This window comes from Vanessa cardui, chromosome 6 (genome assembly GCF_905220365.1).
Source record: "Vanessa cardui chromosome 6, ilVanCard2.1, whole genome shotgun sequence".
Taxonomy (NCBI): Eukaryota; Metazoa; Arthropoda; class Insecta; order Lepidoptera; family Nymphalidae; genus Vanessa; species Vanessa cardui.
The window spans coordinates 12,615,301-12,687,389 of NC_061128.1; the positions used below are offsets into that span (position 1 = coordinate 12,615,301).

At 31.8% G+C, this 72,089-nt stretch overlaps 1 protein-coding gene across 1 annotated transcript; it reads right to left on the reverse strand.

The window, feature by feature from the left end:
* Window positions 1-6,921: 6,921 nt before the first annotated feature.
* LOC124530501 (cardioacceleratory peptide receptor-like) lies at window positions 6,922-51,311 on the reverse strand. Its single transcript, XM_047104686.1, has 10 exons — window positions 51,204-51,311; window positions 44,615-44,750; window positions 37,416-37,519; window positions 36,530-36,623; window positions 36,039-36,134; window positions 34,142-34,324; window positions 30,801-30,896; window positions 15,767-15,947; window positions 10,718-10,850; window positions 6,922-8,254 (listed from the first exon to the last, which is right to left on the reverse strand). Exons 1-10 carry the CDS (start codon window positions 51,309-51,311, stop codon window positions 8,099-8,101), a joined length of 1,287 nt encoding a protein of 428 aa, XP_046960642.1. The 3' UTR covers window positions 6,922-8,098.
* Window positions 51,312-72,089: the final 20,778 nt, after the last annotated feature.

Genomic DNA, 72,089 nt, shown 5'->3' on the forward strand with positions numbered 1-72,089 from the left:
ATTAGTCCAGCTAGAATTTTACTACTGAAATTAGTCATTATTTTAGTCAGATTTTAACGTGAATTTTGTAACTATAAGAAGTTAACGTAAGTGTATATAATTTAACAATGTATAAACCTTTGTGATTTAAAACTTTGCTTAAAACTAATTTTAATGTAAAAGACTAAGTATTAACTATCCCAAGTTTAGATAAAGTTCTTTTAACTAATAAGTAAGTCTTTTAGATTACAAAATTTTCGAAACTGTGACTTAAGAATTGTTGAAGTTCTTCCTCTTTGACGAGGACTTCAGAAGTTTCAAGTCAAGCGGCTAAGTCAGCTTTAGTCAAGCTGCAATTTTATAAGATAACAAAATAGAATAGAAGTTAGCGCGTACCGTCTTCACGCGTAAAATGTTTTCAGCTTTCTAACTTTAAAGATTGAAATAAAAGAATAGCTGTGCCCGACTTCGTGTGGGTTAAATTTAACAAATAAATATTGTGGTGTACTTATCAATTCTATACTACCTTTTGTGTGACAGGACGAGTCGAGATGGTTAGAATGCGTGCATCTTAACCGATGTTTGCGGGTTCAAATCCAGGCAAGCACCGCTTATTCATGTGCTTAATTTGTCTTTATAATTCATCTCGTGCTCAACGGTGAAGGAAAACATCGTGAGGAAACCTGCATGTGACAAATTTCATAGAAATTCTGCCACATGTGTATTCCACCAGCCCGCATTGGAACAGCGTGGTGAAATAATTTTCCAAACCTTCTCCTCAAAGGGAGCGGAGGCCTTCAGCAGTGGGAATATACAGGCTGTTGTTGTTGTTGTTTTTGTTTGACGGACGTGTGTTTGACGTGACGGTGGAGTGGTGGCATGCGCGTGGACTGCGGTCGTTACTGGATAGCATTAGAAAAGTATACCGTGACTTTTTATCATTTTGCAAATAATCCTAAAATAAAAGCTACCTTATAAAAATTGGTGATTATATTGTTGTTGTTTTTTTTTTTTTAATTTTTGACACTACATTTAAATTGTGTCGAATTATAATTGTAATTGCAGTTTTAGCGCTCTCTAAAAATAAAATAAATAAACACTGAGCTAATTTCTTTCTTCAGCGACTACACGACGTAGGTCTCATTCGATAATTTAGTTTCTCCTCAAATCACCTTGTTCCAATCTAAAACCCAATCGTACCAGAGTCGTCACATCAAGGGTAACTGTTCTGGGCGGCATTCAATCGCGTTCCCGTTAAATGGTCCGATACATCGGTCAGTTCTTCACGAAAACGAACGATAAGCGATTGAACGGATCCGCTCATTGATCTTGTTTCATTCGATTAGCTTTCCTTTTTCGAAACAATGGTTTAATTTGAAAAATGTTACAAGTGCCTACATCAACGCATAATTCGTTTGTGCCCTCAATCCATTTTACAACCGTGTATTATTCAATATTGGAGGTTTTTAGTAATTTATAACATGCCCTTTTCTTTGGTTACGGCACAAAATCTGAAAACTTGTAAAATCAACGAATCAATACAGATTACAATAATACTTCACGTTAAGCCCAAATAATTGGTAAATTCTTATCAAAATACGAGAAAATCTCGTATTTACTGTAATTTAAAAGAAAATTCATATAAAATAATTGTTGACAAAAAATAATGACGAATTAACTCCATATCTAAATTTTACACAAGATATTAATATTAAAACACACTATACTATATTTTAGTTCAATACAAAAGTATCGTCCTAAGTCTTACCATTAAGAATGAATGAATTTTCAAAACAACTTAAGCGTCCGAATTATACAAATCCGATTTTAACATTTATTAGAATAGAAAGAAGGATATTCGATGTAAACATTCATTTCCCATTTAGACATAGAAGATGGTTTCTTTCTTAGAGATCACTAAAAGTCTATAAAGAATTCCTGTGTAAAATTTCATCTCGTTAAGAACCATCGGTATAGGCTGTGTGATGTATACAACATACAATATACATACATACAACATACAATAGCCTGTTTCTCACAGCTCGGCTAAGATCTCCTCTCTATTTGAGGAGAAGGTAAGAACTAAGAAGTGTATTCCACTAGGCTGTTCCAGTGCGGGTTGGTGGATGTGCGATATACATATATTAGTTACTTATTTAAAAACTATATTAATAATATTGCTAAATAATTTATTCCCAAACACAGTTCTCGGCTTAACTTTTATTTCAAAAAGTTGGTCTTAATTATTAAAGATTATCCTTACAGAACCAGTCCTTCAAATTGCAATTGACGAAGGCTATACACCTTAGGCTTATAGCCTTCTTAATAACCGAACTATCATATCCAAAGCGATTATTCAAATCAGATAAACGGCTATTTAACTCATAGATAGACACTCACCAGATTAATAAATAAAAATAATAACTAACACAAATTCTCTCACTAAAAGTTCGTCAGCGATCGCTTCTAGCAATAATAGTCTTTAAACACCATTGGTCTATTTCAATGGCAAGAACAGTAAAGATAATTAACAAGCTTTGACCTTGAATTGTCATTATGTATTTATTTTCATATAAATATTTATTTTATATATATATATTTACACTGATATAAAATAATTAAGAATTGCCTGTAGAAATTTATATATCACAGTGCTTAGGAAGTCGAATGTATATTTTAGTATTAGGTTTATTAATGTCTTCTACTTCTGCCATTGCATACAATTGAATATGATGTTTTGATGATAAAAAAGCTTGGAAGCCTGGAAATCAATAGGTATAAAACCTGTTGACTCATATAATATGACTGTATTTTTTAAATGTTGAAAAAGAGTAACTACTGAGTTTCTTGCTGGTTCTTCTCGGTAGAAAATACTTTCCGAACCTGTGGTAGCTTCTCTTAATTGTTAAATGACGATTCAAAAGTGCTTGTAAAAACCTACTTGAATGAAGTTTATTTTGATTTTGATTCTTGTATGTACTTCTGCCATTGAATAGGCTGTACAAATTTTATTATGTTTTGATGTCTTATTTTTTTAACATAAAATACTAAGAATCATCTAAATAATTTTAATTTAGACTTCGTCCATGAATATTACTCCAAATTATTATTCACATTTGTGATAGCGAGACATACGTACGCAACCTGGCTAAACTTTTTAGTGAAAGCAAATAGAGATTATATATAATTAATAATGCATAGATTAACCCACTGTGCTTGCTAAAGCAGACACACATACATACAAAAAAAAATGGTTAATTATCTATTACAAAAATTTTTTTTTGTATATTTTGTGCTCATCCAAGATTGAAAATTATTAAGGAACTTTTACATCTCGATTCATCGAAAGTTAATTTTCATACGTTAATAATCTTTGGTAGTTTATTAGTTAATGAAATTGCGTTCAATTCACTCCAATGCAGTTCAGCTTGAAGCTAATACGATTAGTGTAGTTAATCGATTTGAGGTTATACAGTTGATTAGGAGTTACGCCTAAATATTAACTTGCTATAAGCTTGTATTTAGATACAGAGGTAGAGATTATGATATTGTACCGATACTTCGTAGTTCTGTTCTTGATTTAGAAAAAAAAACCTGCGTGTATCGAGGACATTTGTATTATGAATATGAACAACTCTAAATTTGTACAAAGTAGTAAGAAATAGAAGAATCTAAATAGAAATTAATAATTAGCTAAAAAAAGAAAAAAAAAATTGAAAAGATTCCTACTGGTCTATTTTATAATCTAATTTATATTGTTTAAGAAATGTAGCTGTTTTTTTTTTTTGAAGATGACTTAATATACTTTTTCCAATTTTTCATCGTATAACTGCTGGTGGTAATTATGGAACATTTGCAATATTTGTCCAACCAGGGCGTTGCATTAAGGACCTTATACGTTACCAGCGACAAGCCCCGGCTTTGCACGGGTGCAATGCTGATACTAAATATACTACAGAATTTGTTTATTTGCGACATCACATTAGAAACTTCTAAAATTAGCAGTGTTTTACTTTATTGTCCACGTATTATAATAGGTTGGGGAAAAAGTTTCTTCGTATTTTATATGAAAATTCAAAAAGTTTTTTTTATAGTTTATTTACATTTGACTAAAGTATGTAGGTGCCATTTTGTTCCATAACTTTTTGCCATCTTGTTGGTAGTGACATGATACCATTGCTGTAAAAATTTTGGGGCTTCTGATCGAAAAACTGCGACAAGTGGTTTTGGCAGTCCTCTCGTGATGTTAACCTGACACTGCCTAAGGAATTCTGCAGAGACCGAAACAGATGAAAATCTGAAGGTGCACGGTCAGGATTATACGGCGGATGCATTAATACCTCCCAGCCAAACTCTTGTAATTTTTGTTGAGTGGCTAAAGATGTGTGAGGTCTAGCGTTGCCATGGTGAAAAACCACACCCCTTCTGTTGATCAATTCTGGCCGCTTTCTCTCAATTTCTTGCTTCAATCTCATCAATTGTTCGCAATACAGTTCTGAATCGATGGTCCTGCCGGGCGGTAACAGCTCATAATGAATGATGCCCTTCCAATCCCACCATACACACAGCATTACCTTGTTGCGAGTTAATCCGGGTTTTGCCACAGTCTGTGAAGCTTGACCGGCCTTTGACCACGATCTTTTTCGCACGTTCTTGTCGTATGTGATCCACTTTTCATCACCAGTTATCAGCTTCTTCAAAAATGGTTCGGTTTCATTACATCGTAATAAAGAATCACAAATGAGTACACGGTTCATTAGGTTTCTTTCAGTGAGTTCATGAGGCACCCATATATCGAGCTTTTTTGTGTACCCAGCTTTATTCAAATGAGTCAAAACCGTTTTGTGGTCAATTGCCAGTTCTTCAGCTACATCGTAACTACTAATATGCCGATCTTGCTCCACTTTTTCAAAAATGGCATCAATTTTGTCCGTAACAGGGCGACCAGAGCGAGATGCATCTTTGATATCAAAATTTCTGGCTTGAAAACGCTTAAACCAAACTTGCGCTACTCTCACAGATACTGCCTTAGGTCCATAAACATCACAAATTTATTTCGCGGCTTGAGTTGCATTTTTACCTTTTTTATAGTAAAATTTTAAAATGTATCGAATTTCTTCTTTAGATTCACTCATTTTAACAACAACAAAAACAAATGAAAATCACATAAATTCCTAATTTGAATTTGGAAGTGCCTTCTTTAAAATTAAAACTTTTTAATGATACCAAAACCAGCCAGATACAAAGGGTATAGCCAAAGAGATTTTATTACAAGTTCATACATACTATATGCGAAAAGACTTTTTCCCTAACCTAATATAAAAAACCTTCCTCTTGAATCACTCTATCTATTAAAGAAAACCGCATCAAAGTCCGTTGCGTAATTTTAAAAATCTAAGCATACATAGAGTTGACTTTAGTTTTATACTATATAATGATAATGATGATGATGATTCATTAATTTGGCATACGTTTCAAATATGTAAATTTAAATAGCGTGTTACAGTTTGTTTTTTAGTTGCCAGTCTGATCATGAGAGGGTTTTGCCCAGCAGTGGGACGCGTTACATATAACTTCTATATTCATCTTGTGAAATAAAACACCACACGTAATTGTATACATTTATTTACTTATGTATTAATAGTATAAAATAAACTTGCCACTACAAACGAAGGTACTTAATAAATTCAACATTCACGACATAATTTTTATATTTAACAAGACAGACATACAGGTAGGAATTATAGTAGTAGTAATTGGCATGCCAGTATAGTACGACACAACTTAGATGTAGCATCAGAAAATTCAATAAAATCAACCAATAGAAATAGCTCCCTATCACGCCATTCAACGCTATTCGTCGCTATAGATTCTCACGTCAGTTCAACTCAAGAAAGCAAGTGCATGTAAATCGACCTGTCAAATTGAAGAATGTTTTAGGTCAAATGATATTACAAGTTATTACGCTTGTGTAATGATCATATTCACATAAGAAATAAATATTAATAATTTGGGATAGCGTACTTGATTCGGATGTGATCGGTTTTACGAATTTTGCCGATGCAACATCCAAGTTGTGTCCTGCTTTACGTTGCCAACCACTGATGTTTGTCATTAAATGAATACACTCATCATTTTTAATATGTACAACAATGTACAACACTGTTGTTTTTGTATTTGGTATTGTAATTAATTTATTATATAGAAATACATACAATAGATCCTACTGTCTTTAAAATACCTTAATTTGAATGGAGTTTGACTCCAATTTTGATGTTTAATATTTATTACGCTAAATCTTTAAATCCTTATTAATAAACATTATATAGCGGCTGTTTTGTCTTCTTCGCTCTAATCTGAAATTACTGATGTCAGAAAGAGATCAATCTAATTATTCACCGCTCTACAACGTTTGTTAGTAAGGTATAATGTTTAAATAATTTACGAATATTACATTTATGAAAATTAATTATGTACAATCGGATTTTTATGTAATCATTATAACTTGAATTTATGTAATATAAATAACATATTTAATATACATCGTTAAAAAAAATGTTATTGTTTAATTATAAAAATTAAATTGCTTAATAATAGATAAAAAAATATGTCTTAATAATTAAATTAAATTAAGTACATTTTTCTTTATTAAAAAGTAGATACAAAAATAATTAAAATAGAATAAAGTAAAATACTTGAATTTTATCCTTATTTATATAACTCCCTGTATTGTTATTTATTTAATTTCCTAATGTAAATGTATGTTTCTTATTTTTATACGACACTAATTTTGAAAGGATTAATGTAAAAATAATTCAGCTATTTTTGTTATAAAGAAATAATATACAGATGAATTAAATTAGTAACTAATGTTCAAATAAAAAAAAATGTATAGAAGTCCAAAGACTTTTATTGGTTTTATAGATTATCCAATTGTTTAAAAAAACATATAGTTTTTTTTTATTAAGATGACTCAACAAAAAAAAAACCTTTTAAAAATTCTCTATGCATATCTGACGGTTTCACTTGTAACGTCTTTGCAATAATTGTCCAATCAGGGCGTTGTATAGAGGACTTATTACGTAATAATTGATTAATTTGACATGTTTCAAATGTCAAAAATAGCGTGTTAAATTTTGGTCTTTATAGCCGCCGCTATTGACTTCATTGTTTTGGGAATAAGCAATTACTTTGGCACATTCGAGCTATTGGTCGGCACAGTTCTTATAAGGATGACGTGTTGGTATAACAAATATACGTGAAATTACGACTTTTACAGTTAACAAAGTACTCCATTTGACTTTTTGAGTTATTTATAAAAGAAATATAATCTGAATTACAATTTACTAAATTTTCTTCACTGCTAAGATAGTTACGTTGTTCCATTTTACTAAGAACAAATACATAATACGTATATAATTATGTACACTATGAACACTCACATTTATAATAGTTTTTACCTAACTTCATATAAAATTGTATACACAAATGTTTATACTAATTACGCCTATTTGAATTTTTTTATTACAAAAACTTACTTAATTAAGAAAAAAAAAGACTTAACTTATGGTCACAACATCATAGACAACACTACGTAAAATAGGTTTATGTAATAAATATAAGAAAGATTTTAATTAATACACGTACCAATTAAATCGTTTTACAAAAACTGGACAAGTACTTTCATATAACAAAACAATATGGCATAGATAATCATAGCAATGGATGTTCTTTCATAATCCTTCGACTGGTATAAATAAAAAGTGCTGTCACTTGTCAAATAATAGTTTTGACAGCAGACTTTGACGTTTGGTAATTAGTTGCATGACTATTCTTGAACTCACTTCGTTTATACCACTTGAATTCTTGAAAAGCGACTCACTTCAATTCTTTATTGTGAATATTTTAATGTCGCTTACGACTTCATGATATTACACGATTATGAGATTCGAGTTTGGTCATACAAACTAGCTCTAATGTACTTACTTGTAGTTAGTTGTAGATTATCAACAACTTTATCAATATAGTTCTGCTATTAGAAACATTACAATATATGTAAAAATACGTTAAATATTTAAATAAAGAGTATTCGTCTAGGATTAAATTTTGTATACCTGATTTACAAAAATGTGTCAGCTGGCCGCCTTTGTGCCTGGGAATGACAGTTATTGTTCATTTGAAGTTGGGTCTCCGGCAGATGAAGTCTTACTTTACGGGAATTACTGTTGGACTGGTGTAGACGCTGCTTTGGATTCTTAATACTGTCATCCTTTATCTGTGATGCAAAAGACAAGATTAACAAATAGGTGTTGATAGACACTCGGTTATAACGAAATTGCTTTCGGCAATCCCGTTCAAATACAAAACAAAAAAAGATTTTATATACATATGTTCAAGTAGTAGGAACTTTTACCATAAGGTACCATCATTCACCATTCACAGCGAAACAGCAATACTTCGTATTGTGTCGTTTGAAGAACGAGTGAGCCAGTGTAAGAAATATAATATTTTAATCTCCAAGGTTAGTGGTGCATTGGCGTTGTAAGCGATGGTTTATATATCTCACAGTGCCAATGTCCATGAGCAGTGTTGGTCACTTATCATTTAGTGGCACAAATGCAAGCCTCCCTCAGTATATCAAATAAAAAAAAATCGACATATTTCATTTTAACGCAAATAAAATATGCTTAATTGAATATTTTAGCTTGCATAATCTATAATACAGCAAAACATTTAGCTCAAGAGACATTAATTCTGTTAACCTAAATGGCCTGAAAACGCGCTACACAACAAATTTCAATGCCCCCTTAGTGTTTTAGCATGTCTGTCCGTGACGTTAAGGGATCCTCTCTGTGACAAGTACCGAACGTCCCATATTTTGATAAAGAGTTCTAAAGAGGGTTGAATTGAATTTCAAAGTTGATTATTGTCGAATATTTCAATTATAATATTGATTTTTTTGACAATAATGTTATTGAAAGACTCGAAAAATTCTCGCTAAGTAAAATATTCTACATTGTTTTTGGAGACGAAGATATTTCTTATCGTTGTTTAATTGTACTAACATATGTTAATATTATTTATCAATATTAATTAAGTATTAGATCTTTTTCGCCTTAATAATACTTTGCGAGTAAAATGTATAATTAAAAGTATTAAAAATACTATAACCATACACTCATTTATCGACCGGCAGTAGAACAGCGGGTTTGTATGACCTTTTTAAATTAATAAAAGGTATGCCTAAAAGAGGTAACACAATAGGTTCTTGCCTAAAATCGAGGCTTATAAATTAATGTTTTTATTAGATCTTAAATATTAAAATCAATAACTGAAAATCATCATGTAATTATGTGTAAAGTGACTTGGGTATTTATCAAAATACTAGCTGAACTTATGCCTGTCCTGTGTTTAATTTATAAAACGTTACCCATAGCACACAAACCGCCTCCCACGCTTTTACCCCTTGAGGGCGAATTTTTATGTTCTTGCACAGGACTCAAACTATCTTCATTGTATTTTTTTTTTAATTGATTCTGCAGTTTAATGTTGATGAATTATAAGACGGAGTTTGCATATTATACTAGTCAGGCAATCTGTGCCTGGAAAACTTAATAAATAAATACAATTACATTGCGCACACAATTATTATTTATTAAATACAATGGGAGACATTCATTTTTAACAAGTTTTGAGCGTAGAACACAAATCATAATTTTATTCCAATATTAATTAATTAACACGATACATATTTTGATATATTCATTAAATCAAATATTTATAACATGTGTTATCGGTAGTCTGAATCAATAAATAAACGAAATCAAAATATGCAGAACATAACTTTATTAAAAATTATTTGCCCTTCGTAAATAATACAGTAACAACATTATTGCTTGTATAGATTAAGTTAGTTACTTGAAGTTGCGAGACTTTCGAAGTAATTTCATAAAGGGTTACTTAGGGCATTATTATTTGTGATAACAATATAATTAACATAATGATAAAAACATTGCTATAAAATTTGGTTTGTATTAAATATTCATTTAGGTTTGTAATATTGTGTATCATTTTGGTATTGTACCAAATATATCTGTTGAAAAGACCATTGCGGTCAAAGGAAGCTAATTTTGAATAAGGTATTTATTTTGTTGCCCCATGCACCCCCATGTATTGTTTTTTAAAGTTTTGATTTTTTAAGTACTATTGTTATATGTTTATTAAGGAAAATGATAAATCTTTCTGATTTTTAAACTTCTTTAGGGTTAACGGAATTGAGCTACTCCAATGACTGATGAATGATGAATCCACCAAATTAATAAGGCTTCACTGTATCATGAGAATCACGAGCCAACAGAGGTCCCCACCACTTGTACCATCAGGTACCATCCAGTTAACCATCATAGTCAGGTTATTTAATTTAATATAAATTCCATTGGATTTGTTCATTTATTATATATTTTATTGTTATATTAGTTACATTAAATTAAATATAATATATAACTTTCAAAGAACTCACATAAAAGTAAAGTACTTATTCTATAAGTCTTTAAAAAGATTACAAGACATTTTTTAATTCACCCCTTGAGGGGGAAAAATGGAAAGTAACGGTTTATGAACTATAGATATTAAATTTCGGGTAAAGTAATAAGTTCAGCTGATATGATATAATTATATTGGTTCAATTATAGTGATTCATCTAAAATAGCGAACTAGTTTTAATGGAATCGTTACTCACTCTGATCGTTAGTTCATGTCTGGTGCGTCGGTGTGATGACGTCAGCAGCTCGGTGTGGGCTCTCGACTCGGTCACCGCAGAACTGTCACCGGTCTTCATCCAGCACCAGAGCCACTTGTACGGAGGAATGTTGCTGTATAAAATAAATTTGGTATACGTTAATAATTACTACATAATCTAAAATATTACGTAGAAACTATGATTTTTTTTAAACATTTTTTATTCTTATTTAATTGATTATTTTATCCTTAAAATGGCAATACTTTGTTTTGCTATATTCCGTTTTGAACGTTAGATGAAGACAAGGTTTAAAATTATATTTCCCTTGGAAGGTATAGCATTAATGGCGTCATACATGTATAGGCAGGGGATGCTTACGATCGAGTACATTCCAATTTTAAATTAAAATGATCGTTCTATTTTATCTACTTTAATAATCATATTTTTAAAAAGGTTTCAATAAAACAAGAATGCAATGTATATTTTTCTAAACAAATTTGGACGTACGACGTTTTTCATCGGAATCGAATTCATCATCTTTCGCTTGTCCCTAACTCATTTATTTGGGGTCGACGAAGTGAGTTTTATAACGCTACCAGAGAGATAATTTAGCTGACTTTTACGGCCTACGTGCTTGACGTAAATCCCCTTTGGGAATGCTTCGTCTGGTGGGTTCATTTCCGCCACCATACTAGTTATTGAGGCGATAAGTGCTTGGGGTATTAACAATGTCTCAGTCAGGTTTTACGACATGCATGGGAGTTGGGTTGCCACTATTTTTTCGGTACACAAAATCGGATAAAACAAATAATTAGGACATAATTAACATGTGTATTATTTTCGTACAGCATTATACTCAGGTTTAAAAGTAAAAATATGTAAATGCCACGCTCAATAAGTTATAAATTTCGTTTATATAGTGCCTATTCCAAGAGAATTGGAAATCATAAAAGAACTGCGAAAATAAATCAGTGGCCCGATGCTCAAAGCACGAGAGACATTAATATTTTGAGGTAAATTTAAACCACATTTTGTAATTTTCCAAGTCATTTCAAATGCAATAAAACAATTTAAGTTTTATTTTTAGTGCAAAAAAAGTTAATATTAAAAAATTTAAAAATGAAAAATTATGTACCTATATTATAAAGACCTTACAAGAAATTGATAACTTATACATAAAATTGAAAAAAAGATATTTAAGAAGAAATGACCGCAAACTCGTCCCAAATAAGGGTATTCCAGCTTTCAAATTTATTTCCAAAACCCAACAATTATTTCTGAATTTCAATTATATTCCTTAGTAGCTATGATGGGCATTACTAATACCAAAAATATATGCTAATTTACGCCTACTGGTTTGTTTATTTTAAACAACTAACACCTGTTCATTGTTTAATTCTATCAAAATGTTTTTAGCAATAGGCCATAGAACTATTTCGATATTCAAAATTTGTTTTTCTAATTAAGAGGCACACGATTTTGTTTACATTAAAACACTCTACAATACTCGTAAATCATTTTCAATGTCAACAAACAGCGGCGAAACTTCGTGGCTTAGGCTGGGAAGTATTGTAATTAAGAGAATCCCTACAAGATGTATGGCCACGGATTAAGAGTGGACTAGATACCCCTTGATCATTAGGTAGCCAAAAAAACAAGCGTCTCTTTTATACCTAGAATGACGTCACTAAAAGCATACTTGAACACCAGATATGATTTTTAAATTAATAAGGTAGACAATACCTAGTTTACTTGGTGGTAGGGCTTTGTGCAAGCCCGTCTGGGTAGGGGTCGTACCTATTTACTCTCAGATACTCATACATTATTATTATTATTACTTACATACTCATCAGTTATTCTACCGCCAAATAACAGTACTCAGTATTGTTGTGTTCCGGTTTGAAGGGTGAGTGAGTCAGTGTAACTACAGACACAAGGGACATGACATCTTAGTTCCCAAGGTTGGTGGCACATTGACGATGTAAGGAATTGTAATATTTCTTACAGCGTCATTGTCTATGATTGATGGTGACTACTTACCATCAGGTGGCCCATATTGAATCATTTTTTACCAACTTCTAAAAGATGAGTTTATCAATTCGACGTGTATGTATCTAACATTGTTAGAACTTAATTATATTTGAGTATGTTGATTCATTTAGGCTTCCAAACACGTGTGCTTAATTTCGCTAAGTGTATACTAGTATGTATATTTCGTCAAACTCCGTGCCCGAGTACTATGCACACCGGTTTTTATGGGTACGCCACTCAAAGGTCCGGTTCGATTCCCAGCCGAGTCGACGTAGAAAAATTCCATTAACTTTCTTGTGTCTTGGGTTTGAATGTTTGTGGTAATTTCGTTACTTCTGATTTTCCATAACATAAGTGCTTTAGCTACTTACATTGGGATCAGAGTAACGTATGTGATGTTGTCGAGCATTTATTTATTATTTAATTATATGTTTGCAAAAGTCGTATCGAGATGACAAAGTAAAGTTAAAAGCAGTCTTGTAGTTTCATATATATCTTTTTATTTTATGTGCACTAGCTGTTCTAATTTCGAATTCTAAATTTATTTTTTTATAATTTATCTCTATCTACCCTAGAATATTAAATATTATTTATAAAGATCTTTGTGCCACTGCTCGGTATGTTTTGTAAGATAGGTCGTGGTATCCAGCTGCGTCAAAGGCTGTGTATATTAATGCCTTGTACTGGAAGATGATTTGTTGGGTACATAAGCGACTGGAATTCCAAATTGACGATAGATGATAGTTGTTGTTATCTTTAATATTAATACGAGTTGAGTTCTCAATCTTAAATACAAATAATGGATATTAATTTATTAATAAACGTCGTATAAGTCTTAGAGTAAATGGAATATATCAATTTATAATGAAAATTTTGGGTGTATGTGTATGTTTAAAGAAATACATATACTCGTACATTATTTTTTGTTTTTATGATATATATAAGTAGAACGACGGTCAAAGACTCTACCATGGGATGGTAAGCGATCGCTTATTGGTACCGTGATAAATATTAACCTTTCACTATATCGCCATCAAACTTGAGAACTAAGAAGTGACTTTGTTTTTAGTAACACGGACTGAATTTTTAAACCGGAACACAATAATATTTGTATTGCTCATTGTCCGTCAAGACTGAATCGTCATGTTATAGAGCTAAATTGAGTACAAACATAAAATTCCCATTTGATTGGAGTTAATTGAATCTAAATTAACTGCCAACAATAATAATAAAATCAACAATCAACAACAACAAGTAAAAGCAATGTTTTTTTTATTTTCTATATCATAAGTATAAAGCCTTGTCTTATGTTATTGTAAGTCTATTCGTCTCTCGATTTCCGTTAAGTAAATGAGTAATTATATACAGGGTTATTGGTAACTCGATGTATATCGGTTAAGAGGTGATAGGGGTGACTATTTGCAATAATTTTAACCCCCATGCATATGGGGGTTAAAATTATTGATACTGTTTTTTAAATAAATTTTTGAAGTTGCATTTTTGACAAATTTTGAAAAAAGCTAAAAAACATGATAACTCAAAAATGGGTCCCTTTTGAATTATGAATATGGGGGTTAAAATTATTGCAAATATCCACCGCTATCACCTCTTAACGGATATACGTCTTGAAGACTTGAAAAAGAAAGAGAGTACACGTTGATACAATTTTTATTGTAAACAATTTTGAATAGATTGTTTAATTAATTTATATATTGTATAATTTAATTTATATAAAACCAATATCAAATTGCACAGTAACAACACTTTCTTATGTATTATATAATGTATAATATCTACATATCTGCTCCTCAGGAAGCTGTACAAATTCATGGCTTTAATACGAAATATCGGGAACCGCTAAAGAAATAATATAACGCAAATATAATTTATCTAAATGGATATTTTATTGTATCTTTTATCGCATGCGGTGTCGTGACAGTAACAGCCTGTAAATTTCCCACTGCTGGGCTAAGGCCTCCTCTCCCTTTGAGAAGGTTTGTTCCAATGTGATTTGGTGGGATACACATGTGGCAGAAATTCGATGAAATTAGACACATGAAGGTTTCCTCACGATGTTTTTCTTCACCGTTGAGCATGAGATGAATTATAAGCACAGATTAAGCACATATATACAGTGGTGCTTTCCTGGGTTTGAACTCGAAATCATCGGTTTAGATGCATGCGTTCTAACTGAGCCATTTCAGTTCGTATCGTGAGACGCGAGCTTAAAGTTTCGGTCTTATAGGAACGCTGAAATGCTAAACATAGTACCACTTATTTTCCGAAAGGGAAACCTTTTACGGCCAATTCGTCATATTTAAATAATTTCCAAGTGGAACGGAGACTGAATCGAGGCCTCGGTTACAAGACGTGGATTTAACCGACGGCTTGAAATCTCCTCAAGAATTTTCATTATTTCAGTCTTTTCATTTCTATGTATAATTCAATTCATTATTACAAGTCGATGCTGGGATTGTTCAATGCAATCTGAATCAATGATCGAGTCAACTTAATCTTTATGCCACATGAAACTCTTTATACATTTTTTACAATAATTATTACACCTCAAAGACGTGCTATCTGTGTTATGAAAATTACTCTTAAGCAAATTTGAAAATTAGTCGTGATGGTTTTTAAATGTTTGGTTAAACATTTTTTTTTTTAATTTTTAAATTATAATATTTCAGAAAAACTCAATCCATATTTATAATATAAATGCGAAAGTAACTCTGTCGATCTGTCTCGCTTTCACGCCCAAACTATATAAATGTGATACACAAATAGTCTAGAGCCTGATAAAGGACAAGAGCTACTTTTTAATTGGAAAAAAGTATTATAAACAAAGACGTCCTACATCAATGAAATATTTTAAGTTTAAATATATTCATATTTTCTACACAAGCAAAGCCGCAGATACCAGCTAGTTTGTTATAAAACAATCTTCAAATTGTCACCTCGAGAGAAGAGATCTTAGTCCACTAGGACAATGAGTCTTAAAAACATTAAATTCCTACTTACCGGAGACTAATAAATATCCTGTTTGAAAATATGAAGTAAATGACAGGGTTCGCCGCCGAGTTTAGCGGTGCGAGGCTCTGGATGAGTGAAGCGATGGCAATATTGACTTGTGTGTCGGGCACGTAGCCGTACACTTGCAGGAGGTCAAAGATCATGTACGGTGACCAGCAGAGGACGAAAACTGAAAAGAAATGTACAATAAATCTCATCTAATATTACATTATTATACAAAAACTTTGTTTTTTTTATGTGAAGGTAAATAAAATTAAACTCTGTGTAGTCGATATCCTTCAACGTCTTCATTGCTCTAGTGGCTAGAACAAAGCAACATAGAAAAAAACTGAGGTTCTAGATTCAAAGCCCAGATCGGGTCGATTGTAAGTTATTTTGTGTTTCTCAATAATAGCCCCTAATCGTTGGGAGATCTTTGTCTTGGAAATCACGTAAAGCGATTGGTACTGTCAACGGTAATATTATATATCAAATTCGTTATTGATAAAAATAATTAAAAACTTGTAAAGTAAACGATCCTACGTTATGTACGATTGAATTGTCACGTATAATTAAATTGAATGTAAAGCAAAGATAGTTGGAATTAACTAAGGGAAAAATGTTATTCTTCGTCAAGCCTTATGTCATTTGTTTCGTATGTAAATCAGGGAATGCAAGCTATACCCTTTATCATATTACTAGCGATCCAACATGGCTGCCCACGGGTGCAATGCTGATACTTAATATAGTAGAGAATGTCTAAATCAGTGTTTCTTTGCTGTATTGACCACGTTATTATATACAAAAAATTTTGAGGAAGGCCTTGAGCATGAATGTGGATGGATATAGAGGTAGAGGACGACCAAGAAAACGATGGATGGACTGTGTGAAAGACGATATGGTTAGAAAGAATGTTACTCGTGAGATGACCTCTGACAGAGAAGTATAAGACGAGGAAGGAGAAGACATGCTGCGCCGACCCCAAATAAAATTGGGAAAAGGGCAGGAGGATGATGATTATATACAAAAATTTTCTTCTTGAATCAAAAAATCTTATCGCTCGCATCAAAATCCGTTGCGTAATTTTAAAGATCTAAGCATACATAGAGAATGAAGTCATATTAACAGATTATTTCCAAGTGTTAATTTCCGAAATTCAATTTCAAATTTGTAAATTATTAAGACTAGCTTGTCGTTTAAGTGTTGGCACCTGTCTGAGTGAATTATGATTGTTTAAATTCAACTAACTTCTCAGAAGATCGAATTAACAACTCTCCTTAGCCTCTTTAAAACTTTCCGGCAAGACTACAAATTAAAGGCGTCTGCTTTTTTTTAAATACATTTGCGTAATTATGTATAAAAGAAAAGTGTGTAAACTCATTTTTTTTTATTACGTCCTTTTTTTAATTAACTTTAATGTTGTTTTTAAACTGTTTTGATGCATTTTTGGATCGTTCAAAATATTTTATTATATGGTTTTTTGTTATTTACTGTATTGGTTATCAAAAATGATATGCTTTATGATATGATAATAATTATCATTATCATTAGTATAAAACAAAATCTCTTACCGGTGTCTGCCCCTATGTATGCTTAGATTTTTCAAAGCACTCAACGGATTTTGCGGTTTTTTTAATAGATAGAATGATTAGAGAGAAAGGTTTTTGTGTATAATACATGGACAACATAATAAAGAAACAAGAATAAATCTGTAGTATATTTAGTATCAGAACTGCATCCGTGCGAAGCTGGGGCGATTCGCTAGTATGATATATTTATGTATTTTATACATTTAAATTGATATATACCTATTTGTTTCTGATTAGTTTTTTTTGATTAATTTAAAAGATTATTGTGAACGTTGGTAGTAGTAGAAGTAACTCATAAATAGCCCATAGCCGGACTAATGAAGGTTTGGAGTTTATTCCACTATGCCGCTCCAATACAGGGTGGTGAATAGTGTATACATAAGACAGAATGCAGATTGCCCTGTGGTATTTTTCCTTCACGAGATTTTTTTATATATATATTTTTTTATAATTATATAAAAAAAAATAGACAGTAGTGCTTGTCTGGTTTTGAACCCATTTAAGCTTATATCTTCTGTTAACATTTGCCTCTGGGCCATGTCGACAGTTACCATATAACTTTTATTTAATTTCAAATCGCAAACTCAAACGATTATAATAAATGATAAGACGGGAAATAAGTTAAAAAAACCTATTCCACGATATCGCCGTCTCATAAAAGTAATAATGTCTCAGCTAAAAGTTTAAATATTTCCTCTATTGCGGCGAGGAGTCGGGTCACGATTCAAATTGTAAATTTATAAGATTCCAACGAGAACTCCACCTATGAGGGCGTTGACGTGACGCTTTGCTAAAATACGCTTGGAAACTGAACTTTATAAGCACATGAAATGTATAGAAAATAAATTAAAATTATATAAATACATATATATACTTTGTAAAATTATTTTATAGAAAAAAGAAATATCGATATTATTTTTTTTAATTATATACGTGCGTGTCGGTATGTCTGATATTTTCACATTATTTTTAAATATTCATAAAAAATATAATATTTCACAATTAAATACGCAATTACTAAAAATCCAACGATGTCAAGAATGACTTACATACTAAGAAGGCAAGTATTAATTAATAAGTACAAAAGAATAGGTTGTGTCGATTCGATATAGTAGATAACAATTATCCCATACTAGTGTTTGTAAGTTTCGCGGGAGACGACGCGTTTATTCAAAACACTTTTTTAGGAATTTCGAAACCTTTGAACCTATTTTTTATTAGTTTTATTTCTGCTTTAAAATGCAAGTCAATCATCTACATTTAGTAAAAAGTGAAACCTCTTTTAAATGAAAATTTTAATATCAAATAGTATACATAATAAGATCAGTTAAAATTGGAGTTTGTTTCCCAATTTATTTACATTTACTAACATTAATTATACAACAGATAAAATGTTAATGTTTTAATATTTTTTATTATAAAGCTGTAGTACTGCTCTCTAAACGGCCATAAATTGGAATCGAGAATCTTCTTTGAATTACAGCTCATCTACGGATGGAGCTCTTTAAAATTACATCCTAACCAATTTTTATGCGCAGCTATCGTCCTATAATCAGTCGGACGAAAAATCGCTTACGCTGTTAATATTAGGATTCGTCCATAAGGTTACTTGATTAAGATAAAAATCCGGAATGTTTTATGGCTATGCCATTCAGTAGGGTTTAAATTAAATAGACCGAATTGGCTTACTTAAGTGTAAGTGGGTACCATCATTGATATTGGTTGTTAGAAGTACTACCACTATAAATACCACTATAAATACGCCAATGCGCCACCCACTTCGTGAACTAAAATGTTATTTCCCTGTTTTTGTTTACTGGCTCCCCCTTCACAGCTTTTATTACCTAGGTAGTGTTGTCCTACCCAGGTGAGTTTACACAAAATCCTAGTACCAACTTAAGTAAATGAAGGATTGATATCAAGTTTGAAAACTTGGCACTCATTTGAGATTTTCTTAGCAATATAATTTCAAATAGTTTTCACTAGTTTCGTATATTTAAAAAATCGTTAAATATAAGCGAGCGTTTTTGAGTTACGAGTATCAAGCTGTTGAAGTCGTTGCTGTAAGTTTGTTGCTTCGAAAGTTGCGAAAAGTTTTTTATTATAACGCTCAATCGCGAATCGAATCGCTTCATAAATATATATTCGTAGTAGTTAAGTAATCGTGAGCGCTCGATAAAACCTTATTAATTAATCAATTTTCTGAAATCCAAAAATGTCTTATATTTACAACTGGTTCGTAGGTACAGTAAATTCTATCTAGGTAATTTTTGATACCTAAATATATCAAGTGCTTAAGTGCCTCAAGCATATCTTGGCGATAAAACAACTCATCAACAAATGCATTACAAAACAGAATTGACGAAAGATAAGCGGTCGACTATAGAAGTCCGCATTAGTCTTTCCATACACCTTACACCGGTTTCCATGAGTACGCCTTCAAATCCCGGCCGAGTTTATGTAGAACAAGTTCATTAGTTTTCTATGTTGTCTTGGGTCCGGGATTTTTTTTTATGTTATAGGGTACAAACGAGCAGGAGGCTCACCTGATGGAAAGTGATTACCACCAGCCATGGACATCCGTAACACCGGGGCTTGCCGGCCTTTAAGAAAGGAGTACGCTCTTTTCTTGAAGGTACCCAAATCGTATCGGTTCAGAAAAACGGCCCGCAAAGCTGATTCCACAGATCGGTTGTGCGAGGTAGAAAATGTCTTGATAATCGTACTGTTGTGGAGTTTCGGACATCAAGGTGGAGGGGGTGGAATTTCGAATTTTGACGATATGTCCGAAGGTGAAATTCAGCAGCAGGCATTAATCCGAACAATTTCTCGGAACAATCCTCGAGAAAAATAACCGTCGTTACTTCTGATTCTCCTTAACACAAGTGCTTAAGCTACTTACATTGGGTTATTTATTTATTATTATTTTTAATTAATGATGATATTGTCTGACAATTGCATAATATTCAACCAGCTCTTGAATTAAGACGACTAGAAGGACATTGGACTTTATTTAAACATTTTCAAGATGCGTTTAATAATCTGTGACGGTTCGCAGACATAACGCAGACTGACTAAGCGAGTACCCTCTTTACATTTTATACAAAGTCATTCAAGAATTTCACTTATAATTACGGACTGAATTTGATGGTACGAAAGAAAATAAAAGCAAAAATATCTGTATGTACATATTTACTGAGCAGTATTCAAAGCAATTTTTGGCTACATTATGAATCAATAGCCCTACGCTGTCCTCCCGTTTTAGAGGTTGGTTAGCTGTTATATGAGTATATAAAAAGTAGCATACATCTTTCCTTTGAACTCAATCTTGATTCATATTTTACCGAATTCGGTTGAGCTTTTTAAACATTATATAGAGCAACAGACAGAGAGGCAGATAAATTTTCTTATTTAAAATATTAGTAAAGAAGGAAAGATTAGTATAGACTAGTATTACCCCCGCAATTTATATTATTTATGAAAAACTCATTGCGTTTTGTGTTTAGTCAATATAAAAAAACTGCCAGGAGGCGATTGTTTCATTCAATCCTTTCGCAAAAAAGCGTTTTTAATCTTTTTTTTAATCTGGCTACATATTGATCGCTTTCTAGGATATAATGCTCTACAAAAGAGTTTCTAGCTGTATGGGGTCGAGTAATAGTAGTATATTAGATTCGAATTATTTTATCATAAAACTATTTAAAAAGCTATAGTTACTTTGCCTGAAAGTTTATGCTGTTTTTGAAACATTAGACGACGTAGCAAGTCGTAACATAATTGAGTATCTAGTAAATTACTTATAAAACAATTATAATGATCGATCAGTGTTGATACATCGCAGTGGAAGCCTCATGCGTTTGCTTCTTATTCGTTTATTAAAATGTCTTCTTATATAACTAAATATAATGACCTTTTAATAAAGCTACGCAGTTTGTGACTTTAAAATGTCATACAAACCTACACACGTGGATGAAGCCGGAATGACATTATTCTAGCATAAAATGTTATTCTTAATGAATAAAATATAGAGCCAGTGTGACTTTAGAGAAAGCAGCTTAATAAAATAAAATTGTTCAGTAGTTTCAAACCTTTTTTCATCTTATAATATTAGTAAAAAAAAATAGCGTCAACAAGATAAGCGATCACTTCTTAGCGTACGTTTTACGTCAGTTTATTAATAGCTACAAAAAAGGTGGGTGGTAGGGTGTTTTGTAGTACTGAGTTTGGTGTTTTCTTGGTGATATGGTGTTATTAAATTACATATATACACAATCAAACTATACTTTATTCAAGCTATTTTGAATCGTTATTTAACAACTATATTAAGTGAAGCTATAACCGGTCCGGAAAGTAGATTCTACCCAGAAGAACCGGCAACTCAGTTATTACTCTTTTTCAACATTAAAAATATTGTAAGCAAGCAAAAAATTTTAACTACAATTTCACTTAAAACAAAAGAAATTAATAAAGTATTGGTTCGACAGGTCCGTGATAGCAATACATTTAATTCAACACTGCAAGATTGACAATTCAAAAGGGCTTTTATGAGCCTTTGAAATCTGACATTGATGGTTTTGAAGGCTTTTGATAATTAATATTTCGATTTGATTTGAATTTTGAATAGGGAACTAAATCAAACGTGCACTATTACTTATAAAGAAAATATTACTATGAGGTAAAGTTTGTTTCTTTACAAACAATATTATATGATACATGTTACATATATACCCCGAATTCACTAGTGTTTCTGAACTGAAGTGATAACACTTTATTATCGAGCTTGATGTAAAGGTGAATGAACCGATGTAATGTAAACAGGGATGGGGAATGTGACATACATATTCTGTGTAAATACAGGGTATTTACCTCGAAGAATATTAACTATGGTATATGTCTCCAACTGGTGTGTATGTAAGTGTGTTTATCTGATCTCACATGACTTATTATATGCGAGAATAGATGAAACAGACGAACTTTCATTATTCGTCTTGATAGTATATATAGTATATAGATATGCTGGTTTTCCGAAAATATATTGTACTGATTTAACTTATCAAAATTGATAGAAATTCTATCATATTTGTATTAATAAATAAGAGCAGTGCGTTGGATTAGGCTTCAATTTTTTTCCTCAAAGGCCTCCAGCCGTGGGCCTTTTACCACAAGTCAGGTGCAGAAGTCAGAAGTTTTCTTTAGAACACAAAGAAATTATTCGTTCAAAAAAATAAATAATGTACAGGCCAATAATGGCTCATAAAGTAAACTGTTTTAAAAGATGTTGTGGCGTGTAAATTATCTTATTTAGATCTAACGACACAAGAAAAACATCGTGAGGAAACCTGCATGTGACAAATTTCATATAAATTCTGCCACATGTGTATTCCACCAACCCGCATTGGAACAGCGTGGTGGAATATGTTCTAAACCTTCTCCTTAAAGGGAGAGGACCTTTAGCCCAGCAGTGGGAATTTACAGGCTGTTGTTATTGTTGTTGACACAAGATCCAAATCATTTTATAATAATACAAAATTGGAGTTTAGTGACCGGGCTACTACTGGTATATATAAAAGCAGAAATAAACTATACGACCTATATGGTATGAAGCATTGGAATCAAAACGAAGCCTTTCAAGGATACGTCAATAAATATTCCAAAATATTTAAAACAATATGTATTTATGCTAAGTCTTTATACATAAAGAACAAAATTTTGTCTTTCGATAATAGAATAAAGGGCACTTGGGACAATATTGGAAGTGTTAGTGGAAAACCTAAAAAGCAAATTATACCAATCTAATTAAACACAGACAGTAAATGCACAAATTCTGAATTAGAAGTTGCAAATTTATTTAACATATTTTTTGATAACATACCTAATAAAATAACATCTTATTTAAAATCATCTACATCAGATGCAGCTAGATTATTAAATAAAGAGGTTTCTAAACATAACGTATTTAGAAACCTTTTTATTTATGATTTTTTTTTGAAACAGTTTTTGCAATAGATTTTATAAAAGTATTTAAAACACTCAATATTAAAAAAATTAATGACATATGGGGCATTTTGGTAAAATTCATTAATTACATCATATACGATATTGCTCCGTATATGGCAGTAATTTTTAACAAGAGTTTGGACACGGGTTCATTTCCTAACATGTTAAAATGTAATAAAGTGTTACCACTTTTTAAGAATGGAAATAGAAGCGACCCCAGTAATTACAGGCCTATATCAATACTCCCATCTTTAAGTAAAATTTTCGAAAAAAATATTTTAAATTAATTTCTTATCCATTTTGGTACAAATACTATTTTTCATAGTGAGCAATTTGGTTTTACAAGAGGTCGATCAACAACTGATGTGGGAATTGCGCTTCTTATGCATATTTACGATGCTTGGGAGAAATCACAGAATGCTATTGGAGTATTCTGTAATTTATCTAAAGCATTTGATTGTGTAAAACACGAGACGCTTCTTTATAAGCTCAAATATTACGGCGTTAAACGTAAGGCTCTTGATCTCATTGCTTCATACTGAAGTCAAAGAATCCAGCAGGAATAAAGTCTTCTGGATCTACGTTAAAAATGGGTGTTCCACAAGGTTCAATTATGGGTCCCTTTCTATTTCTAGTATATATAAATGACCTTCCTTTCTATGTTAAAGGTATTTGTGATATAGTATTGTTTGCTGACGATACTTCACTGATTTTTAAGGTTGACAGGAATAAAACTGACTATGACGATGTAAACGGTGCATTATCACAGATACACGATTGGTTTAAAGCAAATAATTTGGTTTTGAATGCTCAAAAAACAAGATGTGTAGTTTTTACCCTACCGAATGTTAGAAAGCAAAATTATAATACAATCTTTAAGCGGTCGCCGGATTGATGTAGCCGATACTACGGTGTTCTTGGGAATAGAATTGGATTTCAGACTTCAGTGGAGTCCCCATTTGTCGTCCCTAACAGGAAGACTCAGCTCCGCAGCATACGCGGATAGAAAAGTTAGACAACTAACTGATATTGATACCGCAAAGTCAGTAAATCTTTCTTGGGGCAAGGTATCCATTTCTATAATAAAATTACGCAGACATTTTTAACTTTGACGTCTCGTAAATTCAAAACGTTTATAAAAAAATAAATTATTAAAAAAGGCGGATTATTCGATACAAGATTTTGTAGATGATAAAAAGGCGTGGAATTAATACCTGTTGACTTCCAGGCAGGATATATTAATTTAAATAATTGTATTAACTAACATAACTGTATTTTTTTAAATGTTGAAAAAGAGTAACTACTGAGTTTCTTGCCGGATCTTCTCGGCAGAATCTACTTTTCGAACCGGTGGTAGCTTCACTTAATTGTTAAATGACGATTCAAAAGTACTTGTAAAAGCCCACTTGAATAAAGTTTATTTTGATTTTGATTTTATATCGTGAATCATCATTTGTACTATATTTACTATCAGTAAAATCATGATGATGATGATGAGGTTTTGACCCGTGCGAATCCGGGGCGAGTAGTTATTATACTAAAACATACATACAAACGTAACCTACATGGTTACGTTTGTATGTATGGTATATCCGGAACTAATAATTCAATTAATATAAATTTATTTCCACTGGTACATAAGTATATTATTTCTGTGCTACATAGTTTGAATTATATTTATATCAAATATTTTTTTAAACTGCACCCATGCAAATTTACTCATTATTATATCAGTTATCTGCCAGTGATAGTCCCGTCAAAATAATGTTCTTATTTTGGTGGATTGATCTTCGATCGTACCGCTAAATCTTTATGTTAAGCAATTTATAATACCGACAACGTGGTCATTCGGACTATAATGATAATATCATAATTTTATAGACAAGGCACACACATACAAACGCACACACACTTAGCGATAGGGCTTAGGGTACTATAACTTATCACTTCGGTAACATTTGAGATTTATTATGAAAGTTATTAACCCTAGCGTTATATCTTCGAATTCACATTATATAATGATTTTCATTTCAGAATTTTATAAGTTTCTTGTTTGTTTTTACAGAGTACCACTCCAGTCAGTCAAAGTATTAAATATGAAACCATGTCGTACTAATTTAAGATTATTTTCGTATCTACAAATCGATACTAGTAATTTCGATTGTAACGCTTTCAAGGTCAAACCTTAAAACCAAATTTGATGAAATTTGTTAGGAAGCAAGTTTGAATACCAAGGACTTAGACTTTATTTAATATTTGACGACCAGCTTTATTCATTAAATTTGGTGAGGAGGATTGTTTTATTAAGACTCCCACTAAGGAAGGAAATTTTTGAAATTTTACCCCTGAGGGAGTGAAATAGTTTGGCTTGAGAGTTTGCATTAAAGTCCGTCATTATTTAAATTAGAAACATGACACTTTATTAAACGTTTCTGGATATTTTACCCTAAGGGGTGAAATACACACCCATGTGCATGCAAAGGGGTCTTAAATAATCGCAATATTTTACGTTAACCTGTAAATATATTCAATTTCCATGCAAGCAAAGCCGCGCGCAAGGACTAGTGTTTTATATAATAAGTCATAACTAACAAATCTTTCATGTTAATTCAATATTTCATCAGTTTTCATGACAAATGCCGTCAACTTTCTAGACTAAACAAAGTCAGAATAAACATTATCGAATATAAATCAAATGAAATAAATATTGAAAGGAAAATATCTCTGAAATGTACAATATTTCTACTTAAATTAATGGACGTCAATTCGTTTGAAAGAATATGGATGCATCGGGGTTTTGCTCCGATGTATCATTCACATATTGTGTAGGTGAATTAATTTTGGCCGTCGTAACGTAAGCATTTTTTATGATATAAAGACATTGAAAAATTAAATGAATTTCAAATGTGTCAAACTTTTTATTAATAGCTGGCGCCCGCGGTTACGCTCGCATTTTGTATTAGGTTAGCTATAAAAAGTAGCCCATGGGCCATTCCATTTCCATGGTTGCAATACTTTGTACAAATTTCATCAAAATCGGTTGGGCCGTGAAAGCATAACCTAGAGTTACTTTCGTTTTTATAATATTAGTAGTGATTTAACTTGTAATGTTTATTCTTTTTAGATCGAATCTTGCAAGCTGAATCAGAAGCGATTTTCTGTTACGGAGTTAAACCTTTACAAGTATGGGAAGGACCTGTTTTTTTACAATTAATTTATTGCATTATTTTTAATTGTTTATTTGTTTTGTAACTGTTAAAAATTAAGGTATAACAAATTGTTGATCCAATGCTAATATTGGCCAAAATAACACAATGATACTACAAATTTCCTGATAAGATTTCCTTAGTATATAGTTTATGCATTTTTATCTAGAGATATCGGCATTTTATACATACAATATATAAACTGCCACCAACCTTGGGAACTAAAAAGTTATGAAATTTGTGTCTATTTACACTGGCTCACTCTCACATTCAATCGGAATACAACAATGTTAAGCATTTTTGTTGGGCGGTAGAATATCTGATGATTGGTTGGTGCTTACCCAACTTCTAATAAGCTATCACCATATAGTCTTTTTATTTTGCAAGATAAACACATGTAAAAAGCTCACACATTTTTACCGGCACTCCTGATATAATAGAGGTATTTTAATTGGTTCAAAATGTGTAAATCGATTTTACGCGCTGAAAATATATCTCAAAACGTTTTAGTACATTTCTATTTTGACAAACTAGTTATAATAAATTTAAATGTAGGTCAGATACATTTGAATTGATAAAAATATTTCTTTTGCGCGTAATCAGGACGAGTTGCTATTTATATTTATCACTATTTTTTTCTATGAATTATTTCTTCGGAGATTCATAAGAGTTTTTCTTTGGTGCGATGCCTTCAAGGTCATTTCAAAGCTTCGCGTATTAAGTGCTCCTGATAGACAAGGATTCACTTTTGATATAAAATGTACTAGATGTGCCTGCGATTTCGAGCATTTAACAAAAAAGTTTTTGTATAGCCTAAGTTACTCTATATTATAAAAAATCTGTCAGTGAAACTCCCGTTAAAATTGGTCCAGCCGTTTCAGAGATTATCCGAAACAAATAGACAGACAAAATATGAAAAAAAAAAATTGGTATATGTACCGTGTATATATTACATATGCATTTAACTAATAATTCTGAATATAATATAATATCTTTTTTTATTTTGTAATGAAACTCGAATGTTTTTATTATTATTTCTTAATAAAACCGCTTGAATCTAAAACGAAAAGAGTACTAAATAAAAATATTTCTACTGATTTATATAAATGTAAAATATATTGTTTGTATAAGATACGAAGTCAAGGTTAATTCTCGATTAATAAATGAAGAGTTAATAGATTAAACGTTAATTTAATACGTGTTAAACGTTGTGGGTACGTCATAAATTCCTGACGTGTTTTTTTGGCGATCGACCAGAATTAGTTTTAGGTCATTTTAACGTCGTAATAAGTATAGTTTATTTATTTACAAAATGTTAACATTTATGTATTTTATTCTTAACTAGCTGTGATTGCGACTTCGTGCGAGTTTGAAAACAAAAAAAGTTATTGTTATAACCTAAGTTACACCTTATTTTACAACGCTTTTTTGTCAGTAAAAGTCCCATCAAAATCGGGTCCATCCGTTCCAGCGATGACTTGGAATAGAGTCAGGCACACAAAATTTTGGAAAAAAAAGTATTAGTGTACATTTACCGTGTCTAAATTTACAATTTAAAAAAATTGGTATTATATTATTATTCTGAGACACTCCAACTTAATTATATGTATGGTAGATATGAGTTTAAATTATTTATTACGATATGCCGTTTAATATTCTCATGATTATATTATGAAGCATCTGACCAATACTACAGACGTTGGAAATTCTCAACGGACTTTCAATAGTGCAAAACACTATTCGTATTTTTTTTAGTTTATCAGATATTAGCCTATTTTTAAAACTCGTACTTTTTTATGGAATAGTTTGGCTGACGAGCATGACATGGGCCACCTGATGGTGAGTGGTCACGATCACCCATAGACAATGACGCTGTAAGAAATATTAACTATTCCTTACATTGTCAATGTGTCACCATTGGATCGTTCGTTCAAGGTTCGTGGTCGTTATGCTATGTCCCTTGTACCTGTAGTTACACTGGCTCATTCTTCAAACCGGAACACAACAATACTGCGTACTGTTGTTTATCGGTAGAATATCTATAGATGTACCTATTCCCTATATGGATTTTGATTGGGCTTTACAAGCCAAAACAGTAATTTGAGTGAGTCAGTGTAACTACAGGCACAAGATACATAATATGTTCGTTCCCAACGCTGTTGGAGATCTTAGCTTTTACGTTGTAAAAAAAAAAAACAATGTTCACAACATATTTGTATTCCTTGGCCTTTTAATACACTTGCGAACTAGTTACCAAAAACTATTTTTAATACATTGTATTTGATAAATAATAATATTTAGAATAGCACCCGTAGCATTTCAAAGTGTCAATATTGGTTTCGCTTACAAATTTCATTTCCGAGCTAGCGTTTAATATAGCTATTTCATATTATACGTACATACATAATTGCATCACTGTCATTTTCGAACTTGCTTAGATGTCCGTGGACTTCATCGACCAAATTAGGGTTACGCCTGCCAAGCCTTAACGCGATTATATGCGTATCAGTTTCCTAACTAAACAGAACAAAGTTAAGGACGCACGAGGAGCAACACCACACTAGGAATTATTTTGGAAATACTATCTTAATTAGGTAGGTAACAAGAGCAATAATTTCAAGAAACTATTTCTATAAATCTATATCTATATTCAAAATCGGTAATACCATTTGAAATACCTGTACCAAATTTCCCACCACACTAATCCTATGCCGTTCGATAAATATACTTACGGTAGATAACCCAGATGGCCAAGTGGTTAGAATGCGTGCATCTTCACCGGCGATTGCGGGTTCAAACCCAGTCAAGCACCACTGAATATTCATGTGCTTAATTTATATTTATAATTCATCTCATGCTGGGTGCTAAAGGAAAACATCGTGAGTAAACCTACATGTGTCTAATTTCATAAAAACTCTGCCACGAGTATATTCCACCAACCCATATTGGGACAGCGTGGTGGAATATGTTTCAAACCCGATCCTGAGAGGCCTTAGCCCAGCAGTCGGAAATTTAATGGCTGTTGTTGTTGTTGTTTAAAGCAAAAATGTTTTCGATATCAACAGGAACGTGAATTAGAACACAGTAAGGCATATTATGTTAACTCAAAAGAACTTGCCTGGCTTTGAACCCAAAATCATCATTTAACATTCACACGATCCAAAAACTGAGCGATTTCGGCTTTTAAATAAAGCATATCTCAATTTTACGGTCAGCAGGGCTAACTTTAGTTTTAATTTCCTCATTTAATTTCCAGACCATTAATTGAAAAACTGTTTTTTAAATAACGAAAAACGATTAACTGCGTTTTTAATTTTAATAATTGGAAGACTTAAAGTTGATTGTTAGGAACGATTCGCTCGTGTGTATTAATTGGAAATGTTCGACGGTTTAATTAAATTCAAACAGATTGGGCATTGTCATCGAATATAGAATATGAATAATATTTTCATAGAGAACTTTCATGACCAAAATATCATGACCTGTGGGCGTCATAAAATATCTTGTAATTTATCTTGGTTTAATTAATCTTACTAATTTTGTGAATAACTGTCTCGGGCAAATCAATCAATCTATGAATTAGACTTTCAGAAGTATTAATCACGTCTGGTACCATCAGATATTCTACCGTCAAACAGTAGGACTCAGTATTGTTGCGTTCCGGTTTGAAGGTTGAGTGATCCAGTGTACTCTAGGTACAAGGGACATAACATCTTAGATCCAAAAGGCTGGTGGCGCATTGGCGATATAAGGAATGGATAATATTTCTTACAGCGCCATTGTCTGTGGGCGGTGGTGACTTACCATCAGGTGGCCTATAGGCTTATCGTTTAATCAAAATATATTTTAAACCATTTATTTTGCTACACACATACATTACATAGATTATACAGAAATAAATAAATAAATTAAATTTAAAGAACACAGTGTAGGTAACAAGGGGTTCATCTCAGTATAAGCTGTGCTAATGGACAGCACTGATTTTCAGATGGCCCCTGACTATTGATAAACATAAGCACATGCGCACATACATATTTTAGGGATTTCGCATCCTTTTTTTTTTAAAATAAATTATTTGTTAAATTCTACCAATTTAGTAAGTTGCAATCAAGAATCCTCGATCATTTTCTGGAGCTGTTGAAAATGAGACCATAAACGATTTTTATATGTATTTATAATCCTATAATCACTGGGACGAAAGTCAGCTTATGCTATTAGTATATAAGATTGTATAAACGTATATAGACTCACCAAATACGATTACGAACGTCATTTTGACAGTCTTAATCTTCGCTTTCGGTATTATACCGCGGCTGCTCGCTCGTCGACTGTCCAAATCATCACTGTCTGTAAAATAAAGATAACACATAATTATAGTTATACTAGCTGTGCCCGCGACCTTAAAAAAATATTATTGTAGTCTAAGTTACTCCCTATTATATCAGTTATCTGCCAGTGAAAATCCCGTCAAAATTGGTCCACCCGTTACAGAGATTAACCGGAACAAACAGACAGACAGACCGACAAATATCGTAAAAATATTATTTTGGTAAATGTACGGTACATTTACCAAAATAATATTTTTACGATATTAGATACATACATATACATTGATTAAAAGAGCTATTTTAATATTATAAACAGATACTCCAATTTAATTACATATGTAGATAATAAAAACGTGGTGTTGGTTTACTTATTGCGCTCAAGTAAAAAAATAGTATTAATATACATTAAAGTTCTAGCAGAGAATGTATTGTCTCTTCGAGAATGTTTTAGTATTATAATATTAATATTTGAGAAAGTAAGTTTCAAATTTTTCAGCCGCTTTACACTAAGGCATCCTCTACCTTTCAGGAGAAGATATGGAGCTTACTCCACCACGCTACTCTAATTTGGATAGGTGGAAGTGTAATGTCATTGAAATTAGACACTGCTGTCAGTGTCTAATTTCATCATGTTTTCCTCCACCATCGAACACAAACTACCGAAGCACATAATTCAGTGATGCTTGCCCGGAATGGAACCCAAAATCATCGGTTAAATCAAGCGTTTAAACCACTGGCTCATAATGTAACAGAATTTTGATAAAATAATTATACGTAATATTTTCGTGTGGTACTCGAACGAGGATGAAATATTTTATTTGACGTCCTAAGCAAACTAATCACCGGCGACCCAATATAAAATACCTTCGATGAAACAAAATCACTTCGAGGGCTGTTTAATTTAACATATTATTATTTGTTTAATAGAAAAAAAAAAAAAAAATATTGTTTTAATTTTTTATAGTGTATTGTGATTTAATATAAAATAAAGTATTTTTAATATAAACTTCTATGTTAAACAATAACATTTTACTATGAAACACCAAGAGTAAGGGAAAACAGAGTGCGTTTTCCTTGTCTTGTCTATTATTTCCTGCGCAGTCGGCGTGTCAGATAAACAGATCTGTCTAAGATTCGAACCGAAAAATCCTTATCATTATTATTCACGTTCATTATTTAAAAGTCACGTGTTCATTTAAATAGGATGTTAAGGCTATTTATATATAATATATATAAGGGTGATGGGTTTTTCAAATTAAGCAATTTGATTCATCTAAAATAGAGTTTAATTTTGTTAGTAACAAATAAATTATATATATTTTTTTGTAATTTTAGTTTTTAATTTAGTATATGTTTTTCTTTGTTGTTTTTGTAACTTTTCTCCTTTTATATGATTTTGCCTGTCTACCTTTTAACTTTTCTGTCTATGTTTCGTCTTTCTCGGGTATACTGGAAGAAATCTCTTCTAGGGATAAGTATACCTTTGAAACTTATTTTTCCTGTGTACACATTTCCCTTTTCAATGTATCTAGCAAGTTTAATAAATGGTTAAAGAGATAAAATAAATTAAGCTTCGATTTTAATGCAGCTGTCGTAAATAAACAGAGTGATTCAAGACAAAGGGTTATATGTATAATTGATAGGTATTATAACAGGGAACAGCCAGGATTTCAACTTATCTATAAACAACTTTTATATTCTTTAATATAAAAGTTGTTTATAGACCCTTAATGTACTCGTATGAAGCCGGGGCCGGTAACTAGTTATCTATATTTGCTCTTCAATCGAGTATAGTTCTTAATTTATGAGTAAATATAAAACAATTCATATTCGTATATTTTATGATTTTTGGTATATATATGTCGTCATAAACACAACGAAACCATGTTCCGTCTTGAAATCATCAAGCTTTGATGTCAAGAGGAGTTACTTCAACAAGGAAAAAACAAACTTCTGAATATTAGGATTGATTTGTGGCAGAATATTCTCAGCTCCGGAAACTCCCTTGTGAATAATATTTTATGAACTATTTGCTCGCACGTAATATCACTCGCTACTTATGATACGTACCGTTATTATAACTCTTAATGCAATTAATATATTTATCACTTAACGGCAAAATTTCATATTGAAATTGTTTAAAATTAATTCTATATTAATAGAATTTAAAGAAATGTTTGCCTGAGCTTCCACCAACCCGCATTGGAACAGCGTGAATATTCCACATATGTTCGAAACCTTCTCCTCAAAGGGAGCAAAGACCTAACCCAGGCGTGGGAAATTTACAGGTTGTTGTTATTGTTGTTTTTCTGAGCTAATCATACGTCTATTTGACCTACGGGGTACTAGTAATATTATAATGGGAGACGGCTAGAAAATATTTACATGTATATACTTTAAGTATTTCGGGATGTTTAAAATTACTGAACATTTTTGAAGTATATCATCTATAATTGGTCTTCTCATGCTATTATTACAACAGAATCCCAGAAAAAGTTCAAAAATATTCAATTATAAAATTCAAAAGAATCGTTAAAGAGCGTTTGTGTGCTAAAGGATATTACAGCACTAATTACTTTCTAGTTGACTGCACACCATGGAAATGAGATGATCGCCTCCATGCTGTTTCAAATAACAAGATTATGTTTATAATTGTATATTGTAAATTGACATGATAAAAAAAATAGATCCCGCTGAGTTTCTTTCGCCGGTTCTTCTCAGGTCTGAGGTATTATATTCCGAACCGGTGGTAGATTATGGACGGTTAATAAGAAAGTGTAAACACTTTAGTTTTGAATAAAGGTTTTTGACTTTGTCTTTGACTACGTTGCCTGTCTATGAACTGTGGTAATCACCTATGTACTTCTTAGCTTTTTCGTGTGAACACATGCAGTTAATATATTACTAGCGACCCGCCCTGACTTTACACGGGCAATGTTGATACTAAATATACTACAGAATTTGTTTAATTACGACATCATATTAAAACTTTTTAAACTATCGGCTTTCTTTTCTTTCTATTGTCCATGTATTATATACTAATACCTTCCCATAGAATCATTCTATCTAGAAATAAACCGCATCCAAATCCATTACGTAATTTTAAAGATCTAATCATACATAGGGACAGACAGCGGAAAGCGACTTTGTTTTATACTATGTAATGATATTTAGTAAATTTTAGATTTTTCTGTTTTTTATTAATTTAATATTCTTTTTTACTACTTTAATATATGTAATTTACGAGTATGCCCGTGTACTTACATTGCCGCGTCGCTGCTGCCCTTTTGCCGAGAACTCTGCGACTTTTCTGTCGTATCGTCACGACGATGACGCCGTAGCACGCTGATATCGTGAGCGCGGGCGCAACGAACAGCGACAGGAACACACTCGTCATCCATATCCTCCACTGTGTCTCGTTGATACTGGACCAGCATTGAAGGGTTCCTATGTAGACAAATATATCACTATTATTGAAATTATTGAAATATATGACGTGACCTTGAGCTATATATAATGTATTAAAATAACGGATACAACTAAATAAAGTAGTAATGTTTGAGAAGAATGAATAAGAAATAAAGTTGTTATTAAAAATCCTATGTATATTAGATATAGCAAGACAGAGAGAAAGAAAGAGAAGATGAAAGATATGTCGCCCTAAGGGGGCAAAACGCATTTTGTTAAGGTCAAGATTTTTACTACTTCACACAATTACATATATACTTTGTTTCAATAATTCAAATTGTTAACAGGTAGTTCAAAAAAGTATTACTAGTATTTAGTTATTAGTAGTACTGTACTCCCAAGTGTAAAGGACGTACTGTTTCGATAATTCTATTTGTTACCTTTTTTCATATGACTGTGTAAAGGTCATTGACCTTGTTTACTCAATTACGTATATATGGTATATATATTACGTATACATCACTTGAAAGTTTATATAGCGATAACCTATCTTTTTCTCTTCTTGAAGTTTAAATTTTAAAAACCTTATCTTAATGAGCGTCTACGCTACGTTTTGGAGATCTCGTGATGAGTCAGACATTGTATTTCACTTGATATTGCAGAAACATGTTGTACACATGCTGTAGACGAATAATATAAATTTTACGAGAATAAATAGAAAAGGAAACCATTCAAAGACGAAACTTCAGTCATTTAATTATAGTAAGATACAAAAACCTAATAAAATGCTCTCGTTAACGCAACTAAAAATTTGCCTTTTTGATTTACATGTATTAATTCTTTCGACGTAATTATTGGACTAACTGGCCCTTTAAATTACTCGACCAGAGTGGGCCATTTCTCTTGATACTATTTGGATATTTTCTTCTACTTAATCTGTTTCTTTTCTAAATCTCAAATCTTCTCAGAAGCAATCATATTTTAAATATAATTTAATTTCACACTGGTCAAAAAAAATTGTGAATTTCATTTTGATAATATTAACGGGCTATTATAAATTAGAATAGTTCCTTAAATAAGCTTGGATATTTTCGATATAAATTATAATAGGAACAGTTTAATTTCTCTCATAAAATTTTATGGCCCATTACAAAAGCTACGATCTTTGCTCGAGTTCAAACTTTCACTTGAATTTCTTGATAATTTAATTGCTCTGTTTACATATTGTATGTTTATTGCGTTTATAAAGATCGAGATAAAAATGTGCTAGCGTTTGCTTGAATTTATGAAGTGGAAATATATTTCAGATATATTTTGGAAATATTACAAGTCAAGTTTTTTGAATAAATTATATTTTATCTTAACTTAACCGACGATACCGCCCATTGATAGCAATGTCATATAAATTTAACTTCGCATCAATCTCTGACATGAGCTCACTATGATGATAACATTATTTTATTACTAAATATTAGAATATAAAGCTTTACCACCGCGTCTGATTTTGTGTCTTTCTGTCTCCATGATGTGAAGTCAAAATATATTAAACAGATTTTCATACTGTGTTAATTTTTGGAATCAATTTTGAGTAAATTTATGGAAAGTGATAGAAGAAATGTATTTAATCTAATACGACCTGCAACAACTCGGGTAATATTTCATAAACATAATATAATTACATTTGTTAAGGCATATGCGTATGTTATATCCCTCCCCGTATTCTATCCTTGAGAGGTCAGGAAGTCTAACATACCTTCAATATCAGCTTCATCGAAGAGAAACAGCATCGGAACACAGAATAAAAAGCTGAGTAGCCACGCGCCGACTATCAACGCTCTTGCACGACGCCCTGCGAAGATACAACCTTGATAAATCCTAATCATATATTACAACAAATTTAAAAAACGAATCTTTCAGGTTTATGTAATTTAATATTGATGTAACATATCTTTTTAATTTAATATAATCAACCCAATTCAAGGTCAGTGAATTTCCCAATGCTGATCAAGGAGAAGACTTGAAACTTGTTCCAACAAGCTTATCAAATGTATACGAAATCTTAATTTTCTTCCTTGAGTTTGATTACACGATCTTCAGTTAAGATTCATACGATGTAAACACTAATCTATTTCGGTATTATCAGTAAGTATTTGTATAAATTTGAAATTGAAATCATACACACACGTCTACGTGTTTGTATGTATGTGTATATATGTATACTATTAATATATTTTTAATACTCACAGCTTCCAGTGAAGTTCATCGGATGTGTAATCGCGTCGCAGCGGTCTACGCTTAGCGCGACCAAAACGTATGTTGATGAATATGTAACTACACCCTAAAAAAAGTTACTTAGTTAAACCTCCTTAGTGAATAAATACGAATTATTTTACTATTTTTATAAAAGTGTACTAAGTACATTTTTGCAAGAGCATTATTTAATCGTATGACAAGTAAAATCCATTTGATCTTGAAACTGTATACTTTTAGAACTGAATAAATATAAATATTTCAAGTTAAAAAAAATTCATTAAATATATTACAATAATATTTTTAATAAGGATCTCAATTTTGTTTGAGTTTATTGAATTGAATACTACGTTGATTTCTTATCTCGTAACCAAAATTTATAAGACGGCTCTTAAATTTTTTGTCCAGAGAATTTGACTACGAATGGCCTAATTTTCCCTTACTTTGCTTTGAATGGATTTATTAATGATTCTAAAACATTTCATATAGTGTCAGACATTTAGACACTATTATTCTTAATTCCATCGTAATTCTCTGCCACGTGTTCCATTTATTTGGAATCACACATTTGCACAGATTTGCTGATTTGGATATCAGCTTGATGCCGTTACTCTTTGGGAATACTTTTGCTGGTAAGTTAATTTTTCCCACGATATTGTTTATAGAGGGTTTATATAAGCTACTCTGCTGCTCGTAGGGGTAAAAATAAATGTATGTCATATTATCCTCCCTCGGAAACCAGACACCACTTATTTTTAAATATATTATCCAAACATAATATTTGAAGAACTTATTTTTATATGATATAAATGTCTTGAATTAATAGTATTTGATGTTATGATTATTAAGCATGATGCTATTATGGTAATTAGTTAAATACCTGTAAATATTTCATCAATTTGCAAGCCAACGAGCCAGCGAACCAAGAAATCGTCACTCGCTGTATTAAATCCGGTAGAACGCTTATTAGGCCGACCCATAAATCTAAAAGAGAAATATTATTTTATGTTAAATATTAAATTTATACTTGTAATTTTAATTTGAATAAATATTATTGTATAATATAGGATTATATATATACTAATATTATAAATGCAAAAGTAACTCAGTCTGTTATCTCTTCACGCTTAAATCGCTGAGTCGATTACGATGACATTCGATTCCGCAGACATTTTTAACTTTGCCGTCTCGTAAATTCAAATCGTTTATAAAAAATACATTGGTAAAAAAGGCGTATTATTCGATACAAGATTTTGTAGATGATTAAAAGGCGTGGAATTAATACCTGTTGACTTCCAGGCAGGATACATTAATTTAAATAATTGTATTAACTAACATGACTGTATTTTTTTAAATGTTGAAAAAGAGTAAAGAGTAACGGTAGAATCTATTTTCTGAACCGGTGGTAGCTTCACTTAATTGTTAAATGACGATTCAAAAGTGCTTGTAAAAGCCTATTTGAATAAAGTTTATTTTGATTTTGGTTTTTTGATTTTTTGATGAAGTTATATACAGGGTTATTGGTAACTCGACGTATATCCGTTAAGAGGTGATAATGGTGACTATATACGTCGAGTTACCAATAACCCTGTATATAGTTTGAGTCTCGGGAAACAAAAGTCTATTTTACCCCTTGAGGGTATAAAATGTAGGATGACGCTTTGTGTACTCTAGGTAAGGTTTTATAAATTACGCGCGGGTAAAGCCGCAGGTTCAGTTTATATGTGTTGTATAATTATTAATGTTACAAGCAAGCTCGACTCTATCTACCTTTATATGTATGCGTTCCAACTAGTATATATTATATGATATAAGGAAGAGTAATTATTGTGTATCATGCTGGCTCTTCTCAGTGGATACGCCGTAGAAGTTTGTCTTGTAAAATGATGATATAATAATATTTTCAAGATCCTATATAAATATATATTTTTGGTTTCGATTTTGTATTCCTAATTCAATATTACTCACATATTGTCAGAATTCCATGTGGTTATATTTTAGTCAAACTGATTTTATACAGATACATAGATAAGGCATGTTCTTGCATGCGATGTGATGAATGTCTACAATGATGGTCATATGGGACAGTTCATCAAATCAATGAGTTTCAGTATTGTCTATATCTTGTTCAATTATTAACATGGATTATTATTCAATTAACTATAGGCACAAGGGACATAACATCTTAGCTGCAATGGCTTGTGGCGTATTAGCGAAGACTGTTTAATATTTATTACATACATAAGTTTCTGGTCGGTGGTAACCATTGATCATGATGTTTATTTGGTCTTCCTGTGAGTAATTATTTTATAAGTGCCTCTAAAATATATTAGATTGATTTAATCATATTTTTGTATGTAAGTTTAATTCATTATTAAATGTTGTGTTAAGATTTTGTTTATATTTACGGAGCTCCATAAATTAAATAGATTAAAAAACTTTTTAAGGAAAAAATCTTCGGAAATTAAATTGCGATCAAATTAAATTTCAAGGCTAAGGGTGAATTTAAGCATCGCACATAATGTACTGATTCCTATGGTTGAACTCTATATTTCCGTCATATGTATTTATTGCTTTCCATGATGTTAGTTTTGTTTTCTTATTAAGTTTTATTGCCCTAAGCTAATTTAGTCAACTTTAGGTCCAAGAGGCAAGAGAGTCAGACACCCAATGAATATTAAATACGAATTAATAAAGAGATATGAGTTAATGCAATCAAAAATCAAAATCAAAATCAAAATAAACTTTATTCAAGTAGGCTTTTATAAGCACTTTTGAATCGTCATTTTACAATTAAGTGAAGCTACCACCGGTTCGGAAAGTAGATTCTACCGAGAAGAACCGGCAAGAAACTCAGTAGTTACTCTTTTTTAACATTTAAAAAATACAACGTCATGTTAATTAAATACAATTATTTCAATTAATGTATCCTGCTTGGAAGTCAACAGGTATTAACTCCACGCTTTTTTATCATCTACAAAATCTTGTATCGAATAGTATGCTTTTTCTACCAATGTATTTTTAACAAACGATTTGAATTTACTAAACGGCAAAGTTAAAAATTTCTGCGGAATTTTATTATAGAAACAGATACCTTGCCCCAAGAAGGATCTATTGACTTTGCGGAGTCGGAAACTTGGCGTTATAAGTTTATCCTTACTTCTAGTGCATATACAATGATTATCACTGATTTTATCAAAGTGATCAAAGTTACTGTGAATATACATGATATTGTTGTAAATATATTGCGACCTAACAGTAAGTATTCCTACTCTGTTAAAAACATCCCGAAGAGAGTCTCTAGCTCCAAGATTATAAAAAAACCGAATTGCTCTCTTTTGTAAAATAAAGACAGATTCAATATCTGCAGCGTTACCCCAAAGTAATATGCCATATGACATAATACTGTGAAAATAACCAAAATAAACTAAACGAGCGGTATCAATATCAGTTAGTTGTCTAACTTTTCTAACCGCGTATGTTGCGGAGCTGAGTCTTCCTGTTAGGGATGATAAATGAGAAGTCCACTGAAGTCTGGAATCCAATTCTATTCCTAAAAACACCGTAGTATCAGCTACTTCAAGACGGTCACCATTTAAAGCTATATTATAATTTTGCTTGCTAACATTGGGTAGGGTAAAAACTACACATTTTGTTTTTTGAGCATTCAAAACTAAATTATTTACTGTAAACCAATTGTGTATCTGTGATAATGCACCGTTCACATCGTCATAGTCATTTTTTTTCCTGTCAACCTTAAAAATCAGCGAAGTATCGTCAGCAAACAACACTATATCACAAATACCCTTAACATAGAAAGGAAGATCATTTATATATACTAGGAATAGAAAGGGACCCAAAATTGAACCTTGTGGAACTCCCATTTTTAACGTAGATCCAGAAGACTTTATTCCATTAATGAAAACTTGCTGGATTCTTTGACTTAAATATGAAGCGATGAGATCAAGAGCTTTACCTTTAACACCGTAATATTTGAGCTTATAAAGAAGCGTTTCGTGTTCTACACAATCGAATGCTTTAGATAAATCACAGAATACTCCAATAGCGTTCTGTGATTTCTCCCAAGCATCGTAAATATGTTTGAGAAGCGCAATTCCCGCATCAGTTGTCGAGCGACCTCTTCTAAAACCGAATTGCTCACCATGAAAAATAGCATTTGTACCGAAATGGACGAGAAGTTGATTTAAAATAATTTTTTCAAAAATTTTACTTAAGGATGGGAGTATTGAAATAGGCCTGTAATTACTGGGATCGCTTCTGTTTCCAGTTTTAAAAAGTGGTAAAACTTTACTACATTTTAACAAGTTAGGAAATGAACCCGTGTCCAAGCAAGCAATATCGTATATGATGTTATTCAAAAATTTTACCGAAATGCCCCATATGTCGTTAGTTTTTTTAATATTTATAGTTTTAAATACTTTTATGACATCTATTGCAGAAACCGTTTCAAATGAAAAATCAATAACGCATTTAGAAACACTATTATTTAATAACCTAGCTGCATTTGATGTAGATGATTTTAAATGAAATGTTATTTTATGGGGTACTTTGTCAAAAAATGATTCAAATAAATTAGCAACCTCTAATTCAGAACTCGTGTATCTACTACCTGTGTTCAATTCTATTGGTATCATTTCCTTTTTGGGTTTTCCACTAACACTACTAATAACATCCCATGTGGCTTTAACTCTATTATCAGAATTCAGGATTTTTTTCTTTAAATATAAGGACTTAGCAGAAATGCATACTGTTTTAAAAATTTTGGAATATTTAATGACGTATTCTAAAAAGGCTACGCTTCGATTCCACCGCCTCATATCATATAAGTCGTATAATTTATTTCTACTTTTATAAATACCAACAGTAGCCCAGTCACTAAACTTTAATTTTGTGTTACTATAACATGATTTCATTTTAAATATATTGTTAAATTCTTTTAGTATTACTTCAAAAAATGAATTATAAAGCTCATTTGGATCCTGTGTCGTAAGATCTAGATTAGACAATTTATACGCCACAATATCTTTAAAACAATGTAATTTGTTAGCCGTTATTGGCCTGTATGTTATTTTTTTTAAATGATTTATTTCTTTGTGTTTTAATGAAAACTTCTGACCACAATGGTCAGAAGTTAAATTATTTATAATTGATACTTCATATATTTCACAGTCACAGAACACATTATCAATACACGTAGAAGTGCCGTCGGTTATTCGCGTCGGTTCATTAATTCTATGAGTTAAATTAAATGACATAAACAAGGCGACCAACCGAACACTTAACGTAGTTTCTTTAAGTAAGTCGACGTTAAAGTCCCCACATACAATTATATATTTATTAGTTTTACATAGCTTTTTAAGAATGTCCTCCATAGTGGTTTCAAACAAATAATAATCTCCCGATGGGGGCCGGTACACGCAGACTATAATGTACTGTGGAAATTCCACGCAGGATAGTTCGATAGTACGTTCGATAGACAGGGCCACAATATCTTTTCGAGATTTACAAACGATATCATTCCGTACTAATATTAATGAGCCACAATAAAAAAAATAATCAACAAGACTGGATAAAAAAAAGAAAAATCCGGAAACTTTGAAGGATATATCATACCATAAAAATTCTCATCGGAAAATTTACAGGCTACAACAGAAAAATTCCAATTTTTTTTAGTCTTCGGTGTATGTTAAAGAAATAAAAAGGCTTAAATTATTATTATTAATAATTTCGAATTTAGCTTTTGTATTAGAAATGTAAAAGCTAGTTTGTTTGACACGCTTAATTACTCGGCTAATCGTGGTGTCAGGTGTTAAGAGAAGGTCATAGGTCATCCTATCCAACACATGCTGTTGACGCTGTGGGCGTAATGTTTGATATGTTTAAATTTCATGATATGGTATTAAAATGTCACTATAATTAATCATTTTCAAAGTAGTTATAAATGTTCTACAAAAGTTTATGCTTTTACTAGCGACCCGCCCTAGCTTCGCAAGCAATACTGATACTAAATATCCAACGGAATTTGTTTATTTACGACATCATATTAGAAACATCTAAAATTAACAGTGTTTCTTTACGATATTGTCCATATGTTATAATATATGCAAAATTCCCTTCCTCTCGAATCAGTCTATCTTTTAAAAAAATCGGATCAAATTCTAAAGATCAGAGTAATTTTAAAGATCTAAGCATACATAGGGACAGACAGTGGTAAGCGACTTTGTTTTATACAATGTAATGACTACTGCTAGGCTTGTATGTCTGTCTGTTACGGTTTCACAGATAATCCAATTATATATGATATATGAATCCAATGATAATAAAATAAACTTTAACTCCAAGAATTTTGTATACGTTTAAACAGCTATTCCTAACACGCGGACAAAGCCGTGGGCTAATACTAACACAATATGACATGAAGATTTCTATATACATACATCTATAAGATTTATATATACGCTTCATAACAATTGTAATATATTACACTATATATATACATCATTTAATTACATAAATCTTTTACTATTCATATAATGAAGAAACAATAAAACGAGTTATTATTTCATGAATTTATTAATCGTTGTAAATATTTAAGTAATTAATTTCAAAAGTAACCAAACTTTTACAAAGTTAAACAAAACTTCCTTTGAAAATGATTACAACAATTTTAATCAAAATATTTCGATATTCGAAAGTGATTTTCATTAAGCGACTCTAATGAACTATTGAACACAATGGGAGGCATCGAATTGAAATTAATCTTGAATATAAAATATAAACCGATTTCATAATATCGTTACTTGAAAATTTTAATAAGTAAGCTTTTAAATAAATTTTGTTTTAATAGATCTAAGTTACAATCAAGTGCTAGTTAAGTACTGCGTCCAATCTAGAAAATTAATTTTAAGCCCATTTCTAACGGTTGCGATACTATCAAGTCTATTTAATTTTTCTCGTTTTGGAAAATACAACTAATTTATGTTCATGTTAATTTCGTTTTAAAAATGTATTTATTGATATTTTTTCTATATATGTATGAGATATGTGGTCTTTTTATTATTAGACATAATATTATAAACGGAGTTTTATAATAAAACTTTTTTCATATTGATACTAAGCTATACCCAATTTTTTAGCAAATACTATTTAAATATGCTTAATGATAAGTGGTCACCACCGTTCATCGGCAATCGCACCGTAAGAAATATTAACAATTCCTTAAATCACCAATATGCCACCAACCTTGGTTACTAAGATGTTGTGTCCTTTGTGCCTATAGTTACACTAACTCACTTAGCCCAATAATACTGAGTACTGTTGTTTGGCGGTAGAATATGCGATGAGTGGGTAGTACTACAGGCTTGCACAAAGCCCTACCACTAAGAAAAAATAAAGCTTATAACAGATAATAGAAAACAATTTGAAGTCCAGAGAAATTATGTAACTTCTAAAATTTTTGGTAATCTTTACCCGATAATTAAATTAGTAAATTGAATTTTTATTTAGTATAGCATAGCATAGTAAAAACTTTTTGGTATTTTAAGTTTATGAAATAATATTTTTTACGGTATTATTTAGCATCCACAGTTATATTGTTTGTAGATCTCATCAGATATTCTACCTCCCAAAACTTAATAATGTTGTTCTTTTTTCTGAGTAAGAGAATAGAACTACATATACAGGTTACATCACATCTTAGCTAACAAGGTTACTGACTATAATGATTAATATTTCGTGTAGCGCTAATGATTCTGGTCTGTGGTTACCACTTACTATCTGGTAAGCTATATGCACCTTTACTATAAAAAAAATTAAGATCCATACCGAAAGGCACCGAAGAAAATCTTCCGAGGTTTTTGTAGTGGCACATTTAATTACTATATTTTGTAATCTTAAAAAAAAACCTCAACATAATCAGATGTAAATACGTAATTGTACATTATGATATTCGCTATAAAAGCATATATTATATTCATTTTGTTATCTGTTTTTATAATCTGTATATAATATCGTAGACAGCATATGAAGTCGCTCTGGGCAATCTATGGCTATTCTTACCTGCTATAGCAAGTTGCATGATGAAGAAATTCATTCGACTCTTCCTGGACTTGGTGAGAAAGAGAGCCAGCACCACCGTCGCGTTTCCCGCGACAATCGCCACCAGCAGCACCCATAGCACCGCAAGTTGGGCATTCTATATTTAAAATTAAAAAAATCCAGTTATTTTTTTTTTTAATAATGTTAATGAACTGTTTTTTACCGAACACAGATCATAATTTGGAAAAGCATACAGTATTAATTCATTATATATGTTTATAATACTACACATCAAAAATTATACTTGAATGGAATTTTTGAATGAATGAATTTAATTTAATATAATTACTTAGATAAATCGAATCAAATTATATCTAACTTAAAGGACAAATTAAAATGAGCTCACTTTTAATCCAATTAGATGAATTAAATAAATTTCAATAATAATTACATAAACATTTAAACGTTTAAGTAGTAACCTTCTCAAAGTACTTAAATAATAATCCACAAAATTAAATAAAATTACACAGATGTTTAAATTTATTAAGTACAGTCAGAGTAAGAAAACCTTCGTTAGTTTTCAAATTCATTCCTTTATCAAGTCTAAACTCTTAGTACCTTTTGAATCTAAACATCAGATCATTGCGATGCAATATGTTTTTTGTAGCTATTTTGGACACTTCGCACTAGTGATATATACTATGAAAGCCAGTGAGTGAGCCGGCGTAACACAGGTAGAAGGGTAATCTTAGTTTCCAAGATTCGTGGCGCATTGGCGATGTAAGGAGTGGTCAATATTTCTGACAATGTCAATTTCTACGGGCGATGGTGACCACTTGATATCTATTTTAATGTCATGTCGTGTATGCATTTGTCCTCATGATACTACCGTCATCAACTTCTTATTAAAATATAAAATTGAAATATACCCGATTAATATACAAAATTCAATATTTATTGATAAATATGCTAATAGAAAATCGTTGAGTGAAGCCTTCAAGATCCTTATCTTTTAAATTAATCGCTGCTGGAGTTTCAGTCTTGGGGAAGCTAGGAATTTTAATATGCTTAAATGTTAGTTTGAAAATTAAGATAGCGAATTTTGGTGCTTCATTTAAAACTTTATAAACGAAATATTAATAAACTTTTAGACATAATAATATAAAAATAAAACTTGTTTGATAAGTTTTTTTTATGGTATATGTTGATGGACGAGCATATGGGCCACCTGATGGTAAGTGGTCACCATCACCCATAGACAATGAAGCTGTAAGAAATATTAACTATTCCTTACATCGTCAATGAGCCACCATCCTTGGGAACTAAGATGTTATGTCTCTTATGCCTGTAATTACCACTGGCTTACTTACCCTTCAAACCGGAACACAACAATACTGAGTACTGTAATTTTGCGGTAGAATAACTGATGGGTGGGTGGTACCTACCCAGATGGGCTAGCACAAAACCCTACCACCAAGTAATTTTAATTAATTTATCTTATAAGCAGCATTACCGACGCGCGTAATGCGTTTATTCAGAGAGAGAAATAAAATAAAAATATAACATTTACTATGTTGGCAAACCTATGACCATAAATTAGTTTAAAACAGGAAATACTTATGTGTGTTTCAGCAATCAGTCAGAATTATCTGGGTGTTAACCCATCAATTAATCATACTATTACGAAATGACGTATCTCTTTGCCAATACGTCAAACGCATTGTCACTTTAATTATTAATCATTGACGTATTCATAAATTGATATTTACTACACAGTAACGAAAATTTGTATTGGGTTTTGATTTTGTATTCGCTTTTGTAGCTTCACTTTAATGCTCGATGCGGTCCGGTTGTCTTTTGTTTTTCAACCGACTTCAAAAAGGAAGAAGTTATCAATTCGTCTGTATTTTTTTATGTTTGTTACCTCATAACATTTCACTGGGTAAACCAATTTTGATAATTTTTCTTTTGTTTGAAAGGTAGTGCTTCATTGCTTCCCGTGTGGTTTTCTTGGCTGACACCGATTCCAAATATAACAATAACTATAACTACGTTATATAATCGTAAATCGATTTTTAAGTAGTCAAATATTTTTCATTTCATTTTACTTAGGAAGACTCTAAAAAATATGTTAAATACGCAATTATTTTTATTACTTTTTAATGTATATTAAGCTGTTTTAAAACAGTGTTTTGTTTGAAGTCGGTTTTTCTTTTTGTTAAAATTTTTATTTATGTTTTATAATCTGAGATTCGTAGCTTCTTTGAAGCAATGAGAACAATCTCACAATACTAATAAAATAATTTTAAATGAGGTCGATGACGTTTCCAAGGGGTTAACAAAGATTTTTAATCATCCTGTGACGCTAATGGGTTTCCGTTGTTAAGAGTGGTTTCCATTTCGCATAATAAGAATCAACCGCGTTAGATATGTTCTCTTTGAAACTTTAATATACGTTATATTGTGATAAATATGCGCTGCTCAGATTATAATGACTAAATCTCTACGAATATTATAACTAGCTATGTTACGCGACTCTTTTCTACACACTACATCACGACAGGAAAAATATTTCATATATAACAAAAAATATTACGTGTATTAACACGTTCACTACAGATTTTATTTTTTCAACCGACTTCCAAAAGGAGGAGGTTATCAATTCGTCTGTATTTTTTTTTTATGTTTGTTACCTCATAACTTTTCACTGGGTGGACCATCCAATAAAACCTTACAGTATATCTATCAAAAAACAATACGAGAATACTTTAACAAATATGTTTTTTACAAATTACCTTTTACACAATAATATACTGGACCAATCAAGGGGCTCGTATCGCTTCTATCTTTTGATTGTTGGGGCAAGGGCACCGTGGCTGACACCGGCTCCAAATATACCTACCAATAACTATAACTACATTATATAATCGTTAATCGACTTTTAAGTAGTCTAATATTTTTCATTTCATTTAACTTAGGAAGACTCTAAAAAATATGTTGAATACGCAATTATTTTTATTACTTTTTCGTGCATATTCATTTGTTTTAAAATAGTGTTTTGATTGAAGTCGGTTTTTCTTTTTGTTAAAATTTTTATTTATCCATTTTGAGAACAAACGAGAATTATTCTCTTCCAAAAATACCCTAATCCGTTTATAAATGACGGTGTCCTGAAAATAAAACTAAAAATAAACACAACAGAAATAATAATGTTATTTCTTTTTATTTCGTTAATGTTTTTTAACGTTGCGTACTTACAAATAATTTAAAATGTCGAGATTGTACCAAAGTACCAATTCAAGACACAATACAATTTGTGATTTTATTAGGACTACTATGAAATATTCTAGTAGTATGCAATTAACTAGAGCATTTGTTTATCAAACTGTAATATTTTGGAAGAAAACAAATGAATATTCCATTTAAATAACCTATTTAGAATAATGAAATTATCCCATATAATATAGAATATAATACCCTTTTATGATATAATTAACGTAAGATTAGAAATCCTGAAAGTCTAGACCCATACTTTAGCGAGACGATCTAAAATTACTTGGCACTATCGCGGCATGCCTTGGTCACACATAATACTAGTCATAACATTATCAAATACATTTCATCTTGAATATTTTAAATAAACTAATAAATATTGAACAACATCACATATGTTATACTCTGATTCTAATGTAAGTAGCTAAAACACTCGTGTTATGGAAAATCAGAAGTAACGACGTACTAGAAACATCCAGACCCAAGACAACATAGAAAATGTATTAGCTCTTTCTACATCGATTCGGCCGGGTTGAACCAGGGACCTCGGAGTGATGTACCCGTGAAAACCGGTATACACACTATTCGACCACGGAGGTCGTCATTTAATCAAGGACATGAAATAAAAAATATTTTTATGAGAATAAACTTAAAACAATTTGTCTGAAAAAATTATGAACGTCAAATTGGCAGCAAAAAATAAATAATATCATAAAAATCTAATTTTGTATCCTTAAACGTACACTTCACTGGTTGTCGGGTTCAGTGGAGATCAAGTCCAAAAAGGTCATTTATATTTAGGTATGACTTTAACAATTATTTTAACATCAAATTTGTTTTTCTCTTTTTTTTTTATAAAGATCTCTTTTTTCATGAGTGTTTTTTAGCAAATATCCGCATTGCGTGTGATCCTTATAGTAAGTTTTTACTTTATCATCAAAGCTCGGGAACTAAGGTATTATTATACCACAGCTGGATTAAGGCCTCCTCTCCCTTTTAAGGAGAAGGTTTGGAACAAATTCTACAACGCTGTTCCAATTCGGGTTGGTGGAATACATATGAGGCAGAATTTTGAAATTAGACAAAAGCAGGTTTCCTCGCGATGCTTTGTAAAATGACGATTTAAAGGTGTTCGTAAAAGTTAATACACTTATTGAAAGCAACGGTGAATATTGCATAGACAAAAACATAAAACAAAAACTTATTTTACCTAGTTTCCGACTTCGCAAAGTCAATATATTCTTTCTGGGGCACGATATACATTTCTATAATACGATTCCACGTTTATTTTTAACTTGGCCTTTTATACCATTTATTTCACATCAAAAACATATTGATAAATAAGGCATTACTCAGTACCGTATTACGTTCATGTTAAAAAGCAAATACTTTTCTAGATATATAAATATAATTGTATTTTGTTGTCATAAACTCTGTGACAGTAAAATGGTGGAAAAGATAGAACCGGTGGGCATAAATTTAATTTAGTCCTGTACTTTAAAAATTGAAAAGTAATGTTAGCCTATTAGTATATATTAAGTAACATATATATAACGAGGAGTTAGGCATAAACTCGTTATCAGACATGATAATATTCCAGTTGTTTATAACAAATTACTAACTTATATCAAAATGTAAGCTCAGTTAACGGGTTATCAACTCTCAAAATATGTTTTAGAGAATACCCACTTTTCTAGTGATTAAAATTGACACAGCTATTTTACTATATTCTATTCCGTTAACTAAGTATCTATATGTCAAGTATATTTTTTGTTATTGCTACATTTATCATACTGTTCTCATGTAAGTGAATCTGTATTTTTGAGAATAAATCTTAAACCTCAGTTGTTCACGTTCGCAGTAGGTATCTTTTTTTGTATTCTCTGAAAATATGCCTATTCGGCTGTCGATTTACAATAAAAAAATCTAAACTAAACTTTTTGGTGCTTCAACATATAACTAATAAGTTTTTATGTGATATGATTAAATATTGAAAATCATCGTTCATTCAAACCCCGATCGCAAGCATAAGTAAAAAACAGTCTATTAAAATGCGTCTTTTAAGTAAGACCTTAGTCACATAATGCAACTTTATTTGCAGTAAATTTATCGTTCCAATATTAATAAAACTTTATTTTCTCGCACGCTTCATCTAATATAACGCGAAGAAAATTAATTGGAAAAGGTCACAATATTTTACCTTAATAACTATTCATAAATATAAATTAAGAATATTAATTAATTACAATTCTATGTCCTAGGTTTACTGTATGTAGGTATTACTGTCCCATCTAAAATGAGAGTGAGAGAGATAGACATCTCTGGACTATATAATATCCTGTTCTATATATAGGCTAGGCTTCTTTCTCATTGGTCAACGAGGATAAAAATGATCAAGAGGATAGCATTAATGAATTATGTCGGATCATGGCAAATATAATTGATTTTTTGTTACAACATTTAATTTTTTTTTATTTTTATAGGTTTTTTTTTTTAAATAAGTAGGAAAGAGATAAATACTTCTGGGGTCTGTTTGGTCTATCTCAGAAGGTTTGGGTTGAGACGTCTCTGAGCCAAGTTCTGCCCTATGTTCGTTGCGGTGCTCTTCTAAGGAAGTGGCCTCGGATGTGTTTTACCAAAAGCGATCTCGTAGCTTCCGGCTATCCGGTTCGTGTAATGGATCGCTATCGACGAAGTTTTTGGTAGAAAACCAGAAAACCTGGAGTCCCCTGGGGATCTACCTTTAAACATGTGTTCGATATTTGGTAGCCATAAATTTATGGAACGGCAGAATTAATTGGCATTTATTTTGCTTTAAAGGGTTGTTGTGACCTTTTGATTTTTATTTATCGGTATTAAAATGTTTTATTGTCATCTATAAAGGTTTATAAAAAGAAAGAAATCTCATCAATCAACAACAATAGGCTTCCGACAATATACCATACTATCAGATTTACCAATTGTAATTGATTCACTCGATCTAGCCGAAACGCTTTGTGTAAGCTTGGATAGGTTGGTACACGCCTTAAGACTGCAATATTGCTTCGATTAAAGGCGAGTGACCCAGTCACATACACAAAGTATATATAACTTTATATAAATTGTGCATTTGTCTTGGTTTAGAGCAATGTTTTTTCTTTCAATAATGAGAACTGTTGTTCTTCTTTAAACATTTCAAGCAACTCACAATTAACGTTGAGATACAACAATTAAAACTAGAATATTTTATCATAATAATACGATGAATACTTAAAAGTCATTTAGATGTAAAAAAATATTATACAGCCCGTTGAACATTGATGGCTGAAAAATCTACTCGTACTCCATTACCAAGTACCTGATAGAAATAAAACTTGTTGATGAGGGTGACATTCCTCGTGTCATTACTGTAAATGCTGGTGTTCAGCTCCGTGTAGAGGCTGCAGTTCTCACAGTCTGCTTCCATGACAATTGTCTTCACATTTTGCACTTATTTATCTGTGAACAATAAATATACGTTAGTTTTTGCTTTAAACGTAGATTTTAATTGAAAATATCATTCATTATAGATTCATTCTCTATTTGCTTACAGTTATGAAAATTAAATAATAATATTAGCATGTATATATCAAGAAATGCGGTCTTATAATATGCTGATTGCTCTTAAGATACTGTTCTGAACAACTCCTGTATAGTCTGTTAATGGTCTATGGGACTGTGATCTGTGGGCATATATGTGTTCATCGGCATAAAATCAAATTCGGCTATAATACCACACGAAATGGTACCAATTATTCTCTTCTCTGAAAAATATTATAAAATTAAGAAGTAATTATAAGTCAATAATTTTACAACCCCGTTACGCAAAAAAGTTGAAAAAATAAATTAGTAATAGTAGTCGCAAACACAGGTACTGTCCATCTTGTAAAATTATTTCACATAGGTACACAATAATATATAACATATTATTATAAAAATAAATACGTTTTATTTAATCCATTATATATCCATAACATTTAACCTCAGAAAGTTACCATACACATAAGTAATCATACAAAACTTTATTTTACTCTATTATATATTGCTGAGTTTTGTATGTCCTAATAAAATTAAAAAGGAACGTTCTTAAATTCCTTGTATAAACATGAATTTTGTACATTAAAAAGTCGACCACGCTTCAATATCCCTTATTTAAACAGAGATCTCGGCAGAATAAAGTTAATATTAATTTGACAAAGCGCGAATAAATTATAAAAAACGTAGCTCTGAAATAATAAAAAATACATGCTTCATACAATCCAGTATTTCAAAGATTTCAAGGATTTTGTCATCGTATTCTGCGAATATTTTATCTCTGCCCTGTGGGCGAGACTCCATTTCACATAATGACTAAGCTCATCCGCTTAAGGTTTTCAGCAATAAAAATAAATTATATCAGAACTCTGTTATGAGAAGAACAAATTGTGATATTTATTTTACATAAATTATCATAATGATAGATGTTTTGGTGTATTACAACTTTTATTTTCATTGAATGTCATTTAAGACGTTATTTACTTGATGGTCGGGATTTGTGCAAACACGTCTGGTACCATCCACATTACGTATTCTGCTGCCAAGCAGAAATACTTGTTATAACTGTGTTCCTGTGTTATAGCTGTGTGCTGTATTTGAAGATTTTATATTTCTCATAGCGCCAATAGCTTTGGGTGATGGTGACCATTTAACATCTGATAGCCTATTTTCCATTATAGCTAAAAGGAAAAAAAAAACATAAATTTTCCTTTGGGTTTTAGAAATATATGCATATAGTATCCATTAAAGTAGTTTTGTATTCCTTACCGCTATTTAAACCTTATATTCATTTACAGGATTTCTGTATATTCACATACACATTGGAACACGTTTGATGATATCTTGGCCATACTTGTTGTAGTCGAGCTTGTAAATGATCCAAGATGTTCGCATTACATATCGTTAACTTTGAGCCCACGTCTTTATCCGCGTGTGTGAGGAGGGTTTACATATTTCTGATATCTATAGTAGCCTATGTGTTGTACAAGACAGACAAAGCCTTAAAATTAGCACTCTTGTAAATGTTCAGACATCTAGGAGTTGCGATGTCCGAAGGTGTGTCACCAGCCGGGATTAATTCAAAATTCCTGGTAACTGTCACCGTGAAAAATGCAAAACGAAGAACTACTGAGTTTCTCGTAGGTTCATTACATTCCAAACCGGTGGTAGCTTTAATTTTAATTCTATTGTGTCATATGACAATCCAAAAATGCTCGTAAAAGTTTACTTGAATATAGTATACATTTTGATTTTCGAAATTAATTTAATGCATAAGTGAAATCTGAAGTGAATTCTTATAGAATGCTATTACCTCCTGGTCTCATTTCGCTCGTTAACTCGATAAGTATCTTGGATCTAACAAGGTGCTCATGTGAGCGCTACAGTAAGTTCGTGACCTATGTTCCATGCTTGCACTAACGGCTAAGCCATATCATTTCCATACTATACCTAACTCCATCAAATTTCTTATATTAAAAGCCGTTTATTTAAAGCGAGCTAATTATATAAAACATTAAAATTAAGTTTTTTTCCATACACCAACACCTGCCTGAATTAGCATCGTTCTGCTTGCAAATGAGCAATGATTTTTAGCTTAAAAACTTCCAAGGAGTAAACAAATTGCAAGCAAACAGAGGCGGTTAAAAGTTTTTATTTAGAATAATAATAAGAATAGATTTATTTTTTAATTCATACATCCCAACAGCCTATCAACCCAGTTAGGTGTATTATAAAATAAGCAGTTATTTTTCGGACTTACGATTCTAGAGTGCTACTTATGATATTCAATTTATATATTTATAACCACTAAAACTCAAAAGCCTTTTATATAATAGTGTAGTACGACGCATCTTAGATGTAGCATCGGCAAATTCAATATAACCGATTAGTGCCGATTTACAGAACCAATAGAAATAGCTCCATATCGCACCATTCGACGGAATTCGTCAATTTCTCGCGTCAGTTTAACCCGAGAAAGCAAGTGCATGTAAATCGACGTGTCAAATTAACGAATATATTATATCATAATATGCTATTACGTTTGCGTAAAGATCATATTCACATAAGAAATGAATATTGATATTTTGGGATAGCATACTTAATTCGGATGTGATCGGTTTTACGAATTTTGCCGATACTACATCTAAGTTGTGTCGTACTATACTAAAATCTCCGAAACGAGATCCATTTCCTGTTACGCGTTTTATGTATATTGGCTTAATAGTATCTTTCTAAGTATATAGAAATAAAAAAAGGCATCTGATTTATTAGTCAAAAACTTTTTTATTTTGAGATTAGTGTAGATTTAATAAAATGTATAATGTGTTAATATAAAGATATACACATCCTGTATGAACTATATGAGCATATACGTAAGGATGTTTTATTAATTCAGGGACAATGTGTAATGAAATAATATTACTAACATTCTTATTACTCATAAGACTGGGTCCAGAAATATGAGCGTATTAGTCAAGGGATATTTTCCTACTATGGTAAGGACATGCAAATTTCCGTATAAAGTAATAATCGGCGTTACTAAAAATACGTTGTTTTGTGGGTGAATAGCTATACAACGATTTGTCCCTTTCTGTCACAAGTAAACTGACAAAATTGAAAGAAGACAGAGCATTTTAAAACACATTATCTTTATATAACACTTACAAGTTGGCGCCCGCGTCTTCGCTCGCATTTTAGTGGTTTGGGTGTCATCCAAAAAAATAGCCTTTGTCCTTCCATGGAGTTCAAATTAGTTTGATACCAAATTATATCAAATTCGATTCAGTGGTTTGGCAGTGAAACAGCCACAGACAGACAGAGTTACTTTCACCTTATGATATCTTTATATAATTTAAAATTTGTTTTATAATTCGTATTCCATTTGAACACGCATTTTGAGTTGCTACTAGCTATTAAAATGTAAAAGTAAGCAAAAGGCTCTTTAAAGTCCCAGTATGATAAATCCTTCTTTCGTTAAATGCTTTAGATCTTATTCTACCATATTAATACAAAAGTGGCAGATTTTTATGCAGGTTTCCTCACGAAGTTTTACTCTATCATAATAACACAAGACAAATACACGGAACCACGGTGTTTCTTACCTGGGTTTATTACGAAAATATTCACTCAAAAATCTCAAGTTCTAAATATTGAACTTGCTCGCCAGTTCTGAAAGCTAGAATTAATTCAATTACTTTTAATATATGATGAAATATGAACTAACATTCAAATAATTAACAAAATACACGTAGCAACATAATAACAGTTAATTACAATTAAATTTAGTGTAACATTAGAGAGAAAGCGTCTAACATTGCTTAGTAATTAAAATCTGGATTTATGTTTATATAATGTTATATATTCATAAATATATAAAATAATATATTTCTAACAACACTGCTGTTTATGTAAATATATATGACAAAGGATTGAGTGGACAATAGGCCGGTTGGATTGGCGACAGTAAATAAAGGTAAGGCTGGTAACAGTCTATAATTTTCCCACTGCTGAACTAAAGCCTACTCTCTCTTTGAGGAGAATGTTAGGAGTATATCTCACCAGGCTGTTCCAATGCGGGCTGGTGAATTTCTATGAAATTAGGCACATTCAGGTTTCCTCACAATGTTTTAGATCACCACCGAGCTATAGATTAATTTTAAAAACAAATTCAGCACATAAAAATTCAGTGGTGTTCTCTGAATTTGACGAGCATAAACAAATGGGTATATAATTGCAATTTAAAACAGATAGTGTACATGCTTCCTGCTAGTCGAGAGGCTAATTCTTCTTCTTCTGTAGAGGATACTTGGTCCACGACGTGTTAGGGCTTGGGGTAAATGATAGGATATTCTACCGCCAAAGAGTTGTATAAAAGTCATTTGCTCGATCGAAATTGTGCGATAATAATCAGTCAAAACAAACGATTTTATAATTATACACTAAACACAAAACAGCCTATCTGTAAAGAATAAAAAAAATGTTTGCAACTAATTTCGATCAAAGAGTATTTAATTATTTTTTAATTTTGGGTAATTAGTTGCCTGGCTGGAAATAATACGTAACACTTTTTTTTTAATTTTTTTTAAGAGTTACCTTAAATATTTAAAAAAATGTCGCTGTAATATTATAGTCTCGTTTTATGGGTTCAATAAAAATATACTTGATGTCAAACTTTGCTGCTCGTTCATTAACAGCGGCTTACTTCGAAGAAAAAACATAAATCCTCTTTTCTTCATAATATAAAATACTAAGAAAGTCTTTATTGTACGTTGCGTATTCTTTTTATAATAGCGTAAAATTAAAAAAAAATTATCATTAATTATTTTAACTAAATTTAATAGATACATTTTTTATTTTTAAATTTTCTTAATTAATTGATTTTGTAAATTATTTCGATAAATATATAGATACTAGTGGTCGTCCGTGGTTTCACTTGCAATTAAGGAAGAGGCGTTTTAAAAGTACTCGATGACCTTACTTGAAGTTCAAGCTAATGTCATCCCAAAATTAAACTAATTCTGTGCAGTTCTTACAGACAGACAAACAGACATAATTATTTTTGCATATTATCCCAAATTTTATATTACTAAAATATTATCCCAAATTTTATTTAATCACTCGAAATATGAAAAGCAACAACAACTACATCGGACTATTCGATGCATTCTTAATACAAGTGAAACTTTGCAAAGAAAATTAAAAAGGAGTTACTGTACTGCTTATTTTCTCGGAACATTTCCATAGACTTGCATCTTGATATATGGAAATACTTACAATGGAATTCGTGGCAAATAACGTTACTATGTACTGAACAAAATTCCTAGTATATTCCGCATGAAGCACTTCGCCAATTAACCTTTGACACATTGATTGCCAGATTTCGCCTTCAGCTCGTGCGTCAATATTTATTTTTCATCAAAAGCACCATCAAGGCATCCTCTGATATGACTCCGTAAACGTTTATTCATGGAAATACATATATTGATCACGGGCATTTTTCATCTCTATATCGACAGTGAGGTTATAATATTTATACAGGTGAGATTATTTTAATATTTAGAAAATAGACTCTGCAAACATTGCTTGGTGGTCACCATTATTATTTAAAGAAATACTTAAAGGGAAATGAGTCATTCTTTATTTCTAACACACACACACACACACACACACACGAACGCAGGCACGCACACACGCACGCACGCACACAGACACAGACACAGACATTAGTCTTTAAAACATAGATGTCACGTTCTTTGTGGATACTGACGAAATGAAATGCTATGCTACAGAATTAGTTTATTCACGTTAAAAATTCAAAGATTTATAGGGACAGCGGTAAGCGACTTTGTCTTATACTATGTAATGATGATGGTACAAAATAAACGTAAATCAATCTCCTAGTTTGATATTAATTGTATTTTCAACCGACTTCAAAAATGAGGAGGTTATAATGTATACTATATGTTGATGTGCGCCACGTAGTTAGGTTTCCAAATAATTTTATGTTCCTAAAGTCTTATGGCTTGAAATACACAGCAAGCTGACGCACCAGATGTAAACGTCTCTTGTTTTTTGTTGCTATTAGAAAGTTATTTCAAATTTAGTTGTTGTTTTTGTATTAACTAAAAATACACCACCTTTTTTCTTAATTCTATCCATACTACTACATCAATAGGCATTTCTATAAACAATTACTCGCATGTAATTAAAAATATCGTAGCACTGTTACATGTGTAACTGTAGTCCTCTACGCTTATGAGCTACGAAGCTACGATTGCAAGCCAATTGCTACAATACTACTACTTGTGTAGGTGCGAAAGTGAAATGTTTTAGACTCTTCGTTAGTTGGCATAAATATTTAAACATCTTTACCATTACTAAACTTTGTAATACGGTTTTGATCAAATATTATTGTCTGACAGAGAAGTATAGAAGGAGAAGAAATGCTGCGCCGACCCCAAATAATATTGGGATAAGAGCAGGACAATGATGATTGAAAAATTATACATTGATAGATTGTGCGAATAAAAATTTCACTCAGACTGCACCCATTGACCCATTTTAAACTTTCGAGTGGAGAATTAATACGTAGCATATCTCCATCCCTGAGACTCAAACTACATCCACGACAAATTTCATCAAAATCGGTTGAGCGGCTTAAACGTGAAAGTATAACAAACATTAATAACTCTGTTAACATAAATAACATTTATGTTCAGTACCTTTATTACAATACCTAATAATAATACCAGACTGTGGAATAAGGTAGGAATAATATTGGTGAATAACAATCACAATACGTACTAGTCAGCTACTCGTGACCGAATGATCTGAACGACAATAAACACTCGTGCTTATAGCAAAATCGAGTGGTATAATTCGGCATAATAATATTCGGCTATGAACTTTACTAAACTCATTTTAATATATCATTTACATGTATTGGAAATAAATAAATATTGGACAACATCATATACATTACACTGATCCCAATGTAAATAGCTAGAGCACTTGTGTTATGGAAAATCAGAAGTAACGACGGTACCACAAACACCCAGACCAAAGGCAACGTAGAAAACTATTGAACTTTTTCTACATCGACTCGGCCGGGAATCGAACCCGGGACCTCGGAGTGGCGTACCCATGAAAACCACCACCACCACGGAAGTCATCAGCAGCGTAGCAATTTATAATTATATTTTTGGGTAATCTCTTTTAGAGATAAGTCCACCTTTGCCTGTACATATATTACTGTACCATCAATGTGACATATTTTAGTGCAATTATGAATATAATAAGTACTTATATATCCTTTAGACACGTATGTAAGTAGTAAAATATTTACTAACATAAGAATTATTAACATGAATTCCTTAAACATAGGATATGGAAGTAAACATACTCGTAGTTACTGTATAAATCTTGACCGCGTGCAATGGTGGCAAGAATGCTAGCAGTAAGTCCCCCTTAAATCGCAATTCTGATCCTCTGGGCAAAAAACGAACCAGCACTCCTGTTACCAGTGGAGGCAATAAAGCGATATTATTATTTAACTGTAAGATATTTTGTTCACAAACATAGCGGTAATGGAAATTATTTAATATTTATTACAATAATTGTAAATGTTATTAAATATCTCGATTCATTGAGTTGTTACGCTGGTAAATAATAACTACTACTACTAATAATACTAATGCTTATTATGATTGTATTATTACAATAATATCCCCAAAATAGATTTTACTCTGAAAACAAGTATAAGTTACTTTATGTGAAAACAATACTTAACTTCTTAGTTAAAGGACGAGTAACAAGTATTAATCCATTATGATGCCCGAGTTTTTGTGGAGCCTTGTGATGGATGGATGCAAATAAGTTAACAGTGTATAGTGATAATGTTCTTCTGAACATTTTTCTGTTAATTTTTAATTGCGCAGGAGATAACAGAATGCAAAGACACTCACATTATTTGTTGGTATGGAAAATCGTATCCGTTTTTAATGAGTTTCAGAATGGGTTATTTAGATGTTTTTGGAGGTACACATTTTGAAAATAGAATCAAATTTAAGGCTCCGCTATCCTTTTTAGAAATTCTGCCATTGAGTATAGTGAAGAGTGAAGCTATGACATTCGCCCAGAGACACTCAGTAAACAGTGTATTGAATATAGTTGACAACATACTATTTTTTCTATAAAACGATAAATGAGCTTCAACTAAATATTCATAACTAATGTTTTCAGAGTTCATGACAAGGATAAACATAAATACAGACATGAACAGACGTAAAATGAAATCTCAAAGAACTTTGACACGACGACACAGTGATGACATCATATTATTTTCCCTCGCGAACTTTTCTCATTATGTCCACGGTTGGAAATACTAGACTTTGTACGACCAACTATGCCTTTCACGTATATTTCAAAATAGCGACCTATTTTATCCAATACATACAAGTACAAACAGCCGTCTCAGATTCGCTTCCATTTAGATAGAAACGTTCGTTTCACACAAGTTTCCGTATTGTCTTAAGCACTTTACGCAGGCTAAGGGATCGACCAGTTTATGTGTTAGGCTTTCTGATATCCGAACTAAGTCTAATGGAAACATTTATAAGATACCGTTGATATGTTATGAAAAAATCAAAACGTGTTTTCGTTGTACATAAACGTTGTATTTAAATTTAAATTCGATAAGATTTTCAAGGTCAATGTACGATAGAAGTCAAATCAAATCAAAATAAACTTTATTCAAGTAGTATTTTACAAGCACTTTTGAATCGTCATTTTAAAATTAAGTGAAGCTACCACCGGTTCGGAAAGTAGATTCTACCGAGAAGAACGGCCAACAAATGCAGTAGTTATTTTTTTTAACATTTAAAAAAATACAGAGTCATGTTAGTTAAATACAATTATTTAAATTAATATATCCTGCGTGGACGTCAACAGGTATTAACTCCACGTTTTTTTATCATCTATAAAATCTTGTATCGAATAATATGCTTTTTCTACCAATGTATTTTTTACAAACGATTTGAATTTACGAAAAGGCAAAGTTAAAAATGTCTGCAGAATTTTATTATAGAACCGGATACCTTGCCCCAAGAAGGATTTATTGACGAGATTGCCCAGTGATTAGAACGCGTACATCTTAACCGATGATTACGGGTCCGAAGCCTGGCAAGCACTAGTGAATACTCATGTGCTTAATTTGTATTAATATTTCAACTTGTGCGTGGTGGTGAAGGAAACATCGCGAGGAAACCTTGCTGTGTCGAATTTCATAGAAATTCTGACACAAGTGTATTCCACCAAGGCGTATTATATGTTGCAAACCTTTTTCTCAAAAAGAAAGAAGGCCAGCAGTGAAAAATTTGTAGAATGTTGTTGTTGTTGTTGTTCTATCGAATGTAACTGATGCCATGTATATAAGTAGAGTTCAAAGGTCAAATATTGTTTTAATTTCATCAAACTATTACAACGTGGGTTTTACACTAAAAATTGTATTAAATCAATGGAGAATAAAACAGGCAGGATACATATTGTAAATGAATTTTTATTGATTTAATATATGCTTGTTATTTATGTTAACAGATATACCTAGCTTGTCAAACCCTCAAGGTCTATGAACCGGATTAGTAAAATAAATTTTATCTAAGTGTATTTTTATGTAATGATTTCTAAATTTTAAAGAATATTTAATACGAGAATAAAGAAGGAAGTTGTGCTTTGTTCATATTTTGACGTGAATCAATAAATTATTTACATTCCAATTTAGCCTTAACAGTCTATCAAATTAGAACCATTTTCGTTTACACTAACAAAACAATCGGGGATGGTGCGATCAATCAATTTGACAGCTATTCAATCGGCGATTTACAAAGCGATCTTATCAATTTCCTCTTCAAAACCCTCAAGTTTAAGTGTTCCGAGATCAGGTGCTCACATTACCCATGATTTATTAAGGACAGTTATAATTCCAAGTAGATATTAATAGGTTAATGCTATATCAAATTATTAAAAAAAGATGGATGAATAGGATCACATGAGGCGTTAAGTGCTGCACGAACGGGTAGACTGACTGCCCACTGTATAACGATAGTTCAAGTTTGGTCTTTTTGTTAGTTAGGAGAACATGGAACACAAAAAATTGTCAGTCAATCAATTTCGATACGATACACATAGAAACTCGGCTACGTCAACGACTTTTGGTGTCTAGTTAGTGAAACCGGAGGTTGGACTACCTACATTATTTTCTAGTAAAAGTAAAAAACAAAAAACGTATTTTAGATGAATGTAACTTTATTGAACCCTCTTATTTCAAAAACATCATCGAATTATGTATTCCAAAAAAAAAATTAAACAGAAAAATAAAACATCATAGATGTAATTTTATGGAAGCCTCTTACTTGAACTGCATCATCGAATTATGTATTCCAAAAAAAAAAATTAAATTAAAAAGTATGTACTTGTGAAAACATTCATTAACTATTTGCGTAATTATATGCTTAATTACTCATATAAATAAACACGGATTCCAATATACTCGTACCTTTAATTTAAGTGTTATTTGATTACTCGCAGATATATAGCTAGGATTTTCCAGCACTATCCTGATTGAATGTGTTAATTAGTGAATGTCACGTGTGCTGTTTCTCAACGATCCAATTCCATTGCCAGTAAATAGACATTCTGTTGAAGTAAATGAAAGTACAATTAATTTCCAAGCCAAAATATTATGAAATAATCATTAGGTAATTGTCGCTGTGACACAAAGTGATCAATATTGATTATGTTATAATTTTTTCATTAAACTCCAAAGGAGGTTTTTCGATCACACTACGATGTACCATTTAAGCATTTTATTTTTTTTAAATCCTGTTATTAGTATAGTAAGACACAAATTAGATGTAGCACCGGAAAATGCAAAGGAATGAAAATACAACCGATTACTGCCGATTTACACAACCAACATAAATAGCTCCCTATCGCGCCATTCGACGCTATTCGTCGCTTTAGATTCACGCGTCAGAGAAAACAAGTGCATGTATATCGACGCGTCAAATTGACGAATATATAATGTCATATGATATTACTAGTTATTACGTTTGTGCAAAGATCATATTCGCGTGAGAAATAAATATTGATAATTTGCGATAGCGTACTTAATTCGGATGTGATCGGTTTTACGAATTTTGCCGATGCGACATCTAAGTTGTGTCGTACTATACGTCTTTAACAGCGACTCTTAGTTACAAATATTATTATGATAGGCTTTGTGCAACAACCATATTAAACAAAGTGAGATTTAGCTCACTCATTTCATGTCTATAATATTTATATACGAATAAAATTCACTGATTTTTATGGGAAAAAAATAAACAATATTTTTTACAATTTTGTTTTTGTGTTGTGTGACTTCTCATTCCGTAGGTACGGTAAAGTCTAACCGACTCTCTATTAATTATATTACATCTAAAATCTTAGATTAAAATTCAACTTATATGAAATTTATAATACCTAAATATGCTTAACGACAGGTGGTCGCCATAAAAAGTAAATTCTATTAATTCCCTTTAGGTAACTGATACACTGCACATAATTATAAATATGATTTTTTATTCATAGGTATATTAGGTATATTACATAGGTCACCGCGTAGAGACATAAGCCCTGTAAAGATATTAGCTGATAACGCTGATGAGCCACTAGACAACGAATAAGTAACAATATTTATTGATGTTATAGGCAGTCAAGTAAAAATGAATTCGTGATTGTGTAAACCCAAATTTACACGTCAGTCAAAAAACGCTCTACTACACAATACCTTAAAAATTACTTTCATCAAATCTAACTTCAATAAATAACTATTCATGATAATAGAATTTGATTTATTTCTGAAAGCAACTCGTTTGTTCGTACAGACCGCGGGGTCCACAGATCGTAAGTCTCGCCTCATCTTCACGATAATTCAATTGGGAAACTCATTTCATTTAAACGGACGCTTTGCTCAAATCATCCTCTGAAATGTAAAAAATTATACACAATTGTCTCGTTTTTATATAAGTTAGTTTTTTAGCGACTTTAAGGATTTTCTTGATTGTTTTCTTGCTTTATAACGTCTCCCTTTTAATAGTAATTCGTGTTGTATGCAAATTTATGCAGCCACATTATTAAATATCGACGAATCTGATTTGAAACAGTATGAACAGTACAGTACCCTTCTCTGGTTTAGTATATTATATTTACACGGGTAATCATTGAATAAATATTGTCACTAGTATAGAACTAATAAGTGGAAAAATTTGAAAATAGTGTTACATTAAAAATTATTTTCATAATTTTAACTTTTTTTTTATAATTATATAAAACGTCAAAAAAGTGTCAATTCGCTAAATTCCGTGCCATTGACCCATTTCCCACTTAATTTATATCGGTGTTGCTAGTATAACGCTTCAACTTGGCATTTAATAAAATTTTAATTAATAAAATAAATTACATTTATTTTAAAGGTGAATTAAAACAATTATTTAAATAATATTTTAATCATCCAATTCGGTTGCTGAATATGATTAGAGGTCATTTCACATCGTTTCAGATTAATTTAATAGCTGTCTTCCAGTTTAAAGGTTAGTTCTTCGATGTAGGTGTCGGAGTCTAGTTATGATAAATTTACTTTGTCTCATTTTTGACTTTTCTTAATTTTAATAATTATTCTATAATTATTTCCTTGATTTAATTATGGATATAATTCCTTTTTCATTAAGGGTATTTTGGTAGTGATACTGGTCACACTCGCTAACCTTTCAAAGGTTCGTGAACTTTCGATTTCGTTCTTTTTGAATTTTGGAACTATTGGCTTCACACCGAATCCAAACTTATAATTCGATATACTGAATATATCGGTGAGTTGTCTTAATAGTTGAGTTTCTTAATTTGTGGTTGTTTAGTATTCAGTGCTTTAATAGCAGTTATCTTTTCAGAATTTATATTAACAATGAAGTTTTGAAGTTGGACAGAACTTTATATCATGTTTACCGGCTCGTAAGAAATTGTAAGTCTTTAATTCTTGTTTTTGATTAAATGCATTGGTTTACAATTCGAAAAGTCGTAGTCATGTGTAAATTGTGGTTTCCAGTGACCCTTTGAAATGGTTCTCCGGAGTTGAGATCGTCAATTTGTGTAAGCAGGACTTTGAACCTCCAGAAGGTAAATTCGTGCTTACATCTCTCGATAAAGGTATTTATCATTTGCTTATTTGCTTAACTTATTGAACCTGTATATTTCGTATTACAGGAGGTTTTTTTTTTTTTTTTTTAATCGGATTTACCCACCACGTGGACTTCTTGAATGGAAATATTAAGAGTGAACAGCTCCAGGTTCCTGGTTGAGTGTGCCCAGATAGCGGCTGGTGCAACTCCAAGGACCGTAGGCCTGTTCCCTAAGCCGTTGTCGGTATCCACGTGTAGCTGGAAACTTTGGTGATGTACCCCCTTTTAATTATATTATAAATTTCGTTTACACCGGTCTGGCGAACGGTGTATTCCTTCACACCACATCAACTAATTTATTCGTCAGTGGCGCCTAATTTTCAACCTTATATTTTAGATTAGTAACATTGAATTTTCAAGCTTGCCTTTTATCCCAAGTGACCCACGCTGAGTCTAGCTGGCATAATTTTTATATAATAGTCATTATAAGAAGTAACCTAAGTAACTAGTAAATTAAGTAATTGGTTGTTTATAATACTATGTTACTGTGCATTAAAAATTTTATAACCTAATATTGTTTCTTTATACCCACCACCAGAAAGGTAACAGTGGCGCCCAACGTGGGGCGTGACTTGGGATAGTCAGTATGTCTGTATTTGCTATATTGAAATAAGGCGTTTGAAAATCAATGTTTAATATTGTTATTGTATAAAAACTATTATAAAGATTTTACAAGTACTATTTTAATAATTATGTCCTTTATTATGTGTCTCAAATTAACTTTACAACATTTCATATTGCATTGGTAGTAAATTTTAAGTAAATTATCATACTGTGATATTACTTTAATTATATGATAATTATTACTTTAAGAGGATTAATTTAAATTAATGATGCAATTATATTTTAAACAGGTTTAGTATTAAGTGACTTACATATTATTATATTGTGAAGCCAGCTCGACTTAACTTCTTATTATCAGCATTTAATATGACAATTAATTTTACTTGCACTTTGGACTTAGCACATTTAGTTTTATCTGAACTTTTATTTAAATTTATTTGTTTTTGAACCTTATTCATATTGTTTGTGTGGTTCTTTAGTATTACAACTTTTAGGGTTCTGCAAATTTTTATACTGGTTCAATATAATTTTTTTTACTGAACTTTTTTTTAAATAGTTTTTTAATTTTGTTTTATATCTATATAAAACCAGTTTTCACATTCATAGCTTACACTTAGAATATTTCTTTTGGGAAATATTTTTTTTACATCATGGAAAGGCCGATAGCTTATCACTTACTTAGGAAGGATGAACTTATTTATGAAATTGAGATAAGGGATGCTAAACCTAAAGGTTCAGTTGAAGAGTTGAGGATTCAGATTCGGGACTTAGTGAATTCAATTCCTGCTGATGAGATTTTAGAAACATCTTTGGTTCCAGCCAGCGAGTTTGAAATAATTGATTCTAAACTGGATGAAGCCTTACTCACCTTGTCATCTAAGCCTCAATTTAAAAGTTTTAACCGGCTAAGAGCTATAGCACATCACCTTTTCCATCGATTTAGTAGGATTGAAGTGGATGTTAATTTATTTTGTAAAAAGGAAGAATTGAATGTGAAACTTACGGATTGTCTTTCGAAAGTGGATAGTTTGTTTCAATCTTTTAGGAAAACTTTTGAAGAAGCTGCTAACGATCAATCTACTGATCATTCACCTGCTTTGATTAATCCTTTGCCTATTTCTAATATTTCTTGGTCGTCTGATAAGTCTATTACTTGTTTAAATTTAAAATTTAATAGTAAATCTTTTAAAGTCGAGATGATTCGCGGCAAGAGTAAACCTGGTTTGTTTTGTTTTCGTTGTAGGGTTAAGGGACATGATTTGGGTACTTGTAAGTCTAAGAATATTGTCTGTTTTCGTTGTGGTACTAAGGGCATCACCGTTAAGTCCTGTCTTAATTGTAAATCTGCTGATCCGTAAAACGGATAAGCCTTCCGTCAAGTCGTTCCGCTAACTTTGATCCTGACGATTGGCGGAAGTATTTAAAACGAATCTCACTTTTCTTTACTCATAGTGTAGCGGCTATGCAACGTCCTCCGGATGACATTCGTCCTCATATGTCGGTTTCTATTTTTGATGAACAGTTTTGTGGTTTATTAGATTCCGGTTCATCTATATTTATCTTAGGGTCAAATTTAGGTCAATATTTTGTCGGTCAGAGTGTTCAGATGTATGACACATCTGATATTTCTTATATAGCTACGGCTAATGATGCACGATCCCGTGTGTCAGGTTATTTATTTTTACCGATTACGCTGTAGTCTAAGACTAAAGTAATCAAATTTTATGTTGTCCCTAGTGTGACAACACCCTTAATTTTTGGGGTTAATTTTTGGTGTAGGTTTGGTTTAGCACCAAACTTACTTTTTTTTTTTTTGATGTAAGCTTTGATTCATCCGAAACGAATGTAGTTTCGGGAGTGAAGTTCTTACATCCCCTTACATCCCCTTGAGGATTTATCTTCTTCGCAAAGCGTAATTGCGAAGGAGGTGTTTGGTAAGTTTGAGGAGGTTTCCTTCGAAAGGAAGGACTTAGTTCGAACGGATGTTATAACACATTCGATCGATACGGGTGATAAAGCACCCATTAAGCAACGTTATTATTGCTTATCTCCTGAACGTCCGGACAGCAGAGAGGAGAGGGGTATGTAACATCAGTCCTGACAGTTGGTTTATTAAGGTATGATAGTGTCGTTAGGTAATACAAAGTGTGAACGTCCGGACAGCAGAGAGGTGAGGTGTGAAACATCAGTCCTGACAGTTGGTTTATTAAGGTATGATAGTGTCGTTAGGTATTGCAAAGTGTGAACGTCTGGACAGCAGAGAGGAGAGGTATGAAACATCAGTCCTGACAGTTGGTTTATTATGGTATGGATAGCAGTGTCTTTAGGTTTCGTTTGTGTTCGTTAGGCATCCTTTTATCCCTTTTCCTCATCCTATTATCCTTATGGAGCGGTTGGTAACTCCTTAAATAAGCCTTAATACTCAGAGCGGATTGTAACTCTGTCAAAATAAGCCTCACGACTCAGAGCGGTTGGTGACTCTGTAAAAATTAGCCTTAAAACTATTCCTTCCCGTTTGGTGACCGTCCAGTATCAACTTTATGATGGTGTTGTATCTGTTTGGCATCCTTTTATTCCTTTTCCCCATCCTATTATCCTTATGGAGCGGTTGGTAACTCCTAAAATAAGCCTTAATACTCAGAGCGGATTGTAACTCTGTAAAAATAAGCCTTACGACTCAGAGCGGATTGTAACTCTGTAAAAATAAGCCTTACGACTCAGAGCGGTTTGTGACTCTGTAAAAATAAGCCTTAAAACTATTCCTTCACGTTTGGTGACCGTCCAGTATCAACTTTGTGATAGTGTTGTATCTGTTTGGCATCCTTTTATTCCTTTTCCTCACCCTAAAATCCTTATGGAGCGGTTGGTAACTCCTTAAATAAGCCTTGATACTCAGAGCGGATTGTAACTCTGTAAAAATAAGCCTTAATACTATTCCTTGACATTTTGTCACCTTCCAGTGTCCACTTCTGTGTTGGCGTGGTATCTGTTTGGTTTCCTAATATTCCTTTCCCATCCCATATTACCTAACAAGTGTTGTTGTTCGTCTGGTCAGTAGAGAGTCTTATGTGTGAGTACCATCAGTCCTGACGGTTGGTTTTATTAAGGTTTGTTATGTCTGTTGGTTTGTATAATTTTTTTGTATAGTGTGTTAAGGTTAAGACTGTTAACTTCTCGTGGGTTCGAATAGTTAATTAGTCATATTATTTTCGCGAATTTTGGTGTCGTGATACTATTTTATAGAGGTTAATTTTATTCTCTATTTAGTGGCATAGACTACTAGTTAATTTTTTTAAGATGCTTATGAGAAGCATTATTTTTATATTATCTGTGTTAGAGCAGATATTAGTTTTGTTCATGCGTCTGGTTATGCATGCAGCGAAGCTTTTGTTGAGCTAAAGCTTTGGTGGAGTTTGTCCTGCACATATTGTGGGAGCTCGGTTTGTTTTATTTGGTTGTAGCCGAATAAATGAGTTGTGGTGAGTAGTAGTTTTCTTAAGATGGATTTTCCATTTTTTTTTTTGTCATTTTATATTTCACATTTGAAATGTTATTTAAATTAATTATTTGTGTTGTTCGAGGTTCTGAGCTGGAGGGCCAGCTCGAATTTTTCTCGTTTATCCTCGCAAAATTCTTCCGGGAGGGGAGGTACTGTTACATTAAAAATTATTTTCATAATTTTAACTTTTTTTTTATAATTATATAAAACGTCAAAAAAGTGTCAATTCGCTAAATTCCGTGCCATTGACCCATTTCCCACTTAATTTATATCGGTGTTGCTAGTATAACGCTTCAACTTGGCATTTAATAAAATTTTAATTAATAAAATAAATTACATTTATTTTAAAGGTGAATTAAAACAATTATTTAAATAATATTTTAATCATCCAATTCGGTTGCTGAATATGATTAGAGGTCATTTCACATCGTTTCAGATTAATTTAATAGCTGTCTTCCAGTTTAAAGGTTAGTTCTTCGATGTAGGTGTCGGAGTCTAGTTATGATAAATTTACTTTGTCTCATTTTTGACTTTTCTTAATTTTAATAATTATTCTATAATTATTTCCTTGATTTAATTATGGATATAATTCCTTTTTCATTAAGGGTATTTTGGTAGTGATACTGGTCACACTCGCTAACCTTTCAAAGGTTCGTGAACTTTCGATTTCGTTCTTTTTGAATTTTGGAACTATTGGCTTCACACCGAATCCAAACTTATAATTCGATATACTGAATATATCGGTGAGTTGTCTTAATAGTTGAGTTTCTTAATTTGTGGTTGTTTAGTATTCAGTGCTTTAATAGCAGTTATCTTTTCAGAATTTATATTAACAATGAAGTTTTGAAGTTGGACAGAACTTTATATCATGTTTACCGGCTCGTAAGAAATTGTAAGTCTTTAATTCTTGTTTTTGATTAAATGCATTGGTTTACAATTCGAAAAGTCGTAGTCATGTGTAAATTGTGGTTTCCAGTGACCCTTTGAAATGGTTCTCCGGAGTTGAGATCGTCAATTTGTGTAAGCAGGACTTTGAACCTCCAGAAGGTAAATTCGTGCTTACATCTCTCGATAAAGGTATTTATCATTTGCTTATTTGCTTAACTTATTGAACCTGTATATTTCGTATTACAGGAGGTTTTTTTTTTTTTTTTTTAATCGGATTTACCCACCACGTGGACTTCTTGAATGGAAATATTAAGAGTGAACAGCTCCAGGTTCCTGGTTGAGTGTGCCCAGATAGCGGCTGGTGCAACTCCAAGGACCGTAGGCCTGTTCCCTAAGCCGTTGTCGGTATCCACGTGTAGCTGGAAACTTTGGTGATGTACCCCCTTTTAATTATATTATAAATTTCGTTTACACCGGTCTGGCGAACGGTGTATTCCTTCACACCACATCAACTAATTTATTCGTCAGTGGCGCCTAATTTTCAACCTTATATTTTAGATTAGTAACATTGAATTTTCAAGCTTGCCTTTTATCCCAAGTGACCCACGCTGAGTCTAGCTGGCATAATTTTTATATAATAGTCATTATAAGAAGTAACCTAAGTAACTAGTAAATTAAGTAATTGGTTGTTTATAATACTATGTTACTGTGCATTAAAAATTTTATAACCTAATATTGTTTCTTTATACCCACCACCAGAAAGGTAACAATAGAATACGTTCCGAAAAAAAAAACTGGTATTCTTTCCTAAATTGCTATTTACTGTTGACATAATACCGATTATTCTGTAGCCAATAAAGGTTTATACTAGTCGTTATTCAAAATAAATTTTTAATATCAATTTTAATTTTTTCGGTTTTTTCTGGAGCTCTTCAAATAAGATATCATAACCAATCTTCTACGTGCCGCTATCGTCCTATAATTACTGGTATAAAAATGGGCTTACGCGATTAGTAAGAATGACGCCCGGAAAAAACGTAATAAGTCATTCCAATTTCAAATAACTTGTGACACTACTCGAAAACATATCTCAAGTATCTCAATTATCTGTTCCAAATTTAGTACAATAGATTGAAGCACAAGGTCACGTGAAAAATCTTGAACGAAATCCCATAGAAGGTCGGGAGCAATGTTTCCTCGCGACTTAATTCAATTTGGATAAGCCTTTTATGGGAGGTCGGCGGTAAGCTGGAGTCGATCTCGGATCTAATTGAAAATTATTACAATTACCTCTTGGGAAAAATCGAAACTGTTGATTTTGAGATTATAAAAATTTAAGGTTTAATTTAGGGAATAAGACATGTACAGACGGAGTAAGAAAAGGTTCGTCACCTTAAGATCTATTTTCGTGTGCTCAGTATGAACGATAATCTGCTTCACCGATCGAGAAAGACATATTGCGTCGCAATGATTTGATGTTGAGATTCAAAAGGTACTAAGAGTTAAGACTTGATAAAGATTTTTGATTCTTGGTGGTAGGGCTTTGTGCAAGCCCGTCTCATCTACCGCCAAATAAGTACTCAGTATTGTTGTGTTCCGGTTTGAAGGGTGAGTGAGCCAGTGTAACTACAGGCACAAGGGACATGACATCTTAGTTCCCAAGGTTGGTGGAACATTGACTATGTAAGGACTTGTAATATTTCTTACAGCGTCATTGTCTATGGGTGAAGGAGACCACTTACCATCAGGTGGCCCATATGCTCGTCCGCCAAACTATATCATAAAAAACGTACCTAGATGTTATCTATGGTAATACTTTTGGAAAATTCAACTTTAATGGAAGGATATTGTGGAGCTGATCTATTTATGTCTTCAAAGCACGAAGAAACGAAATTTCATCATAAAAATAGAAATAAATAGAAAAAAGTTTTCAATAGTTTTGACAAATATATGTTCGAATGAGTCGCTGTAAACCTATGACAGCTAATATTATACCAAGAATTTGACAATCTAGGTCGACTTTGGATACCCTTATTTAAGTTTATAAAGAGTTCCACCGACAAAAAGTTAGTGCGTTGTTGTAAAAGTTTTATAGACCCATAATCATAAATGGTTATATTTTGAAACTGAATATGTAGAAAAATAATTATGATAATATGTCATCTATGTTATACATTTTTTTATATGTTATACATTTTTTTATAGCCCACATATACACAAAATAACATTAAAAAGAAACTAGGAAGAACTAAGAACTAACTAAGAAGAACTCTTGGAGTAGTGGTGCAAAAAGCTTCATCAAATGTATAACACCTCGCCTCATTGCCTCCACTGGTGACAGGAAGGTTCGTTTTTTGCCCAGAGGATCGGAATTGCGATTTAACGGGGAAATGCTGCTAGCATTCTTGCCACCATTTCACGCGGTAAAGATTTATACAGTAACTAGTTT

Coding starts and splice junctions, on each gene's coding strand:
- LOC124530501 (XM_047104686.1), bottom strand. CDS start 51,311: ATGGAAGCAGACTGTGAGAACTGCAGCCTCTACACGGAGCTGAACACC. Junction 44,751..51,203: donor ACAAGTTTTATTTCTATCAG/GTACTTGGTAAT, acceptor TTTTAAATATAG/AATGCCCAACTTGCGGTGCT. Junction 36,135..36,529: donor GATGAACTTCACTGGAAGCT/GTGAGTATTAAA, acceptor GTATCTTCGCAG/GGCGTCGTGCAAGAGCGTTG.